Source organism: Magallana gigas, chromosome 1 (assembly GCF_963853765.1).
Source record: "Magallana gigas chromosome 1, xbMagGiga1.1, whole genome shotgun sequence".
Lineage (NCBI taxonomy): Eukaryota > Metazoa > Mollusca > Bivalvia > Ostreida > Ostreidae > Magallana > Magallana gigas.
In genome coordinates, this window is record NC_088853.1 from 26,999,626 (window position 1) to 27,071,714 (window position 72,089).

Genomic DNA, 72,089 nt, shown 5'->3' on the forward strand with positions numbered 1-72,089 from the left:
GGTTCACCCGAGTTTTATAGGGAATGCAAACAAAGAGTAAAATGACACTTGCCAAGTGCCTCTATGATGAAAAGCTTTAATTCAAAATATACAGATATAGGTTAACCACTGCCTTGTGGTAATTCGCAATATATACAGATATATATAAGCCACTGCCTTGTGGCTATTTCTATGTTTGTCAACCGCCCTTGCCACCTGGCAAGGCAACTTGTCGCTCGGCCACTTGGTAACGCAAGTTGTTCAATCAATCTGGCTATGCCACTTGGCCTATCAATTTGTCACTCTATTAAGAACCTAACTTAATCCTAGTTTAATGAACCAAAGTTTCTACTTACAGAATTCACGGCTGTGAAATCTACTACACAGTAATTCGCCCTAGGGATTTCTTCTCGTATAAGTCTACTGTACAGACTATACAACATCAACCAACACAACTAGCGACACCATCTGGCTCTTAAACCAATTGCATTATGTCTAACACAAGTGTTTAAGGACATCCAAACATATTCTCTCGATTTATAAGTCTATCTGACTAATAAGAAACTACAATAACTGTTTTTGTTGTTTTGTTTTTTATATAATAAGAATACTTGAATCACTCTTTTAATCATTTGACATTTTAATAACACTATTTACAATAATTACTGATAATAAAAATACAAACAAGGGAAGATAACTCTTTCAACCGTTTCAATACATTATATTTTGCTACTTTGCACTTGCTTTGTTATACCTTATTATACTGCATATTTATATTTTGAACTATATAACATAATTATATATCAGAATATTTATATAACTACGCATACGAATTCTTAAAAAGGCATTATATTCATAAATTTATAGACACGTATATTCTTATTTTTCAGTTTTATCAACTTATGTCATTTATGACCCAGATACCAATATAAGAATGTAAACTTTATCAATTTATGATTACATTTAAAAATGTTTTGTATATAACAAACTTCCGATCCAGGTGGCCCCTGGCACCCCAGGTGAGGAATAGTTATAGGGCCTCTGTGGAGGTTTTGCCTCAAAATCTCGTTTGTATGTTAGTTTTCAACTTATGTCATTTATGTCTCATATATCAATATAAGAATGTAAACTTTTTCAATCTATGATTACATTTAAAAATGTTTTGTATATAACAAACTTCCGATCCAGGGGGACCCTGGCACCCAAGGTGAGGAATAGTTAGAGGGCCTCTGTGGAGGTTTTGCCTCAAAATCTCTTTTGTATGTTATGAAATAAATATATACATAAAAAAAAAAGACAAAAAAAAAAACATCGAGTCTATTGGGTTTTCAGTTTTCACCAAGCTTTACAAATAAAAAAATGAACTCTTTAAAACCAATGTTACAAAATGAACGGTGTAATCTTTTGAACATAGATATCATTTAGTTCATTTATACAATTAATATCTAATATTTTCTGTATGTGAAACAAAATAATGAATCGGAAATTTTCTAATAAACTTGTGCTATAATTTGTGCAGTATTAAATGGCATGATTAATGAAAAATGTTCCTTTATAGGTTTGTTGCAGATATGGATGTAGATATCCCGGGTCGTGTGGAAAAACCTACGCATGGTTATCCAGAGGCTGACAAAATTGGACAAAAGAATTCCAAAAATGTTAAAAAAAAGCCTAAAAGGTCTTTGGAAATACATACAAAGACGTCTTCGCATTTACGCCATGATGGTAAGAATAAACTGTTGATTTTTTAAAAGGGTATCTACAATTGATAACAAAATGTTAATAACAAATTTTAAGTAAAGTTAAGAAATATATTAATAAATAAATATGCAACAAACTCAAAGTTGTGAATATAATTAACAACAAAAACGAGCAATAGTATATTGGGGAAAAAAGGAACGTGAATGTGTAACATACTCTGTTTGATTACTTGTTTTAATAGGTTTTGTTCATGATTAGATTGGCGTTTGTTATTATTTTATAGCAAAACATTATTTTAAATAAATGAAAAATATACTTAAGGTCAATATCTAGTAAATGAAAGGTGCCTACAGATTTATGAAATTCAAGATATAAACTCTTTTAATGATGCTTCATAACAATATATGTGTTTCATAGGGTGTACCGGGGCTTGATTTTTTGGTAAACACAATGACAAATCCAGTTTTAAACAATCATCATCTATAAAATATGAAGGATAAAAGTAACAAATATCAGAGTTTTGTCCATTTTTGACTAATGAGATATATCTAGAATGCCTACAGTATCTCCAAAAGCGGCAATATACAAGCTCTTGACCTCCTCTTTAAAATAATGTCAAATAGAATATAGGTACCGGGATTACTTTTCCCGTGGTTAAATATATAATGTCGAAATATTGTTTTATTTTCTACATAATTCCTTTAAAGCCATAAAATACGGGAAAAAATTCATCTAATCAATTATGACGTCATAATGGTTCTAGCACAAAAAAAAAACAGTCTGGAATCATTTACTAGATCTTGACCTTAACTAAATTAAAGGTGTATTAATTACACACGATAATAAAGTAGCAATTTTTGTTACGACCTAGGAGTATGTTTAGCTTATAAAAATCTGAATTAATAACTGATTGTCTGTTGTCAGTTGAAGTTTCAGATGATCATGGTAATGATGAACAGGATCAAACACAAAAAAGCGCGTACTACAGGTCAACTTGTTGAAAAGAGTGGAACAACTACACCTAAACAAAATACGAAAAACGTCCAAAAATTGCCTTCTTAATCCAAACGCGCTTAAAAAGGTAAAATAGTTTTTGCTAAACGGCAACATGTTGAAAAACCATCCTCTCATAAAAGCAAAGGGCCAACCGTTTCAGTGGAGGAAGTTATAAGGCATGATCAGACACATGATGATGATATTAAAAATACTGCAACGTCATCGCAGCCGGTCAAAAGTGATACAGATGTAAAAACGCAAACGACAAATACGTGTATAGGGTACTACGTATCGGGGATTCTTACAAAAGGGGGTATTTATCCAAAAGATCTCAACTCAAAAGTTCGATTAGAGGAACACGTTTTACGTGGAGGCTTACGTGGAAGGTCTTCTACAAAATCACGGTTTGTTTCATGCTGCAAAACAATAGATGGGGTATATGAAATGGCGTTTTATACAAATAAAGAAAATTATACACGTGATGTCGTTAAAATCAACATAAGTAAACTTCCCAAAGAAGTTACCTGACTAACAATTATACAAGAAAGCAACACTTACACGATTGTACCGCCTTGCGATATGCACAAATGTATGAAGAAGTTATTTTGAAGCCAAAAATCTGTATCCCGAGTGAATGTTTTGAAAAAATAGGAGAAATTCGTCGCAAAAAATTCTTTTTTACCAATTGACATTCTTAATTTTACGCCGGGATATTGTTTTAAATGTTACAAGATAAGTCACTCCCCAGTACAAGTCAGATATCTGATAAAAAGCAATTGAGATAAGAAATGTTTGTCTAACGCTTAGGTGGTGGAAACAATGTATAATACATGTATATTAAATTAGATATTGTTTATTTTAATTGTTTAATCACAACTTCAGATCTCTTTATCTACCTTTACTGAGTTTTTCTAAAATAAAAGTGTAACACGTATTCCTTTTAAAGGAATTATCGGCATGTACATATACTTGTAATATCATTGGTCAGCTCTGTAAATGTAATACGACAACATTACGTACGCTTCAGCAATAAACTATATACTAGTGTAAAACCGTCTTTTTTCTGTTGGTTTTTGAAAATAGCAAGGTATGAATAAGCTTTATTTCAGTAAATGAATTGTACTTCCGATTAATATTCTTACGCATATGTGAAGACAAATTTTAAATCAGAATTGATGTAACTATATGAATGGTTTTTTAAGGCAAATGGACACAAATAATGTTTTTAAAATCTACGTGTATTCAAAGATTTCAAATGATATTGTCATTGCAAAGTTAATAAAGTAATGCAAATCGTGCGCAATAAGTGAAATTTGCCGGATGCCTCATATAGACAGAAGCCAAAGCAAAAAACACACAAAAATGTGTCAAGATAAGAAAAAAACATATTTTACTCTATCTCTAAAACCTTAAAACAGGATTTGAAACACCACAATTAGGAATATTTTCTTATCAAGGATTTGATTGAGCATTTAATTCATTATTTCAAACTTACATTTTTGCTTAAACCATTAAATGTTTACTTATGAAAGCAAAAATATTAAATTAGATAAACGTTTGATGATGGACTCCATTCCTATAAATAAGTCGCATTGTTTAAAGAATAAAGGAACTGAACAAATAGCATTTCATATTGAAAAAATTAAAAGTCATGTTTACGTTTACTCATCACAAAAATAATGTTATAGTGTTGCCAAGTTTAGTTTATTTGTTAAGAACCGTTAAAAAAGCCCAAATTAGCTTTTCTGAACACATTTTGTTCGTCTGTCTGTCCGTCCGTCAGTAAACTTTTCACATTTTGAATAGGTTCTTAAGCACCACTTTGCTAATTTCAATGGGTTTCATTTTTAAAAAAAATTCTCAAGACCCTCTGAATTAAATTCAATGTAATTTAGCATTAATTGTCCTTATAGAAAGGAACACATAAATTAATTACTCTGTTACCTTAATTAAGCGTCTCTCGGCACATCTTGGCGCTCGATGTCCTTTACAGAATAATGCAGCCGTAGTTTGCCGAGTGCGTTCAAAATAATTAGAACTCGTTTATGTAGGGAGATAGTTCATACAGCAAAAATGACGCACAAAAATCCCTTAATTTTTAATTCTGCACAAGTGTTTTAATTTGTTTAACAAGAGTAAACTATTATTATCACTTGTAAGCTTATCTTTTAAAAAAAAAATTGTGAGCTAGCGCTGTAGCCATCATAAAACACAGAAGCAGTTTACTTAAACATTGGTTTAAATTCTAAATGGGAAGGCACAGTGGTGTACTGGAATTGTGCTGAAGAGGGGTCTCAATTGTGAATCTAGAGGCATGGCATAGCTCATAGACTGTGCCTTAATCGTATGTATCTACTGTAATTTCAATTTCGGCTCAATCGAGGTGAAAATTTTCCAAGAACCATTAGTACTATTTTGTAGCAATCGGATCTTCTCGGGCCTTTCAAGCAAGCTCGGAAAACATATCCGAAGTTGTTTTCCGAGCTTGAAGAAATTTAAGATAAAGCTAGCTATTTATTATAATATTGAAAATAACTTTGCATTATAAGACATGCGCGGATCTAGAGGGGGGGTCGGGGGGGGGAAGGGTCCCGACCCCCCCTGGAAAATGAAAATTTATTAAATTTACATAGTAAAATTATCGCGAAAATATGCCTCGGACCCCCCCTGGCAAACACAATTATCCTTCGGACCCCCCCCCCCCCCCCTGGAAAAATTTTCTGGATCCGCGCATGATAAGACCTACTGTTACTTTTTGACATTTACAATAAAACACAAAACTTCATGTGGAAATGATAAATCGAAATTCAAATGGTACACTTTTTCTACAGTAGTACAGTATTCCCAGAATCCCCTACTATGGAGTCGAGCATGCGTATTCCAGTGAAAAAGACTAACGTAGTTGCTAGCGCTCGAGAGCGCTAGCAATTATGATTTTGTTAACATATTTATTTCATATGTAATAGATAAAATTGCTTTTTTACTGTTCAGTTCTTTATTTCAATTAAATATTAAATTTATTGGCAAATAGCTAAATAGCTACTATAAAAACAAAATAACCCATATAACAAATAGGCACACACAAAAATCAAAATACTGAAGTACTGAAAGCCGGGCTCTTTTGGTGTGTCTTCATGCTCTCTCTCTCTCTCTCTCTCTCTCTCTCTCTCTCTCTCTCTCTCTCTCTCTCTCTCTCTCTCTCTCTCATTCTTTGATGTTAGTTGATAACTAAATAACACTAAATTTACAATGATGCAATGTATGTGTATTTCTTGCTGCATTATGATAATATTTTCAAATCTTAAACGTTAACTCCAAGTTGCTGAATATGATATGTTTTGGGAGGAAAAATTCGGGTTAGGGGACGAACTTCCTGTAATCAATGAAATGATGAACTGGTTATTGACCAGTATCTTTGGTTAACCACCACCCCTCTCCATCCCTGTTCTTTAAGAAAATCATCATACTATAAGCAAATTAGATATTCAATTCCAGAAATTGTGATTTATACATATTTTTTTAAAAATGCGTTAAGTGTCTCGATGCTAAAAAATGTTGATGTAGCTTCACCATGCACTTTGAAAAAAAAATTCGAAGTGGGTTAAATTAGTCCCAAATTTAACGCACTTTGGATTTTTTTAAAGTGCGTAATTTTTTCAAAGTGTGTTGCCACAAAATGCTAGTACTAAAACAGTTGATCACATGTACAACTTTAAATTAAGATTTGGATTAACACTTTATTGAGAGAAATGAAATTTTGACAGATTGTCAAGTGGCCGGAAAAAAATACAATAATTTGTTTTGGTATTATTTTGTAAGAATCATTTTATAATGTTAATTAAATTCTCAATTATTTCACTGTAAAATCCTTCTTCCCTTCTTGACCAATAATTGGACACATCAAATAGCGCGGGATTCAGTTAAGAAATACTGTATGAATTTTGCACTGAACAACTTGAGGTATTATGCAAATGTCCAATTTGCATCTTTGTTAAAAAAAAAAAAGCTCTGGATATTTTTCCACATATTTGCTATTTTGTTTCAATTGTAATTCCACATTTTGGTAAACTTTTTAAATTCTTATATTTCAGAGTATATTGAAGGTTTCATATATAGAAACTGCAAATGAAAAAAAAAAATCAAAATACCTTTACAAAGCAACGCCATTGTTTTCTTTGTATGGTGACGGAAAAAAAAATACCAAAAGAAAACCCCAAAACATTTTATAATAAATTTACGTACCTAAAATTTTAAATATAATTTTAGATAGATTTTATTCAATAAAATATCGAATCCTATAATGTAGATCGTACATGTACATGGGTACAAACGATCTGAGGGCGATACGACTATAAAAAATATTAGATCGGGTTCGGCCTTCAGAAAAACTAACTTGTCGTCTCGAGTTTCCTCGGCGAAAAAAGAAGCAGTTGTGGGGAAAAGCCACACATACTAAGATTTGCCCATGCTGTGCAGTAAGAAGTGCTTGTCTGTGGGTACAACATCACCATCAAACCCAGATCGCCATGTCGCTGTTATGTGACGAGAACTCTGTTTTTTTATTAAGGCAGTATATTAAGAAGTTGACGGAATTCTTATCCTTGTATACCTGGATCATAGACGCTTATGTGTCTGTAAGTAGCGTATTAACAAATGTTTGTGAAGCTGTAAGCGATTGTTGCTCTCCAGTGTATATTCATATTTATAGTGCGTTGTGAGACCGAGAGTTGAGTTGTTGTGTTTTAAACTGTATAGCTACCGAGACTTCTTCGTTTCTACAGTATACAAATGTACATTTTCATCTCTTTGGAATACCTGTGTGTTATTCCTATGTTGACACACGAATTATGAGCATCAGAGCAGCTGTAACATAGTCTTTTTCATAGATTTCTATAGTGCACGTGTAGACCGGCATATACTTACATTTTTTAAAGAAACTTAATTTATCTTTCTAGTATTAGTAATACAGTAAAACACGCTTATAACGAACTCCCAGGGACGGACGATTTTATTTCGTTTTAAGCGTAATTCGTTATATCCGTCAAGTTTAAAACATATAATAAAGTCACGGGGAATGAAAATCACTTCGCTGTAAGCGTCAATTCATTATAAGCGTGTTCGCTATAACCGTGTTTTACTGTATGTACATAGTCATGAAGAGGCAGGGTACGGGATGATACCTGGTTAGTAAATGTCATACCTGACCAGGTATCATCCTGTACCTGGTCGCTACATGACTTTGTAACAAATATATCTTACCGACTGCCTTTGTGTAAATGACAAAGATAACTAAACAATGAAAATCAAGCGTTTCGTAACAAAGTTACAAGTTTCAATTGGGTACAAAACATGACATCTCAATGCTCTAAGAATGGCGTCATAATGGTCAAAAGGAGAGATATATTTCGTACTGACTGTCAGTGTGTATGTAATTGGTCTCCACATGACAGCTGTTAACCAATGATTTCCTTACAAATTAGCAGGAGGAAAGACAAATGATTCTATTGTACATTGTTGTAGGACTTCTTTACTAAGGATCACTGGAGTGGCCTGCCTTTGTCATGGAAGGATTGTCTAACAGACACCGAACCCCCAGAGCTTGTGTGGCTACTGACCCAAGACAGGTAAGTGATGATAGAGAGATATAAGTGACAACCGGCAATCTGATTAAACTCAGATCCTCGATCTGCTCCATATTTTTCTATTGTCGCTTCATGAGGAGCTGTAGGGGAAAGTAACAGTAAGGGAATGGGACTGTAGGAGTAGGAGAGATGAAATAGATTTTTTAGCTGACATGTTAAGGCACCTATGGGGTGTGACCTACTCGCCATAAAAACCATTTCTTGCCAGTGCATTGTTACAACATTTAGTATAGGTACATGTATTTAGCAGACTTTGAGCCCATGATGCAAAACCAGTGTTAAACATTCACCAGATTACCTGGTGAAAATTATACTAGGGTCTCTTGACTTTAGTTAGTTAAAACAACAAAAATAGTAACTGGATGTTGCTTTCTCACATCAGGACAATTCCGGATATAAAAAAGGATTCTGAACCTTTTGGGGTAAGGAAAAAAAACCTGGAGGTTATTGTGAATATTGTCAATGATCAGTTTTACTGGCCAGTGTATTATTATTATATTCATCCTTGAAGGAAGTCCAACCCACAATTAACAACTGATTATTAAACTCATTTTTCCCGCCAAACTCTCATGACCATGACATATTAAATTGTTTAATTTGCTTTCCTGAGAATAGTGAAGTCATGTGATTGTTAAACTGTGACTTAAAGGCACTACAGGTGTGTGTATAGAGACAGTGATGTATCCGATGATTGACCAGGGTCAAACTTTTCTCAGTTACAAATTTAAAGTAAATCCAGTACATAATGTAACAGCTTTCCTGAAAAGTCTTACCAAAGAGAATGGCAAATTTTAATGTGCTGATATCTGGATTACTACAGGAGGACAGGAAATTGTAGATTTGTATGATCAATCAATTACAACAAAATACATTCAAATTTAAAATGCAGAAAGTTTTGATTGGAGTACAATAAAAAAATCAATTTTTAATTTTGCATTATAATATTCATTGGGATATCTTAATTAAAAATGCTATTCTAAGTTTGTAATAAGATAATGCAAACATAAAGTGTTCAATTTAATGGTCTTATATTTGTTTTATTTTTTGTTAGCCTGCCATCCAAGGTGTACCCCCTCTCTCTGCTGGCTTTCAGGCAATGCACTCAGACTTTTTCATTGCCAAGGTCACAACAGGAGGTGAAAGTTCATGACCTGTTACAGTTATCTTCAGCCAGGGGGAAAAGTAAGAAATGTATATAATTGTACAATATTACTATTGCACTATAACTGTAAACCAACTTTAATTCACTTTGAGAAATTAAAATTTTTGCAAGGTTCTTGACAGCCTTGTCATTGCAAATATTTCCTGAAGTCCTCAGTTGTCACTAATACATATATTTTCCTCTAATAGGTTACAACTTTGATCTTTAAAATTATTCATAGTGAACCAGTTTATCTCAGTTTATCACAAAATACTGTAAACATATTACATATGGCTGTGTATTTCCTCAAGTCCTCAATTGTCTCTAAAACATATATTTTCTCAATAGTCCACAACTTTGATCTCTAAAATTATTCAAAGCAAATCAGTTTATCTCAGTTTATCACAAAATACTGTAAAAATATTACATTTGGCTGTGTATTCTATTTAGCACGTTTGGCGAAATGCAGCTTCCGCAAAATCAAGTACATTGCTAAATGCCATACGTATATGTATACAAATTGTCACAATTAGGAATATGCTAATTCAAATCCATACCAACTTGCTCAAAAACTTATTTCCGCCAAGTATCGTACACGCCAAAAATATAATGTTTACAGTAGTTGGTTTGAAAAAAAGTGGGTTTAAAGTATTTAGCCATATCGAGAAGTCTGTTTTTTTTATATAAAATCAATCTTGTTTACAGAATCAGGAAATGACCATATTCCAAGCTCTCATAAAGCCTCAGAGTCAAACCAAGGTCATACAGAATATTTAAGGAAGCATGTGAAGCCCAAAAAACTTCATGAAATCAATCATCTTGGAAAGGTGGGACATTTTTTAAAACTGTAACCATACTCATTCATGTTTACACATACACATAATGAAGTCTTCCTTTTTTCAGGAATCAACTTTATTTTCACATAGTTTGAAGTATTCATATTGTAAATATTTTTCAATTGGTGATTGTGATAGGCCCTAAAATAGTAGAACACTAGTAAAACAATTCTATTCACATTCTACATATTTTTTGCTTGTAAAGTGTGTTGAAGCTACAGCAGTTATAACTCTTTAACACACACAGGGTACTCAAAGGTTAAAGTGATGAGAATAATTGTGACGTCACAAACGTTGAATGCTGTAAACTGCAACATTATTCAATTTGTATTCACATGCCGCTGCAGTTATGAGACAATATCTTTTAAGAAAAATAATGATTCATTGCTTAAATATTCAGAGAGCAATGTACATTATAAACATTTTAATATAATTTCAGACATTGAGAGCCCTGGGAGATGTGTGTGATTGCCAGAACATTGTGGATGTTGGAGCAGGTCAAGGTCATTTGTCCAGGTATTTGACCTTTCAGCATGGGTTCAAGGTCACCACAGTGGAAGCTGAGGGATGCCATGCCCCCAAAGCCCAGAAATATGATAGGTCAGTTAAAGATTACAAGAGCAGATTCAGAAGTTTGTTCTATTTTTCCTTGGGATAGCTTTGTCGGCAGGGGAAGAGGACAATCTGATTAAAATCAGCTGTTCTGATATGCTACCGCTCTCGTTCGAGAGCGGTAGCGTATCAGAACAGCTGATTTTAATCAGATTGGGGAAGAGGAGTGAGAGATGTTGATGCCAATTTTCTGAACATGTTATATGTATTAAAAAGTTTAAATTTTGAAATGTCTGGAACAGCCTGACTCCCTCCCTTTGAATCCTTCTCTTGATCAAGCATTGATTATGCCATCATTACCATATTGGTCAGTAGAAGAATTTTTAATATATAGACTTTCAACAGTCATTCTATGCATGTACAAAATAGTTAATTATAGATATAATGATAAAGGTATGCTTCAATTTTCAAAATTTTGCTAGATAATATATATTCTACATTTATGCATACAGTGCTAAATGATAATTCTATTATTTTCAATTTTAGGGATGCTCAAAGACAAATAAGAAAGGTGAATATTTACTCCCATTTAGAAATCTATTTTTATTAAATTTAATTGGAAAAGCGATAGTTAATCAAACATTTGTTGTCATAAGGTAAAAGAGCAGAGAGGATCTGAAAATCAAAGTGAGGCTGACCTCCCGAATCATGTGACATGTTACATCACAGCAGACACAACAGAAGGAGAATTCCTTGACATCGTCCAGAGGTCATTTGACAGAACTACATGCTCTACAAGCAGAAACCGGGACTCAGACCCAAGGGATAGTAAATCAACACCACCACAGCCAAAATCAAAGAAAAGTAATGCTTTTTCAAACTTGGAACAGAGGGATGATAGGACAACATGTAAGTTCAATTGTTTAGACTCCAGAAAAAAAGCCAGATTAATGTGTGATACATCATGTTTAGACACCACATGTAGTAAATGCTCAGTGAATCCATGTGATAAGTGGCCATGTAGTGACTGTGATAAGTATAAACAAAACCTGTGTTCCTCATTTTGTCAAAACTGCCAAAGCTCATCTTTGAACATATCCACTGCACAAGCCCACCAAATACTGAATGAAAATGAAATCTGTTGTGAGAATTTGACACTAGCTCTGCATACTGAGAAAGCTGAGAATGGTGCAATAAGAACAAACAAGAGTGAAAAATGTATTGTAAGTGATAACGCTAGTGTAACAAATGAAGGAAAGGAGGGTAGTCTTGGGTACCAAGTGTTGTCCTTCCTTGGCCGTGGTGATATCAGCACCAGACAACACTTCCTGTTGACTGGTCTCCATGCTTGTGGTGACCTGACTCCCACAATGCTTAGAGTGTTCACTTCCTGTCCAGACATACAGGGTTTAGCATCTGTTGGCTGTTGCTATATGAAGTTGTCTACAGCAAAGTAAGGACTCTTTTTAAAATTGTTTTACTTGTACACTACTTTGCACAGAAAATGAATATCCTTAAACATTTAATGTAACTCTCAGACTCTGATACATTCCTTTGCTAAATAACTTTTTACATGTACTGTGAAAATGTTTCATGCATTAAATGTATATATTTTACATGTATGAAACATTAAGTAAATCTACAACAATGCTATTGTTTACAGGCATCTGGAGACAGAGCCAGTGGGATATCCAATGAGTGAGTTTGTACAACAGCTGCCACATTCTGCTCTCAGCTATGAAGCAAGGGAAATGGCATGCCATTTTGCTGACTCTTACATTCAAAGATTAAAAGGTACATGTAATATACTATTAAAAAACATATAGTTTGTTTAATTTTCTGAAACAAAATTTATCAATTGTATATTATTCAGCAGTAACTTTTATGGCAATGTCAAAAAAGTATTATGAATGGTTATGACAAGTTGCGAATATGTAAAAAAGACTGTATGTTAGTGGGATGCTACTTAAGGGTTTAAATAAAATTCTTTTCATTAAGAATATAATGCATTGCATATGATATTGACTTCCCATACATACACACTACAATGTGTTCTGTGTCTATTTTTATCACACAGATAATCCCCCTGCCCTGAAGCTTCACTGTTACAGGGCGGCCCTACAGTGGGTTGTTTTCCAGCTACAGCCAGACTTTGTGACTGGTGCCCAGAAACTGTCCATCAGGAAGGCTGAGAATCTCTCTTTCATTCAGTGAGTTACTTTTTGATATTTACATATCCAAATATGTTTTATTTGAATCTAAAGAATAGTGAAAACGCTCATTTCTTTGTGAACTTTTTAATGATGTCACAATAATTACTGCATCGGCTTATCATTTGGAGGTTGCGTAGTAAAAAATTTTCTCCCCCCCCCCACTTCCCCACTTCAAAAAAATATTAAATATGAGTAGTACCATGTATACATGTATAGCAATTTTGATTTCACCAGAATATTGAATTGGTCGGTACGTAATCAAATCTGTTTTTAGCATGTGGCAACCAACTTATATTTGTATATAGCAATCCATCCGTCAAACAATAAGCTCACTCAGTTATCATTGTTATGTCAAAAATAGGACTTCCTCTCAAAATGTCTTTACAGAAATGATTGATTTTGCTTTTTTTTTTTTTAAAGAAAAGACTGTTTTGCTTTTCTATTGATTCATATAACTTTGCGAATGTAAATATAAACTAAATCATTACTAACAGATTTTTCTATTCCCAGATATGCAAGTCAAGGACTTAAAAGATTGGGATTAAGTAGTGAGATACCAGACAACATTTTGGAGGGAGCTTCCTGTTTCCTGGAGCAATGGAGGCAGGTGGTGATCTTCTACAGCCTCCGACTCTCCGTGAGTCCAGTTGTGGAATCACTGATTTTGTTGGACAGGCAACTTTATCTTTATGAACAAGGTCTGTTTTTAAGTAATTATATTGTTGATTAAAATGCTGACTTGTCACTCATATTGACACATTTTTGTGTAGTATTTTCAGTTACCCTTTAGTGTTGTTTTAGCTATAATAATAAATTTCTATGTTAATTTTATTGCAAATGCATACTAGTCAAAGTGTTAATTGTTACAATTAAGATATTCCTTTTGCAAAGTATTGCTAAACAATGTTGGAAATAAGTATTTTGATATAACAGAGACATTTGAAGTACATTTGTGTATTTCCTGAATTAAGATTATATTTGATGTGAAAGAGTGTAGGTGTACATGTATATCTTACAATATTATTGAACAGAGATGTACAATTTGATAACATGTTTAAATATGATGTAAAGTGTTTTGTTTTTATATTGCAGGTGTTTCCTCTTATCTCGTGCCGATTTTCGATCCAATGACATCTCCTAGGAATTTTGTATTATTGGCAAGGAAATAAAGTTTGTTTATATGTACATTTGTCATTCATATTATTCATGTCAGCAATGTTAGGAAGTTTATACACAAAATAAATGAAAAAGATGAACTATTCACATTTACCTTACAAATGCCATCATAATACACATATATCTAAACACGTTGTTAGATAAATTGTTGTAAATTATTAGCTCACCTGAGCTGAAAGCTCAAGTGAGCTATTCTGATCACATTTTGTCTGTCGTCCGTCTGTCCGTCCGTCTGTCTGTCTGTCCGTCTGTCCGTAAACTTTTCACATTTTCAACATCTTTCCAAGAACTACTGGGCCAATTTCAACCAAACTTGGCACAAATCATCCTTAGGCAAAGGGGATTCAAAGTTGTGAAAATTAGGTGCCACACTCGTTTTCAAGGGGAGATAATTAGAAATTAATGAAAAATTCCGAGAAATTTTCAAAAATCTTCTTCTCAAGAACCAGAAAGCCAGGAAAGCTGAAACTTGTGTGGAAGCATCCTCAGGTAGTGTAGATTTAAAGTTGTGAAATGTATGACCCCCGGGGGTAGGGTGGGGCCACAATGGGGGGTCAACGTTTTACATAGGAATATATAGAGTAAATCTTTGAAAATCTTCTTCTCAGAAACTAATCAGCCAGGAAAGCTGAAACTTGTGTGGAAGCATCCTCAGGTAGTGTAGATTCAAAGTTGTGAAATTCATGATTCCTGGGGGTAGGGTTGGGCCACATTGGGGGGTTGAAGTTTTACATAGGAATATATAGAGTAAATCTTTAAAAATCTTCTTCTCAGAAACTAATCAGCCAGGAAAGCTGAAACTTGTGTGGAAGCATCCTCAGGTAGTGTAGATTCAAAGTTGTGAAAATCATGACCCCCCATGGTAGGGCGGTGCCACAATGGGGGGTCGAAGTTTTACATAGGAATATATAGAGTAAATCTTTAAAAATCTCCTTCTCAGAAACTAATCAGCTAGGAAAGCTGAAACTTGTGTGGAAGCATCCTCAGGTAGTGTAGATTTAAAGTTGTGAAAATCATGACCCCCAGGGGTAGGGCGGGGCCACAATGGGGGTCGAAGTTTTACATAGGAATATATAGAGTAAATCTTTTAAATCGTCTTCTCAGAAACTAATCAGCCAGGAAAGCTGAAACTTGCGTGGAAGCATCCTCAGGTAGTGTAGATTCAAAGTTGTGAAAATCATGACCCCCGTGGTAGGGCGGGGCCACAATGGGGGGGTCGAAGTTTTACATAGGAATATATAGAGTAAATCTTTTAAATCATCTTCTCAGAAACTAATCAGCCAGGAAAGCTGAGACTTGCGTGGAAGCATCCTCAGGTAGTGTAGATTTAAAGTTGTGAAAATCATGACCCCCAGGGGTAGGGTGGGGCCACAATGGGGGTCGAAGTTTTACATAGGAATATATAGAGTAAATCTTTAAAAATCTTCTTCTCAGAAACTAATCAGCCAGGAAAGCTGAAACTTGTGTGGAAGCATCCTCAGGTAGTGTAGATTCAAAGTTGTGAAAATCATGACCCCCATGGTAGGGCGGGGCCACACAAAGTTTTACATAGGAATATATAGAGTAAATCTTTAAAAATTTTCTTCTCAGAAACTAATCAGCCAGATGATTCTTTATAATTGTTAAGACTTTGGCTCCAGGACAATTCTTCGGCCTCACAAGAAGGTTCAGAGTTTGATGTAGCTTAATATCCCATAAATAAACAATTGTAAAGGATCTTTTTGAGGACTGCAATACTCAACATGTGATATATCATCCTGTTAGAAAAGGGACTAATGATTATAAACATAAGAATATCCAGGGGGAAAAATGGATTTTATTTATACAGGATCTACATCTATTATTGTACATTGTCCAGATAGTTTGTATTATGACTCCATTAAGCTGATTTTATCATACCTATTGTTCCTCAGGTGAGCGATGTGGCCCATGGGCCTCTTGTATATATTCTGTTCATTAAAGGAAATACGGGAGATAACTCAGTGCATTTAACGTGAAAAATCCCGATAGTTCCGAATGTCAACTCGAAGCGAGTGAAAAACGTTGCTGGAGAAAGTGTTGAATTCTTCATTAATATGAATAACATTTTTAGATGAAAGGTATAGTTTTTTATTGGATTTTACAATCTCGTGCATGCGCATTACATTCAAGCTAAATCACGGGAGGCTCTTTAGTTTATGTTTCCACTATGTCACATTTGCATGGATAAACCTAGAAACGATATTACAAATACAATGTACGTGTAAATTTTCATTTGAAATATATCCGGTTCATCAAAGGAAATATGGCATATGACTCTACTCAGTGCGTTTAATTTGAGAGTTCCGAATGTCAACATGATTTAGGTGAAAAAGTGTGCAATTTTTGAATAATAGAGTTAATGTTATAGATGATAGGTATTTACAGCCTCAAAATGGTTTATTATGAATAATTTGACTGTTATATTTTCAATGCAGCTTCATTAATTTCCTCCAAGATCGTTTTGGAGCGATTCTGCAATTATTTTGCTACATGTACATTACGGGTATATGGGAGGCATATTAACTGTGCTGAAGGCCTGTTAAACTAAACAGAGTGTTCTGGAATTAATAGCATTATTGTAGGCTTAAAGCTTTATTATGTAAATGTCAACAATACGGTGTGTCGATGTATCTATTTGAATTCGTAAATGTCCGATATCATGTACAATGTCAACCCGTGCACGCACGGGTCAAAGTCTAGTTGTGATAACATGTTTAGAAATGTAAAGTAAGGTATTTTATTTTTAAATTGCAGGTGTTTTCTCTCATCTCGTGCCGATTTTTGATCCAATGACATCTCCTAGGAATTTGGTGTTACTGGCAAAGAATTACATTTTTCTTTATATGAACACTTGTTATTCATATTATTCATGTCAGCAATGTTAGGAAACTTAAAAACACAGTAAATGAAAAAGTTACCTATTTACATTCTAACTTACAATTGTCGTCAGAATGCACACCCGTAATGTCAATGTCCCTGACGAAAAGCAAGAGTTTAATATTTTCTAACTATTTAAAAAAATTCTTGAGGTCATTTCCAATGGCCAAGATTGTCCTGATATTTAAAAAAAAAGCCAATAATGTTTAAATGATTACAAAAGACGTCTGACAAACACATCAATGTGTGAATTGTACAGGAGAAGGTCATTGAAAGTTATATTAGATGATCTACATGCATTTGTCATTTTCCTGATTTGCATGTGATGCGAAGACAAGAATCCTTAAAAAACTGAACTCTGGTTTCTGACGCAAATGCGTTTTGTTTATAAGTAAAAATTGTATTATTATTGATTAAATTGCATAACCAGTACGCACATATGAAAACACTATTAAGAGACAATGTGTGGGTATTTGTACCATTTGGTAGAAAAATGGTACAAAAACATGGATGTTTCAAACAAAATTGTGCAAAATTTCAGTTGATCTGAGTTTCAATGATAGGAAGGGGACACTAAAGCAGTATTTTTACCGGTCTCATTATTAATTGATCTATCTTACATTGGTGACATTGAAATTATCGTATTTTTCATTACTTAAATAATACATATAACATAGAGTCAACTGTTTTGAACATTTCAAATTCCTTCTTGTTTTCTTTTCACACCATTATCTTGTTTATGAACCTAGTAACTCATCCATTCCTTTTTTAGCCCATTTATTTTTGAAAAAAAAAATTCAAAAATTTACTACAATTCGGGTTATCAAGCCTTACTTAACATAGCTTGATTACTCCACAATTCGACGCCCGTGCATAACGTATAAATCCATTAGACGTTACATTTAAACATTGAATAAATTAATTAACGCTAATTTGTTTTTTTTAAGAATGGCATTTTTCTGATTTTAGTTATAAGACATGAAATGAAATGAAACAAACATTATCAATGTTATACGAATATAACTTAACCTGGGGCAGTTTACGTTTTTTTTTTTTATAAATTGCTTCTTTGTTTATACGGTTCTGTTATATCGTATAACATAGGTAAGAATTTAATTCATTCCTTGAATATGACCGAGTTTTTGTGAATCTTCGAGTATAGTTTATATATAATCAGGTAACCGTAAAGGTCACGGGGGGCTTTCTTTCTTAAACAACTTGTGTCTAATTCTTACAGATAGATGTATGAAAATATTTGTTATATGGTGCATGTATGAGCATCAATTAAAGAATCGCTCGTCTATTACAAGATATAATTTGCAATGAAGATTTGAATCAAGTTGATATATACATTGACAATCTAATTACCCCGCTTTATCCTATGGCAACGCAAGGTCGTTATTGTAAATCTTTCCTTGCATGATTGCATGTAATGCACGATTTGCCTGTACGAAAACTCAAAGATAGCGTTCACTGTTTCAAAAACAGGTTTATTTTCGACAGACTACGTTTGAAGGAATTTATACAGTTTTATAATAAGAGAATTACACCATTCATAGAAGTATTTTAATCTTCTTTAAGGTCACATGGGACATTTATCGTTATTAATGTGCATTAAAGTATATTTTAATTAAAATACTTTCACCGGTTTAGACAATTTTACAATAATTTACCAAAAATACGTTTTAAAACTGTTGAAAAGGTAAACATTTCAAAATCACCGTCGAACTTGCAGATCCGTAGTCAACCCTCTAACCCATTGCGCTACGCTATTAGGTGACGGGTTTGGGAAACAAAATAATAAATATTCTTGAAATTACGCCCGAGGTTTTGTTTATTTCGATAAATAGTACGTCACAATACGGAGGTGTCATATACCACCTTAATATGTGTTGTAATAATGAACAATATTAAAATCAATTTTATCAGCAAGCACCAGATACCTACATTTTTGAAGACATCTTCCAGAAAATAAATGTTCGAACTATTTAAAAGAACAAATGAGTCCAGGAATTTGTCCTATATTAACATCTGTACTATTGCTGGAGTGTACACTTTTATAAAATTTGAATTTATAGCTTTTGTATTCAACACATTCAGAATAATTTCCTCGATATGACCTCGGACCATTCATCTTCACCCATACTGTATATTTCTCGTTTGGGTTAATTTTACAAGATTTGGCGAAGTGCATTTGAAACATTTTGCTAGAACCTTTAATCTTCTTCGGTAACATGTGTACCAAAACATTAGAAGATGCAGAAATGATTTTTATTTCTACATCATAAGTGTATTCATTCTTTAAATTTCCGTAAAGCAGAAGGCCATGTAAGGAAAGAGGTTTGTTTACGTCAAATTCTATAGCATCCACGTAATTATCATTATTCCATTCGCAAGATGTAGCATCCGAGTGAAATCTGAAAATTTGAACATATCTTGTACGTTCAGTAGATTTAAAGAAGACATCTTGAACAGTTTCTCCAACTATAACTTGGGAAATATGAACTTTTTCATCAGCTGACAATATTTTATCTGAAGCCATATCCTTCCAAAATGTTTCTAGAGACAAAGTTGGAAATCGAACCTCATAAATAGTATTTCCTAGCATTTTTCGAATATCTGTAAAATTTGGATTCTCTTTCCCTTCTTTTGCGCAATTATGTTGGGCCCAGCGTGTCAGTGACTGATATATGAATTCTTCCTCAAGGGGTAATTCATCTGATTCAACGAGTGATAGTAAGATTTCTCTTTTAAGATCAAGGAAACCATCAGACTCAAATACTCTTCTAGCATCAGACCTAGTGTCAAAAATGAAGTCTTTGCATTTTTTCAATAATTGAGCCATGCTGAAGATCCTTGCATTTTCCATGATGACACAGACGTTGTCCGCTGCCATTTTTGACTCTAGAAAAGATTGGCAAATTCCAACTAGTTCAGTAACGGCGTACTTCTCAGCAGCATAGAGTGTTGTTATAACAGTTGTCTCATCGATTCCGTGGTGTTCAAAGTACAAAAACCTAGAAAGTATATCATTCTCTAATCAGTTAAGTAAAAATCACGCAAAGAAAAGTCATATTTTGACTTATGTAGGTATATAAAAATGAATCCAACGCGTCGTATGTTTTTGGTTTTTAAATCTTAAAGGGGCATGGTCAGGATTTTGGTCAAATTCTATTTTTCTGTTTTAATTACTTATTATGCCGTAGATGTGCATTTCCAATGATCAAATAAAATTTGAGAATCATTCGTTAAGTTATAAGAGCTCACAATTCCCTGTTTTTGTTTACATAGGTTCAATATACCAGTAAAAAATCTTATTCAATCTGATTTGTCTATCTTCTTATTCATTTAAAAGTACAAATAAACAGTTCCTAACTTTTAAAACATGCATATTACATCTAAAGTTGGAATTTTCACTTTAACATTCAAAATGTAAACAAATGCTTTGTTTATATAGCAAAGAAATGGAAGCTCTGTAACTCGTTTATAACTCGAAGAAGGACACTCAAATTTTGGTTGCTTATTCAAAATGCCTAACTGAAGCATTCTTAACATTAAAATCGAACATTTTTGTTTTGGACCAAAATCGTGACCATGCCGCTGTAAAATAATATAATAAAATTCACAGAAAAAAAAATCGAAAAACTCATGTGACAAAACAAAGTATTCATTTTAATTGATTACAAACTATAATTCACTTTGTGTTGATTCATAACTTTTTGATAAATTTCATATGCAAAAGATTCCCTGTCAACAGTAATGCTAAAAGCATCAGTCACAACTAGTTGTACATTAATAGGATTTGTTCGAACGTATAAGCTGTGTGTTTAGACAGATAAGTTATTTGTTTTGACCAATTAGGGTTTCTTTGGACGAATAAGCATTTTTCTTGGATGAATCTGATCTGGCAATGATGTAGATTAAGGGTGGTGTATATGATCAAACAACCCCTTTTCTGCTTTCCTCGAATGTTGATTTTCCTTCAAATGATAAATTGCTCTATACACATAAATGTACTAGTCAGTGATATTTATATAAAATCGGACATTTTTCCGCCAGAATATCATCTTAATTCTCAAATCAAACGTTGCATGTCGGTAATTAAAGAGTGGGAGTTCTAATATGGCGCGAATTTTTTATAGTTACCAAAGAAAAGAACCTGTGTTGGCAAGAGTTGGCATTATCTCTAACACACCCCTCCCCCTCCTTGGTAATTTTATTTTGATCCGTGTATGATCTCGTAGAGAGAGAGAGAGAGAGAGAGAGAGAGAGAGAGAGAGAGAGAGAGGTCATAATATTAGATACACAGATGTGAAAAGTTTAAATCAATTTTCGAGATCATGCGCGGATCTACAAAAAATTAAAAAGATAATTTTGTTTGCCAGGGCTCCCACCTTTTATTAACATGCAAAATTGTAATCGATTAGTACGTGTATACATGAAATTAATGTGTATATAGCATTTTTTATTTAATGAAAAAGACGACAATCCAGAAAGGGGTGCTTGATCAAAGACCCCCCCCCCCCCCCCGCAACTTCATCTACATAATTGCCAGATCAGATAGTCTAAATTTACCGCCAAAGTACTGTTTTTATGAACAAATAACATATCCATCCAAACAAATAGCTTGTTTGTCATAATTCGTTCGTACAAATAATTTATCCATCCGAACAAATATCTGATTCCCCCAACAAATAACTTATCCGTTTGAACATATTGCTAATTTGTTTAACAATTCTTACTTCGTCTGATCAAATTATTTATCCGTCTGATCAAATAGCTAAATCGTCCAAACAGATCCTAATTCGTCTAACCAAATAACTTATTCGTACGAAAAAATCCTTATTTGTCCGAGAAAATAACTTATCTGTTTGAAATATTCGCTGGTTTGTCCCAATGAATAACCTATCCATCTAATATATAGCTAATTTGTTTAAAACAAGAAATGTTTGTGAAACACTTAAACCCCCAATCTCTACCCAGAGTTATTGTTCCTGCTTTGTTCCACTTATACCTCTGTTAATGTCTAAAAAGTAGTGCCACGAAAACATTGGTAATGGAGTATTACTCCGAGAAATAGTTCTTTGTTTGTTACCGTGATTTACCAATAAAATTTTTTTTTATTTCAATATTTTTAGCGAGGCTTTAACATCGAAATGTAGACTGAATACATATAAAACTATCATTTATAATATCATGATTGAGAATGGGTTTTGCCAAGATTCTTGGCAATTAGACGTTAACAGAGGTGTTGTAGCGCAGCGTAATACGCCCTCTGGTGAGAGATTGTTATACCCCCTTCCTTGGAAAAATCCACAAAGAAAATGAACGTAAACTGCAAATATTTAGAATTTTTCTAAGTCCACGGGGCATAACTCTGTCGAAAATAACTCCATCATAGCCAAAATCAACCTTTTCCTAGATATTATTTAGATAAACCAGTATACCAAATTTCATATCAATATGTGCACCCTATGGAAAGAAAATGAACGGAAACTGCAAACTGGAATTTTTCTACATCCAAGACTCATAACTCTGTTAAAAATTGCCCGATTGTACCCAATACTGAACCTGATCTAGATACTAGTATTATCATGATAAACATGAATACAAAATTTCATTTCAATATGTTTATCCTCTGCAAAGAAAATGAGCATAATTTGCAAATAACTGGATTTTTTTTTTTACATCCAAGGGCTATAACTCTGTCGAAACTTTGCTCGATCAAACCCAATATCAAACCTGACCTAAATATTATCATGATAAACCTGTATACCAAATTTCATTTCAATATGTTGATCTGCGAAGAAAATAAGGGAAACTGCAAATAACTAGAATTTTTCTACGTCGAAGGGCCATAGCTCTCTGGAAAATTGCTCAACCGTACCCAATATCAAACTTGACCCATAAATTATCATGATAAACCAGTATACTAAATTTCCTTTCAATATGTTTATCCTCTGCGAAGAAAATGAACGGAAACTGTTGGTGGACCCACCGACCGACAGACAGCAGGAAAGCAATATGCCCTCAATTCTTCGGAGGGGGGCATAACAATCAAAATTCGTTTGAACAAATAATTGATTAGTTCGAACAAATAGCAAATTTGACCGAACAAACTCTATACGTCTGAACAAATCGTCCAAACAAATACCTTATTCGCCGGGAGAAATCCGTATTTGTCGGAACAACAAACTTATATGTTCGAAAAAAAACCCACTTATTTTATTGAACAAATCCCAATTCGTTTGAAAAAATCCTAATTTGATCAAACAAATAATTTATTTGTCTTAAGAAACCTTATTTGTCCAAAAATAACGTATCCGTCCGAAATAAAATTAAAGCTAATTCGTCTGAAAATGACCCAATTTCGTCCAAACAAATAACTAATTCGTCTGAACAAATAGCTTATTCATCCGATCAAAAACTTATTCATGCAAACAAAATGGCTAATTCGTCGAGGAAATAAAATTTATTGATTTTTTTAGATGGCCCTTCCACGCTGCAGTAAAACATAGTTAATTTATATTTTTTTTTACTATTTTTTATGCATCTTTTTTTGAAGAGGTGGGCTTTACAAATAATAAGTGTCTGTATACCTTACGTTTACTGTGCGTGTACTGTGCGTTCAATTTATATGTTGATGGTGAGCAAAAGCGGCTTTGGGGTCAAGATGTAACGTAAGGGACTAGTGAGATCTCCTTACGTCATTAGTTCATGTTATTATATACCGTTATCTAACGGGTTCCCTGCAATTTGGTGAGGCGCAAATGCCGCATACTTTTTCAAATCTTGGTAGGAAATCTTAGTGATTATTAGGCATTTCCAACATCAACCATGCGTGCTTACAGAGGCATACATCCTTCCAAAATCGTAGGAAGCACTTGCATGTCTCGCAAGGTTTATATCAAAATCTACTTGCATACCACCCGTAGGGACATGTACGATTAACTGTAACTGGAGCTTCAAATGTGCTAAATAAGACTATAAAAAATTGTTACATTTTTATCTGGGGGAAAATTGCTGTACTGTAAAAAAATATAGGAAATTTATTTAAAACAGATCGATATTAATGATTTTTATTGTGGATCTCCTAAAAGCTTTACCAACAAAATATATGGCACAAATAAGTGTAAGGACCTGTAGTTTTGAAATTTCTGACATTAAAAATGAAGCACATATTTAATTAAAAACCATCGTAGCGCAATATTTAAAAAAAAAAAATTATATAGGTGACATCAAATGCAATATGATGCCAACTTACTTTAAAAGAATATTAAATGCTTCAGCTTCTATGTCTGGTACGGCTATGACGTCATTAGCTTCTGATAAACTTCCATAAAGCATTGCAGCAAACACTGAGCTTCTACTGGCTAGGACATACTTGTGTGCCTTCACCTCTTTTCCCGCTGTTCCGACTTTAAAAGTGACGTCACAGTATATTTGGTTGTTGAACATATATTCATTGCATCCAAGTACATTTTTTCCAGCCTGCCAATTTCCGTTGCTATGTTCCTGTATCGCCATTTTGCTTTTAGAAAAAAAAATGTTAGTAGTGTTATTTTTCTTGACTGTTTTAATGTTTGCAAATGCAAGGTGAAAAGGAGATTGAAGCATTTACGAATATCAATAGATTTAAAAAATTATGGTAATAATTTTTCTATTCATCGACCTATCAAAGAAAAAATTGACAGGAAACTTTCATCAATGCGCGTAGCGCAATGAGAAAAAAGTTTTCCGGTCAATTAATCCTTAGATACGTCGATCAATAAAAAAATTATTATCTTCATTTCTTATCATTTAATAAAATATTTTCAAATCAAAAAATTGAAGTGTCATTGATTAAAAATGTGAATAATGTAAATGAAGCGGCACGCATGAATACAAAACAACAACAGCAACAATATTCAAAATGGATGCGCCTTCAGCTGATGCAGAGCTATTGAGCTGAATTTAACACAAATGTAGATTTAAAATCTGAACCAGCTGAAGGTGAGATCGCTGAAATATGCAACTGGACAAAACCATCCAAGGAGAGGCGATCGTGGACGAAATAGTTGATATGTCGACAAAGAATAGTATGTATATGCAACTTTTGTAAACGTTGTGGTGACTAGTGATGTACTTAAATCAGTAAGTGGTATATGTGCCGCTTGGAATGCGCAGAAGGAGTTGATGCATTACTCATAGCTTTGCTTTACGATGCTTATCCTGATGACCGATTATGTACGTGTGTAAATTTAACAAGTATTCCTTTTAAAGGAATAATCGGCATGAAATATCATTGGTCAGCTCTGTTTATTTAATATACGCAACATGCAGTAAACTATATATCGCACCGTTTTATTGATTTCCGAAATGGCAAGGCATGAAAGCAATCGCAACTTCTTTGGCCTTTCCGACAGGCTCGGAAAAACACCTCGAATGTATTACCTAGGCGTCCATGACAACCCCCCTTTTTAAAAAAATTGATATAAATACACCACATTTTACGATCTGTTGAGATGTAAGCTAGACTTCATTAAAGTTAATGATATACCCTAAAATATAACACAGAAGTGACTTATAAGGCTGTCTAGCCGATACTTATTTCAATGGGAAGCGACTCCATTTTGTATAAAGTTCTAACATTCGGTAATGTTAATACATTCGAGGTGTTTTTCCGAGCCTTTCGGAAAGGCCCGAGAAGTTGCGATTGGGCATGAATGAGCTTTACTTTCAGTAAGCGAATTATACTTCCGACTAATATTCCTACGCATATGTGAAAAAAAAATGTGATTTAAATAAGGTTGTCATTGCATAGTTAATAAAATAGTGAAAGACGCAATGCGTGTGCAAATAGTTCAATTTGCCGGATGCCTCATATGGACACAACTGTGATCGGCCGAAGCCGATCACAAAAATCAGCGTTTCCAAATTTGAACAGCGGTGTTACCGTGAAAGTGTATAGACCTATACGTTCGTTATAACTATTCTGGAAAAGGAATATCCAGCCTCGCAGTAATGTTGATTGATCTCAAGCAGACGAAATCGTAAGAAGACGCTTAATTTTCTATTTTGTGAAACAATTAATGTGTTTTGTTTATTATTGAATGTTAAACTTTCAATTTTTTATGTTTATAAAGTTATACTTTGTTTGCTGACAACTCTACATTTTTTTGACGGTGTTTATTTTAAAAATTTCTGTTCTATGAATAGTGTTGGATCAGAGCAGTTTAGAAAAGTAGATCCGGCAAAATTTTATTGATGCAGGTATCAAAATTTATTTGGTCCAATCAGAAGCGCCAATATCTCATCAAACGAATAAATATTAAATGATTAATCTATTAAACTAGAAAATTGCCGATATAACCTTTTGGAATAGTTCGAACCTTAATCAGATTTGAAAAAAAAGAGCTGTCCTACCTACATTTATTGAACCACAGAACAAAGACAAAACGTAATAGAAATACAAACAAACAACAAAAAATTAGGTTTAATACACGCACCGAGCGATGAAATATACTTGTTAATCAAAATTATTACCCGTACAAGTGTCCATATCTAAAGAACCATTCATAATTTAATACTTTCTTTAATTTGTTGAAGTATATGTTTTCGTTACATATTTTATCAGCATGAAATGTTATTTAAGCTGATGTTGTATACACACATGTATAAAGGGGTAAGACAAGATTTTAGTCACACTATATATATTTCACATTTGAAATCGAAAGTAAAACTGATTTCGCTCTGGCCAAAACACCTATTTTCAGAAAAGTCAAGATATGTTTAAGTTATAAAACATCAATTTGTATGTAACAAATAAATTCAAAGCGTACATATTAAAGACAAAAAATATATATTAAGATAGGCAAAATTGAAGTCCAATCACATACCTTTACCTTTGTGATCACGAACTTTCCTATCTCGAATAAAAATTGCAGAAGGATAAAACGTACGCTCAACTAGGACCTTGGGTCACCCGAAAATAGTTCTCCAAAATGAGTGTATTAATGAGCACTTATGGAACTCTTTTACAAGTGAAGATAAGAATGTAAATCTACTTTCTTTTTTTCTATATCCATAGGGAGACCACAGGTCACCTTATGTCCTAAAACAATGTCGTAATCATTTTGTTAATCAATACGGAAACAAAAGTTACCTAACATCTGCCTAGTGTCTGTTTTACAAAATTGAGATTCGTCAGAAGTGATCCACTGTAGGGACCAGGGGTCACCTAATGTGTAATATCAATGCCCCCCCCCCCCCCCCAGTCCCCCACGGATTAGGGTTTTGAAGACTTTGGGGAACTTCTTTTTTTGCTTGTCAAGAGTTTTAAGATTTTTTGGATGACTCTGCCCCCCCCCCCCACTTTCAAAAACGATGCTACGTGCCTTGAGATTTATAGATTTTAAAGAATACAGATTCACCAGAAGCCATTCACTGTAGAGAAACAAGGGATCATTATAAAAACGATATCAATAGAGATCACCTTAGGTCCTGAATCAAGTGATGTTATAATTTTGGTAATATATTGGAAGACCAAGTTCACCTAATGCCATTTTTGAAGATGGATAATCACCAAAAGTTCGCCACGGTAGGAGACTACCTTAACCTTAAGTGGAACTTCAATAAGGAGACCCAACGTCACCTAAAGTCCTAAATCAATGAAATGATAACCTTATTAATCTATATAGGGAGACCATTGATCACATTAAGTGAAATATCCAAAAAAAAGGCCAGAGGTCTGACCTTTATGCATTTTTGTCAATTGAAGATAGAGATTAATTCACCAGAACAACTGTAGGGAGACTAGTGGCCACCTTACTTCGAACACCAATAAAGAGAACAGAGGTTACCTTAGGTTACTAATTAAATAATTTTGTTAATCTAAGGTGAACCATTTATAATGACACCAGAGTTCATCTTTGGCCATTTTAATATTATATTGATCTCCTTTATAATAAAATTCTACAAAAAGATATAGTTTATAGCTTAAAACATAATTTCTAAAATATAAGGTAGATCTGATGCTTTAACGTTCACCACCAAACTCTATCTTTAAAAAAAATGTGTAAAGGATGCTGCACCAGAAGGCATCCACTGTAGAGAATCCAGGGGTTACTTTAAATAGATTATCCAAAGGAAGACCAGAGGTCACTGTAGGTCCGTTATCAATGTTGTTATGATTTTAATAATTTATAAGAAGACCAGGGATCACATTTTGTCATTTTTGAAGATGGAGGTTCACCAGAAGTCAGCCACTGTAAGGAGCCTAGAGGTCACCTTTGGTATTAAATCAATCAAATAAAAATGTTGTTCACCTATAGGGAGATCAGAGTTCATCTTATGTCATTTTACAAGATTTTACAAGGTAGAGAGCTTCAACAGCCACTGTAGGAAGACAAGGGGTCCTCTTAAGTGGAATATCCATTAGGAGACCAGAGGTAACCTTAAGTCTTTAACCAATAAAATTATTTTGTTAGTCTAAAGAGTATGGGTCACTTTAAGTAAACTATTCCAAATTACACCAGAGGCCATCTTAGGTCCTAGATCAATGGAGTAATAATTTGTGAATCTATAGAGAGAGCAAAGGTCACCTTAATGTAGTTTTGAAGATGGATATTCACCAAACGTCAATCACTGTAAGAAGGCTTAATATCAAATTACATTCACAAGGAGACTAGAGGTCAACGTGGGTCTGAAATCAATGGAGTAAAAAAATTTATCTTTAGGGAGACCAGAAGTCACCTTATGTCATTTAATAGTTTGGAGAGTCACCGGTCATTTGATGCATTTTGCAAATTGGAGATTAATCAGTCTTCATCCATTCATTGACAACCTGGTGTTACCTCAGATTATTTTACAAGATGGAGATTCACTTAGGTTATTCACTGTAGGATAACCATAGATCACCTTAGGCAAAAAAAGAATAAGTGACGTCACCAATGGTTTTAGATTGATGTTGTAATTCTTTGAGTCAATATTGAGACCAGATTTAATAAATATTCTAATATACAAGGTGAAGATTTACCAAAGCCAGAGGCTACCTTATATTGGCATGATCACGGTTTTGGTCAAAAATCACCTTTCCTATTTTAATATTTACAATGCTTCAGTAAGGCATTCTTAATAAGCAACCGAAATTTGAATGTAACTTGTTGAATTGTGAACAAGTTACATAGCTTGAACTTCTTTGCAAAGTAAACAAAGCGTTTGTTTATATTTAAAATGTTAAAGTGAAAATTCCAATTTTAGACCTCAAATGAATGTGTTAAACGTTAGAAACTGTTTATGCTTAAAATAAATTAAAAGATACACAAATCAGGTTTACAATTTTTTTACTCGTATATTGAACCTATGTAAACAAAAACAGGGCACGAGCGTTGTTTACATTACAAAGAATTTTCAGCTCTCTTTCAACTCCACGAATGACTCTCACATTTCATTTGATCATTGGAAATGCATGTCTAAAGCATTCTAAAAAATAAAAATAGAAAAAATAGACAAATAGAATTTGACCAAAATCGTGTCCATGCCCCTTTGATTGAAATATGCCTGGTGGGGGGGGGGGGGGGGGGGGGGAGAGAGGTAACCTAACTTTTTTATCACTGTTGTATTAATTCTTTGTATCAATACGGAGATCTCGGGTCACCTTATGTCATATAACAGGATGGAGAGTCACCAGTTATCCACTGCAGGGTGCCCACAGGTCACCTTATATCATTTTACGCAATGGAGAGTCACCGGTCAACCACTGTAGGGTGACCTGGGGTCCCCGTATGTCATTTTACACAATGAATAAATGAAATATGCCTAAGGGGACCAGAGGTAACCTAAGTGTTTTTTTTTTTTATCACTGTTGTATTAATTCTTTATATCAATACGGAGATCTCGGGTCATCTTATGTCATATAACAGGATGGAGAGTCACCAGTTATCCACTGCAGGGTGCCCACAGGTCACCTTATATCATTTTATACAATGGAGATTCACCGGTCAACCACTGTAGGGTAACCTGGGGTCCTCGTATGTCATTTTACACAATGAATAAATGAAATATGCCTAAGGGGACCAGAGGTAACCTAAGTGGTTTTTTTATCACTGTTGTATTAATTCTTTATATCAATACGGACATCTCGGGTCATCTTATGTCATATTACAGGATGGAGAGTCACCAGTTATCCACTGCAGGGTGCCCACAGGTCACCTTATATCATTTTATACAATGGAGATTCACCGGTCAACCACTGTAGGGTGACCTGGGGTCCTCGTATGTCATTTTACACAATGAATAAATGAAATATGCCTAGGGGGACCAGAGGTAACCTACGTTTTTTTATCACTGTTGTATTAATTCTTTATATCAATACGGATATCTCGGGTCATCTTATGTCATATAACAGGATGTAGAGTCACCAGTTATCTACTGCAGGGTGCCCACAGGTCACCTTATATAATTTTACACAATGCAGAGTCACCCAAAGATCAACCACTGTAGGGTGACCTGGGGTCCCCACATGTCATTTTACACAATGAATAATTGAAATATGCCTAGGGGGACCAGAGGTAACCTACGTTTTTTTTTATCACTGTTGTATTAATTCTTTGTATCAATACGGAGATCTCGGGTCATCTTATGTCATATAACAGGATGGAGAGTCACCAGTTATCCACTGCAGGGTGCCCACAGGTCACCTTATATCATTTTATACAATGGAGATTCACCGGTCAACCACTGTAGGGTAACCTGGGGTCCTCGTATGTCATTTTACACAATGAATAAATGAAATATGCCTAAGGGGACCAGAGGTAACCTAAGTGGTTTTTTTATCACTGTTGTATTAATTCTTTATATCAATACGGACATCTCGGGTCATCTTATGTCATATAACATGATGTAGAGTCACCAGTTATCTACGGCAGGGTGCCCACAGGTCACCTTATATAATTTTACACAATGCAGAGTCACTTAAAGGTCAACCACTGTAGGGTGACCTGGGGTCCCCGCATGTCATTTTACACAATGAATAAATGAAATATGCCTAGGGGGACCAGAGGTAACCTACGTTTTTTTTTTATCACTGTTGTATTAATTCTTTATATCAATACGGAGATCTGGGGTCATCTTATGTCATATTACAGGATGGAGAGTCACCAGTTATCCACTGCAGGGTGCCCAAAGGTCACCTTATATCATTTTTTACACAATACAGAGTCACTCAAAGGTCAACCACTGTAGGGTGACCTGGGGTCCCCGTATGTCATTTTACACAATGAATAAATGAAATATGCCTAGGGGGACCTGAGGTAACCTAAGGTTTTTTTTTATCACTGTTGTATTAATTCTTTATCTCAATACGGAGATCTCGGGTCATCTTATGTCATATAACATGATGTAGAGTCACCAGTTATCTACGGCAGGGTGCCCACAGGTCACCTTATATAATTTTACACAATGCAGAGTCACTTAAAGGTCAACCACTGTAGGGTGACCTGGGGTCCCTGTATGTCATTTTACACAATGAATAAATGAAATATGCCTAGGGGGACCAGAGGTAACCTAAGATTTTTTTTATCACTGTTGTATTAATTCTTTATATCAATACAGACATCTCGGGTCATCTTATGTCATATAACATGATGTAGAGTCACCAGTTATCTACGGCAGGGTGCCCACAGGTCACCTTATATAATTTTACACAATGCAGAGTCACTCAAAGGTCAACCACTGTAGGGTAACCTGGGGTCCCCGTTTGTCATTTTACGCAATGGAGAGTCACCGATCATCCTCAAGAGGATGACCAATGACTCTTTAAGGCATAAAATGACATAAGGTGACAACTGGTCACCCTACAGAGGGTGACCGATTACTTCATCGTGTAAAATGACATAAGGTGACCCCTTTTCAACCTACAGTGGATGACCAGTGTCTCTCTATCGTGTAAAATGACATAAGGTGACCTCTGGTCACCCTGCAGTGGATGACCGGTGACTCTCCATTGTGTGAAATTTACATAAGGTGACCCACGGGCACCCTTCAGTGGATGACCGGTGACACTGCATCGTGTTAAATGACATACGGAGACTCCTGGTCATCCTGCAGTGGACGGCCGGTGACTCTTCAAAGTGTAAAATGACATAAAGTGACTCCTGGCCACCCAGCAGAGGATAACCGATGACTCTCCATTGTGTATAAATAATATAAGGTGACCCCTGGTCATCCTACAGTAAATGACCGGTGACTTTCCATCATGGAAAATGACATACGGGGATTCCCAGTCACCTTACAAAGGATGAACGGTGACTCTCCATCGTGTTAAATAAGATACGGGGACCCCTGGTAACTCTGCAGAGGATGACCGGTGACTCTCCATAGCTAAAAATGACATAAGTGGACCCTTGGTCACCCTAAAGAGGATGATCAATCACTCTCCAAAGTGTAAAATGACATAAGGTGATCCCTGGTCATCCTACAGTGGATGCCCTGGTCATCCTACAGTAGATGACCGATGCTTCTCCATAGTGTAAAATGACATAGGGTGACCCCTGCTCATCCTACAGATGACCAGTGCCCTCCATTGTGTAAAATAATATACGGGAAACCCTGGTCACCCTACAGTGGATTACCGGTGACTCTCCATCGTGTAAAATGATAAAAGGTGACCCCTGATCATTCTACAGTGTATGACCGGTGACTCTCCATCGCGTAAAATGATATACGGGGACCCCTGGTCACCCTACAGAGGATGACCGTGACTCTTCAAAATGATATAAGGTGACCTGTGAGCACCCTACTATGGATTACTGGTGACTCTCCATCATGTTATATGACATAAGGTGAGAGTCACCGGTCATCTACTCTAGGGTGACCAGGGGTCACCTTATGTCACTTTACAGGATGGTGAGTCATTAGTCATCCACTGAAGGATGTTCACGGGTCACCTTATGTCATTTTTCACAATGAAGAGTTACCGGTCTTCCACAGTAGGGTGACCAGGGGTCACCTTATGTCATTTTACACTATGGGGAGTTGCCGGTCATCCACTGTAGGGTGACCAGGGGTCACCTTAACAGAAATATCATGAGAAAAAGAGAAGTCACCTCCTTACATGTATTTCCCACACAAATGTCGTTATGATTTTGTGAACCTTATGTTATTTTACACGATGGAAAGTGACCGGTCATCCACTGTAGGGTGCCCAGGGGTCACCTTAAGTGAAATATCATGAGAGAAAGAGAAGTCACCTCTTTACATGTATTTCCTACGCAAATGTCGTGATGAGTCATTACGGAGACCAGATTTAACAAATATTTCACTATACAAGGTGAAGATTTACCAAAGCCATCCAACGTAGGGAGACCAGGGGTCACCTTAATTGAAATATGCCTTAGGGTACCAGAGGTAACCTAAGTTTTTTTTATCACTGTTGTATTAATTCTTTATATCAACACGGAGACCATGGGTCACCTTATGTCATTTTCCAGGATAGAGAGTCACCAGTAATCACTGCAGGGTGCCCAGGGGTCACCTTATGTCATTTTACACTATGGAGAGTGACCGGTCATCCACTGTATGATGACCAGGGCATCCACTGTAGGGTGACCAGGGGTCACTTTATGTCATTTTACAATATAGAGAGTCACCGGTCATTTACTGTAGGGTGACCAGGGGTCACCTTATGTCGTTTTACAGGATAGAGAGTCACTAGTCATCCACTGAAGGGTGCCCATGGGTCACCTTATGTCATTTTACACTATGGAGAGTGACCGGTCATTTACTGTAGGGTGACCAGGGGTCACCTTATGTCATTTTACAGGACAGAGAGTCACCAGTCATGACATTATGTCATTTTACACTATGAAGAGTCATTGGTCATCCATTGTAGGGTGACCAGGGGTCCCCTTATGTCATTTTTTAGGATTGAGAGCTACCGGTCATCAACTGTAGTAATTGAAATATCATGAGAGAAAGAGAAGTGACCTATATACATGTATTTCGTACACAAATGTCGTAGTGATTTTGTAAATCAATACGGAAACTGGAGGTCGGCAGATGCATTTTGCAGATGGAGATTAATCAGTCTTCATCCATTCTTTGACTACCTGGTGTTACCTCAGATGATTTTACAAGATGGAAATTCACTAAGGTTATTCACGGTAGGGTGACCAGGGGTCACCTTAAGTAAAAATCGATAAGGGGACCAGAGGTCACCAATAGTTTTAGATTGACGTTGCAATTCTTTGATTCAATATGGAGACCTGAGTTTAAACAAAATATCAATATACAAGGTATAAAGATTTACCAAAACCATCAACAGTGGGAAGACCAGGGATTATCCTAAGTGAATATCTAAAAGGCTACCAGACGTCAACCTGGGTCTAAAGACAATGTAGTTTTAATTTTCTTAAAATGACATAAGTCCAGATGTCAACGTATGTCATTTACAAAAACACCCATAAGGAGACCAGAGGTCAGTTCATGTCCCCTATCAATAAAATGATTATTTTCCTAATCTAAAGGTAGACCAGAGATCACCTTATGTCATTTACATGATAGGTATTCAGCCAAGGTAGGGAGATCAGGGGTCACCTGAAGTAAAAATATGCACAAGGAGACCAGAGGTCACCTCATGTCCTTCATCAATAAAATAATTTTAATATAGAAACGGTCAGATAATGTCATAACAAGATGGATATCCCTAGAAGCCATCTACTAAAGGTCACCTTTGGAAAGCGATGTCTGTCGTTATAATTTTGTCCATTAATAACGGAAATCAGGGTTCACCTAATGTCATTTTACAAGATGTAGATTCAGATAAATCATTTACTGTAGAGAGAGCAGAGGTCACATTTAGTAAAATATCCATGAGGAGCCCTGAGGTCCCCTTATGTCCTACATTAATGTAGCAACAATTTTGTTTATCAATAGGATACCAGAGGTCCCCAAATGTCATTAAACGAGATGTATACTCACTTGATGTCATCCATTTGTTAGATCATGGGTCAGCTTGAATGGAATTTCAAGATGATAGGTCCCGATATGTCCGAAATTAATGTAATTGTTTGTTGATAAATACCAGATGTCACCTTCTTTTTCAAGATAGACATTTACCTGAAGTCATTTACTGTAGAGAAACCAAGTGGTCATTATAAGAGGAATATCTAAAAGTAATTTAGAGGTCACCTTAGCTTCAAAAAGGTTTAAATTTAATTCAGAGATCAATACGTTAACCAGAGGTCAGATAATGTCATTTTAAAAGATGGAGATTCCCAACAAGCCTTCCACTGTAGGAAAACCAAAGGTCACCTTTGGTAATCGATCTATGTCGTTATATTTTTGTTAACTAATTAAGAAGACCAGAGGTCACTTAATGTCATTTTACAAGATGGAGATTCAAAAAAGTCATCTACTGTAGGGGACCCAAGGGTCACCTTAAGTGGAATATCCAAAAGGAGACCATAGGTTACCTTATGATCTAAATTGATGTAGTATAATTATTAATTCTGTAAATCAATACGGTGATCAGAGATCCGTTAATGTTATTTTACAAGATGAAGAATCATAAAATATCATCTATTGTAGGTAAACCAGAGTTCGTTTTAGGTCATGGATATGTGTCGTAATAACTTTGTTAATTAAGAAGGAGATCAGAGGTCACCTTATTTCATTTTATAAGGTGGAGATACCAAAGTAATCCACTGTAGAGAGACCAAAGTAATCCACGGTAGAGAGACTAGGGATAAAATTTTATGAATTATCAATAAGGAGATGAGAGGTCACCTTTTAACCTAAATTATTGTAGTAAATTGTTCATTAATACAAAGGCCAGATGCCCCCTTCTTTTACAAGATGGAGAATTACCATGCAGAATTCATCCACTGTAAAGAAACCAATGTCTATTAGGAGACCAAAGGTCACCTTAGCTTCTAAATCAATGTTATATTTTCAAAATCAATACGGATACCAGATGTTATCTTATGTCATTTTACAAGACGAAAATCATGCACTATATTTATATTGTTTATTAGGAAGAACATAATTGTTAGAGGGAACATGTGTCACACAAAGATGATAATAAATATGTAAACCAGAGTTCGCCATATATTGTTCATCATTGGGGAGACCAGAGATTCCATAACTTATAAGGAGACAACAGGTTAAAAATGTGGTGTGTGAAAAATTATACTCTAATCTACTGAACACAAAAGTTCAGACTTTGATTTTATAAATAAGCAAAAACGGTACACATTTAAATCACATTTATTCCTTATTTTTTGTCGTCAAAGGAAGTTACGGGGGGGGGGGGGGGGGGGTAAAGGGGTGACGATTTGCTCGTCTTCATTTATTTCTTAGATGCAATTCACAAAAGGTCCGTATTTACTATTTTTTTTTCTAGCAATTTAAATATTTTTTTTTTAATTTGATGAGTGAAAATCCAGTCCAGGGAAGTGGTAGGTGGAGCGGGGGGGGGGGGGGGCGAACTCCAACCCTCATGCAACACCTGTAGACATGGGAACACCTACTCCGTAATGACAATAAAGAGACCAGATGTTACCTAGAGAATTAAGTTTATAAGGTTGTCTTTGTTGTATATGATGTATCTTTAGTTAGAACACAAATTTGATGTCATTCCTTTGTTCCAGCAGTCTAAAATTTTAAATGTACAGTCCGATATTAGTGAGCTTCTTAAAATAAGACCGTTACTCGTGGTAACAGTACTGGGGGGGGGGGGGGGGGGCTGGCTTACTATATAACTTCAATTTCACTACTCATTTCCTTATTTTCATATCAATTTTTTACATACTCCCAAAAAAGTGGGGGGGGGGGGGGGGCCAACTCAATGATAATTCCATTTTTTATATGTAAATTTTAAAAAATGTGTTGCTGCGAGAAAAAGTGGGGGGACCAGGCCCCCCCTGGCCCCCCCTGATGCTACGTGCCTGTGGAAAAAAAATATCACACAGTTCTCATCACTAACGGGCTCGAACATGTCAGATATTTTTTTTTATACAAAACTGTTTTGGCATGCATCCATTACGGAAACCAGATGTCATCTAATGTAATTTATTATCAAATCATTTTACCATTATATTAAAGTATCAGTAAAAAGTCTATGGGTGTGCGGCGGGGGGGGGGGGGGGGCGGGGGGGGGGAGGGGGGCAAAACTACTTCTTTCTACAGGCTACACCTACGTATACAGAGTAAGAAGGTGAATAACTTTGATATCTTAATGAGGAGGATTTTGTGTTACATTTAACTTATATATCCTTAGGGGGACCACAGGTCACCTTATGTCTATATAACGTACGTATATCATATATCTTTCAAATAACATTGAATGTTGATTTTTTTATCCTCTCTAGTGTACTTCCAATACTTAGAGGGGTATTCTTTAATAAACATACATTTCTGCCTGTTGTATGTCATTTCTAAAGGCTAAGTAGTGGTACTAGTTATTCTACTTTCACTTTGCGGTTGTAATGCACTACATTTTGTAGCGAAGTGCACAGATTTGGTAGTTGTGAATAAGCAGGTGACCTGGGGTCCTAGTTGAGCGTACGTTGTATCCTTCTGCATAAAAATTGCTTGGTTTGTATGGTGGGTTACAGGCGTAATCATTTATAAAATGTTACGACATGCAAAGAATTAAAAAAAGGAAGGATGAAAGAACTATGTGACATTTTGCTCCTGTGTTTCCATGGTTAATGTGTTGGTAAATGTTTAACAGAGAGAGAGAGAGAGAGAGAGAGAGAGAGAGAGAGAGAGAGAGATAAAGAGAGAGAGAGAGAGAGAGAGAGAGATGAATTCAAGATCAAGAAAATTTCACCTTAAAGGAGGGGTCTGAAAAATAATTTTGTTTGCGGGGGGATTGGGGGGTCCGACCACCTCCAGCTAGATCTACAAATATAGCTGCCCACTCTAGGTACAATGGGCTTTTGACATACGCTCTGAAGGAGAGTTAAAGATAGGTTATTACGTAATGACCTATATCACAATGCTACGTTCATGGCTTTTTTTTAAAAAGAGACTTTGACAAACTGATCGCACATTAAACAATCCAATATACTTATCCATCGATTACAAAAGGAGTAATTATAGTTCCTTTAGGAAAAAAAAATTAATATGGTACTAAATAACGAAATTCTACCAGAACGCTAAAGATCTAGAAATGACGTCGCTAGCGTGCGGCGACTATTCTTACCTCACGCTCTACAAAAAATATTATCTTTAGAAAAATTTATCACAATGCATTAAAATTTCAATTCTCCATTGAAATAGGTGGATATCACACAGCAAAAATTTTTGTCACTTTACGCCGATTTTTCATGATTTTATCGCATTTGTGACTTTTGGATCAACCGTCGTATCAGTTTATAAATGTTTTTGCTTTATTATCTCAATGTTAGAAAATACACTTTCCAGCTGATCTTTTGTTTTTTATATATATTGTAACAATACTTTACACAACAATTTCAGTTGAAGATCCAAACATTTTCAAATCACATAGTTTCCGCATGGCTACAGTAATCAATGAAGCTGCACAGGGATTCTCCCAATTGCAAATTCAGTGTTTCATTTGTATTGTGACGTCATCTTTTTGCTTTGATGATGCCATGCCTTGTTAGTTTCAACTGCCGATATTCAGCGAAATTTGTTGAGAATAGCTCGTTTGATGCGTAAAATTGATATCAGATTGTGGAATAAACATAAATGTCTCAAAGTATAAGCTATATGTTGGCTTTGGTCAAAAACGTGAAGAGGGTTAAGGAAGCCTAGCCCTCTGTCACGTTTTCTTAACCCGCCTATATAGCTTAATTCATATATTTCAAGACAGTAACCATGTTTTTATATTAATGACCCTTAATATATGTTGTTATATATAATTATATATTCATTACTTAGATATGTCTGAATGTTTTAATAATACTATAAAGATCACCATTTCCAGAAGGTTTAAAAAATTTAAAAAAAAAATGTGCAAAATTGATACATTTCAAGCAAAATCTCATTGAGTCCTTTGTTAAAAAAATATCAAACTCTGAGATGACCACTTAAACAAACGGTGTGGTAAATGCCTTTTTCTTCATCCTTAAATGATAATTTATCAGTAGAAATTCTTGTAAAAAATTTCATTCAAAAATCTTGCGCAGAGCAAATTAGACCCGGCCTCGTTAATATGTATTTATGTATAAAGGTTTCTCTGTTTCTATTCTGTTTTTGGTACGATGCTTATACATGAAGCATATTTAATCGATTGGTCGGAATTAAAGCCAGCCGGAAACTAATGAGTCCAATTATAGTCAGGCTCATTGTCTAGGATATGGCTTTGCTTTAGTTCCGTTGCACAGTTTACTGGATGTTAACTAAACAATCGTGGAAATAGTTCATCGCCCATAATGTAGTTTGAAGTTTGTCACCGAGCCTCTGATCAGAAACAACAACAATACTATATTCAATAAAATATTTATATACAAAAATTACAAATACACAAAAAAGTCGGCAGTGTACGACGCGAGACGGTCCTTAGGTTCTAATCCTCCTGTCTCCACCCATCACCATGCTACCCTGAATCATCGTCCATTGTCTCCACTGTGTCCACCAGTTCACCACGTCACCTGCTCAAAGTAATCAACTTCCGGAAACTCTTCCGGTCGTCCACCATAGGCCGTCAGTCACCATCACCTCTCAGGCCAATACACAGAGCCTCTTCTATGCATAGAATGTGACAAACCCCGGGAACCTTTAATCATAATGCTTACATAAGTACAATGCATTAATGACCCTAACCAGTCTCCGTATAATACATTTAAACAGTGAACTCTCGACACTTAGATATATGTTTTAACACTGTAGCAAACGGCACAGGTAGTTAAACTACACTATTATTATACTAAATATCTAAACAAAACATGAAACTATTAGACTATAATGCACAAATATTGCGATATATACGTGGCATACACGTGGCACTGTTAAACATACAACGCTAAGGTAACATTCACGTGGCAACTCTTGTCCGCTATTTATAACAATATAATGTAGCACTTATAAGCTTTAAGAGTTACAAAAATGAAAATGAAATGCATAAAAGCAAACTTACCCTGTCTGGAGATTTACTTACCAGGCAATTACAATACTAAATATACGTGGTCAGATCCTTGTGGGGAAATCGTGCACTCTGTCCAGAACTGCAAAATTCAAACCTTAGAAAGCCCTAACCATGCGGGTAGAATGACACATGTTGTGTCTATTTTGCTGACCAATGCCAAACTGAAAAACATGAGGCTCCATACGAGATAAACAAAACACCGTGGTTCAGTACTGGATAAATCCACTACATACAAAAAACAACTTACACTAAAGCAATTACAAGGGTTTGATTGTGGCAAACTTAAAAGAGAAAAAAAGCAATGCACAGTATGTCAGTCGACCAGTTTATAATAAAAAAATAATAATAGAAATGAATTCTAACTGGTAATTAAGGTAATGTCCGATGTAATCTTATGTAAACTCATGTTAAAAGAGTACTTGTAAATCATTTCTTAAGGACAAAAATTGATGAAGCACTTAACGGTCTCTAAAATGACATTTTATATTTCAAACCTGAATAAAATTTAGCGGTATGATTGTCATTACTCCGAAATTATAATGTATAAAAATAATTGGGTTTTAGATTAATTAGGGTTTAAGTATATTTGACGGATATGAAAACTGATAAAGATCCTAAAGTACGTAAGCATATTTGGCTTATGACCTTTAGGCTTCCAAGAGACATGTATCGACACCAGTTTCCTTGGTCGACATTTGATTCATGAATACATTTGTGTGATGGAATTTTTTTTTCAATATTGAATAGTGTTTGACAACCGAAGCACCTAAGGAATTTTGAATTACAGATATAATTTAGGTATCATAATTGACCTTAATTCATCGCTTTTTAAACTATATAAATGTGGACGTACGTTTGAAAGATCTACACGGATAATAATTAAGCCGCATAGCATTTTTATTTGAATTCAGATACACTCTATACAGTCTATTTAGGTTTTTTGTTTATTAGAATAATAAATTTGGGTTCAATGTTATCGATAGCAAACAAGAAGATACACTTTCATTTATAATTTGGCCTGGGTATTTGTGAGCTTAAATTTGATGTCAATTAATGTGTAATATAATTATGAACAAATACATATCAAAGATTAATTAGTATAGTATTTGATTTTAAATTTAAAAAAACTGATAAACAAAATTGTAATTCTTTTTTAACACAAAAACCCCCTAAATTAAGTTTTTATTTAAATATCTACCTAGATAAGACTTTCAGCAGGGTTACTGTGACTTCAATAAAAGTGTATTTTCCCGTATTTTTCTTAAAACTTGGCAGAAGACACCAACGGACTTTGTGCGGTTTTATGCATTTTTTGCCCCCCCCCCCCCCAAATCAAAGTTTTAGAAAGAGCTTTAAAAATAAAGTGAAAGATAGTTAAAATCATATTGGAAGTAAAGGTGTAAATGGTTATTTTTTGCCCCCCAAATCAAAGTTTTAGAAAGAGCTTTAAAAATAAAGTGAAAGATAGTTAAAATCATATTGGAAGTAAAGGTGTAAATGGTTATTTTTTGCCCCCCAAATCAAAGTTTTAGAAAGAGCTTTAAAAATAAAGTGAAAGATAGTTAAAATCATATTGGAAGTAAAGGTGTAAATCGTTATCACCACAGTGACGTCATATTGTAGGAATGACGTCATGAAGATTGCATTATTTTGATAAACTGGTGTTTTATAGCAAAATATGGGTGTTTTCAGATGTTTTTTCGACTGGGAAAAATCGAGCGCAGGCTTGCTCAAGTACCATTTTTTAGTATAACGTGTATAACTATCTGAAGAAAAACATATGTTAAGGTAGTCCATCTATAACTAAGGTGAATTTAACAATTTTTATTGATCTATACTACATTTAATACAAATTTTAAAGCTATTATGAGGTTGACATAAACCAAACTTGGGTGTATGTATGTAGTCAATTAAATGAATTTTTTGCACTTAAAACTTTTTTAAAGAGTTGCCTGCCCTTTAGGAAAATTTTAAAAAATAATTTTCTGACAAAATGTATGGTAAACTACATGTATGAATTATTTTAGCATATTCGAAGACGGAGAAAGCTTTTGCAACTTTTACCAAGAGAAATGTGAGAAAATTACTTGTACTAAAGAAATTTATTTAAAAATGCATTTTTTCCATAGACTTCAATGTTAACTTCAACATATGATTAATTTATTGAATTTTTTTTTTTTAAGATTTCAAAGGTGAAACTTAATTATTTAATAAACTCCTTAAAATCACACTAAGATTTTAGTGATCAAACTTGCAATCTATTAGATATGAAATATGATAGTTATGGATGGACTACCTTAAATTCGCATTTGAGCAGACCTGCGCTCTATACTTCCGAATGCAAAATAAAGTGCAAAAATGAGAATATTTTCATTTGTTTGCAAATTTGCGGGAATTAGGCCATTTAGTTGACGTCATAGATAAACAGCGAATGAGCAATGACGACTAATATCGATATTAAAGTTATAGGCATCCTCTATACAATGATTTGTGAAGATTTTATTTTTATACATCTTCGCTAGCCAAGGGTGACGATCCACGGTGTTTCTCTATTGAATAGAGAAACACCGTTGATCGTCACCCTTGGCTAGCGAAGATGATTTTTATACGATACTAGCTAAAAATTGGTTGAAATCGGGGGCAGATATTTCACCATACCGCACATAGTCCTTTATAATAGTTTATTAATTAGGAAACAATGTCCACAGCCGTCGCCGCCCAGTATGAAATTCACATTTTATATTAATCCTGTGATTCAAATTACATACAATATATTCATTTTGTTGTTTTCGACAGATGTGGACACATTACACTTTTCATCCAAATAAGTATGAGAAAATGTGACAATTTTCAAAACTTTGACTGCATTTTAGGAATGTGACACATTGTTGAAGTCATCATTCCCTTTTGAAAGCAGCATATGAGTGCATTAATTGCTATTTTATACACACACGTGTTTAAGATCGTAAAAGAGTATTTTCATGAGATTTAAAAAAGAAACTTTAGAATTTTATTGCATCATTTGAAAGAAGTTGTACCATTTTCTTTGAATGTGGTAAATGCTGTAGCTTTTACAACGTGAAACACAATTTCCTAAAAGGAGTTTTATCGAATTTGGTGAACATTCAGCCGGTATGTGTTTGAGCAAAAACAAGAAAACAAAACAAAAACAAAACAAAACAACCCCCCTTCCAAAAAAAAGAACAAAGAAAAAAAAAACACAAAACAAACAAACATAAAAAACACACATAGAAAAAAAAACCAACAAAAGAAAAAAAAAAAAAAAAAAACACCAAAAAAAATCAAAAAAAAAAAAATCAACTAAAACACCCCCTCCCCAAATAAAAAAAAAACAACCCCCCCCCCCAAAAAAAACCCCCAAAAATACAGCTGCTTGTAATATATCAACTTCTTAAACAATCACGTTTCAAGTGTTCACTCCGAACGACAGAAGTAGATGTAGAAACCATTGAATAGCAGGAGAACAGACATAGATGACGGATATATTGCGTATTGGTCATTTTATTTCTTTCTTTTCTAAAAATGTCCAAAGCTAAAACAAAAACAACCAAATGTAAAAGCAAAAAAGCATATATATGATTTATTGTCAAAGTCAATGTGTCCCACAGTAAAAATGGTTAGATGAATGTGGTGTTGACTTCCACTTGCAATTTGGAGGTTTACATTCCGCATGCATTTTCGGAGTGCATTCAAAACAGTCCTGGCTGTTTAAGATACCTAGGCAGAAAGTTTCAGCCATATCAGCATATCCTGTAGTAAGAAAATAAAGTCAATGTACAAATCTATGATTCAGATGACGAAAGACCACAAAAATAAATAAAAGAAAAAAAAGATTATTTATGCATTAACAAACAAGCAATTAAGTACTATGGGGCATCACATCGACTACGAAAACTATTACAGACATATTAATAAGATACATTTAATTACTTATATCTGCATTTACATTAACAGATATGTTTCCTTATATGAACCTATAGAATAGCGAAAACTTTCAATTCTGTATGATTTTTTTTTTCATGATGTCACAATGATCATAGCACGCGCTAATCGCTTCTCGCTTTGATTATTGTAAACTTAAAATCTCGGTAATTTTAACAGTTTTCAAACGTAAATATAAGTAGTAAACAGCAATGTTAAAAAGTTCACCGGGCTTCACAGGATTTGATCACGTGACCAACCAACTTCATATCCCGGTTAACTTTTAAAATTGCTGTTAATTTCTTAAATATTCGTACAAATCAATAAACTTTGTATCCTAATCTCATTTATAAGCATAGCTTATTCAATGAAATATATACCAAGTAATCTTGTGTAAATTTGTATTTTTAAACAATATATTATTCTTCTAAACATAAGTATATTGTTTTAGCGTTTTGATATATCTTTTTTTGCATACATAACGTTTCTTTCAATTGTTGACGTTTATTGAAAAAAACTTGTCTGTTTTTAGACTTATTAGTGGTTAATTAATGTATGAATGTGTATTTACAATGTATATACATGTTTTTACCCTTTTTATAACCAGAGAGTTGAATTTCCTTTTCGTCTATAATCGGGCTCTTTTCTGTAAAATTAAAATACTGATACATGTAGACGTTAATTTGGTACCAATACATTTAAGACAAAAATCGATTTAATAAGTAGCTGATTATTATCACGGGTTTTCATTTCGTTTCTGATAGCATATCTCGTGACTTGTTACTGGTTCATATTTGATAATGAACAATAATGATTTCATAGAACTTTTCTTCAGTTTAAGATTAAAATTTTAAGTCTAAGTTTCTTTACCTATGTGTACCAATTGATCAAAGTGACGAACTTTTGAGCAGGTAATTTTTTTACGGAACTAATTTTGTTTAAATGAATTCAAGCAAATTACAAATATATTGATAAACCCTTATTCATTAAAATATATGTTTAATTGTATTATTATTTTTGAAAACATTAACAAACACACATTTACCAAATCATATTTTAAAAATATTTTGTGTTATAAAGGCTATTCTATTTAATGCAAGTAAAATTCGTCTGCATCGTGCAATAAATGTGTTTTTAAATTGTAAAACATTCACTTTTCGACTGTTAATAGTATAAAACTTTATGATTTTTTAAACAATTTTGATACACAATGAAAACATAAATTTGGTGAATTTTTTAATGTAATGATGGGTATATTAGTCAAATTGATAATTTGATAAATATATATTTCATTAGAATTGATATTTTGATAAAGTGCACACCATCTCCTTTCTACACGAGTATCACAGCAATAGAAATACTAAAATGCATTTATATTTTTTATGAAGATCTTGAGAAGATGGATGCAAAGTTATACATTTGTGGTAGTATTGGTTTAGATGTAAATTAACTTTATATGCTACCGATTCAACATTTGAGAAGGACTTGTACCCTGGATCAAGAGAACCAATGCATGTACTTGGAATAAGTGTCCTTTAATAGAAGTCATTCTGGGTACGAGTTCTTTTAGAGAATACCTCTGAAAAATTGTTCCAAATGTTTTATTAACCTTGACCGAGAAGAAAAAATCTAGCATACAGTAATGCCATATATATAATTATGTTTTAACTATTATAAAACTATTATTCCATATGCAATATGGTGCACACACTAGCATCTATAGTTCATAAATTAGAGATAACTTTTATGTTTGATGCAAATTATCAATCTGTTCCTGTTTCAAAAGATTTTGAAATAAAACATGGTCTCATAAGTTCCATTTCTATTAGTGTGCAAGTAACATGCAATGAAAGCTAAAAAAAAAATATTCACAGATGGATGTTTATATAAATTTAAGCCAAAAGCTCATATTAGTTAAATCATAAAGAACATGGAGGTTTTTTTTATTATTTCAAGCTCATATTTTTAATGTTCATAATATATCAGATGGACTTGTAAAGTCAAATAACCAATAGTTTTCACTTATAACCGTTTTAATAGGCTTGCCTTTTTGATGGTCAGTTTTAACGTATGTTTCCTTCTTCCCAACTTCAAGTGTCTTTAAAAAAATCGTGTCAACCAATTATCTTGGTTTTTAGTCCATTATCAACGAAAAATAGCGGATTTTTGTTGTATTTAAGCGATCGGCAATAATGTATACTCGGCAATAATGGGTACTCAAACGTTAACATTTTCAGATTCCATTAAATAAAAATATTCCACCAATGGAAGTTTCAAAAGATTAATTATGGGCTATCGGTAATTAGGTGTACCTTGGGTTATAGAAATGCACGTCTTAATTTGATTTTGTTAAAAAGAGATTTAATATCAAAACAAATCACTAGTGAATACATGCATACATTAATAGATGAAGTAAAATGAATCCTAAATTTAATAAACTTTGACAACATTAACACTGGCTTCTTTTTATCTAGAGAAGATGGCCCTTAAAAAGGTTGAAGGTGTAAAATGACTGCTATTTTTATTGTATCAGTCATGTGAACTTTAAAACTATCCCTTTCATCTTTAAATAGAAATACATATTGAACTAGTTTGTAAAGATTTTTCAATAACCCTTCATTATTCATAAAATACATGATATACTGAGTTCTTACCACTACAGTCGTCTCCTTCCCATCCCTTTTGACATTTACAAATGTAACCTCCACGAGTGTATCCACAAATGCCGCCGTTTTCACAAGGATTGTTCTTTTCACAAATATTTCCTTGAAATTCAAAGATGGAAAATGCATAAAGATGATCATACTATTTTCTTCTTTTTGTTATAGAAAAGAAAATCCAGAAAGAGTTAAAAACTTTCTAACTATCTTTAGAAGAAAAAAGTATAAAATACATTATTTTTTTAAAGAAAATTATGTACAATCTGAATATGCTTCTATGCAGAGAGAGGAGGGAGCGGAGGGAGCGGAGTCTTCTATATTAGTAGTGTAGCGGATAATGGATGAAATATTTCACTTAAGGAGACAAGCACCAAATTTTGCATAAAGGTTCTGGTAACATTACTTGATAATACATATCGTTGACCATTCAAGCTTTGGTCATTTTCAAGATGGCCGCCTCTTATTATTTAAAATGGCATTTTTTTCAATAATGTTTTAATAATATTTTAAATATTTCTGTGTAATATTTTTATTTTCTGTGAAATTATGAAGAAGAATTTGTTGTATGATATAATTTGATCTTCATTTCATATATGAACACTCTGTGCATGCGTTTAAAACATGCTGCAGTTCATTTTGAATGTACATGATCTAATCGTCTGAGCACTTGCAGCTGCAAAGAACAGTGCAAAGTAATTCGGACTTGAATCATTTTCAATTCCCAGAACAACTAATATGACATCAACATTTCAGTCGTTATTGACATGAAGCCGCGATTGGTGTTAAGGATGTCTAGTGTGAAATCCGAAAACCGCAATTTTGACCCAACCCCATCTGGAAGGGGATGGTGAGGTTTGTCACTTACATAGTGACTGACCCAATGTATTTTTAGCTTGCGATACAGATCTTTTAATACACTATACAAGAGCAGCTCTTGAGGAATCGTTGGATGCCATTGTATGGACGCTGCTTACGAGCAAAGAGGTCAAGGTGCGTGTCATTTACTCTCTTGGCATTGCTGGACCGAACGTTCATGATGTGTGCAAATTGATTTTATGTTCTGTCACAAGGAGAACTTAAGAATCCGAATACCTCTGTAACGCTCTCAAACACATTTCAGCATGCCATGCTGTCCTTTTACCTGTCCCAACAAATGCAGACTCTGTATCCCAAATCCGTGAATGTATGACAGAATGACAGTCCTTCTGATCTTTGACCCAGAAATCAAACATTATCATGAATTGGTATCCATCGCAAATTCCAGCCCTTTCCAAATGTCACCCATAACTCATCAACTTTTAAATCATCAACAACCACACCAATAACAACAACAATATGTACCAGAACTTACTGTTATGATTGAATTGATACTACCCAAGGCTGCATTGTTTTGCATTTGTATTGATTTGCATTTTTTTTCCCTTTACAATGTATAAAATTGGCGCTTTAAAAAGCTTGTTCAATTCAAATTCTAAACAATAAAAAAATCACTTTATGAAATATTTAGCGACTGCTGATTAGATTAAAAAGTGGGTGACATGTATGTTCTAAAATATATTACTGTTTATATATCAGTTAGTATAGCTGTGTTATATGAATAATAATGAACCGACATTTGGTCATACATGAATGACAAATGTTTCATCATGGAAAATGCACGGTTACGTTATAATATAAGCTCTTCGTACCGAAACGTAATCTTTTATGTCTGTATCAAATCAGAAACATCAATTTTCACACGCTTTGTTTATTATATGACTCGATATTTCAGAGGAATTTTATAGCTTCGGGTTTAAGAGACAGTACAGCTGAAAACATATGCATAGATGACTTCAGATTTACTTATTGTATCATTAGGAAATAAGAAATAACGTTGTTTGTAATTGTTGAAATACATAATAATTCCTTTCAGATACTTAATTAACATAAATATGAGCTTCCGGAAATTTTCGGGTCGTACAAAATGGAATAATCTAATATCGTTATTTGTACCACGTGGACTTTGATTGACAGTAATTGACACGTGCTGAAAACTACAAGATCTTCGTCCGACTACGGTCATACAGTTATACGAGGTTAAAGGGACTCTCTAAACGGAACACATCCTCACTTACTCGATAATTTATAAATGGTTTACCAATTTCAGTTCCTTTTAAAATGAACAGACATAAATATGTTACTTAATCACTCAAGGGACCTCATTTACAAAAATGAATTAAAGTTGTAGCAACTCCTATGATAAACACGAAGAATACATGCCTACAAAATAATAATTGTGGTTATCTTAAAAACGTTGAACAATTATTAACTGGTAGAAGTAGAAAAGACATATTTTTATCAACAAACATGTCCAGGAGAATCTTAGCGAGCCCTGGTTGTGTTTTGTTTACAGAAAATAAGCATGTTTTATAGTATAAAAGGCTGAACCCTGTAACACGTTGCAATATAAATATGTGATAGGTTATACGTTATTATTAATTTTAATGAAATCATTAGATTTATTTCATGAAGAACTTTGTATTTTTTTGAAAGTTGATATATTCATGAGTAGTACAAAAATTCCGAACCCGATCAGAACATTTTTTCAAGTCGGTTTTTTGATAAGATGCGCTGTAATATCTCTTTAAGTAAATGTTCTTTTTTATGTCATACAAGAATAGTTTTATTTTAAGCAAAATAAGATTAATGTTTGTAAACAAAACACTGTAAGAAGAATAAATCAAATTGTTATTTCAATAATTTGGGCGTACTATGTATGTAAAAAAAAACCATATTGAAGACAATCATTTAACAATACTTTGAACATTTTAAGTTTCATCCCATGCTACAATTTTACCCAAAAGAAATTCTGAAAGGAAATGTCATAAGAAATGATAACGAACATGTTTTTGAGATTCTTACCAAAGCCATTGTTCCCTTTTTCTTGATTGCTGGCTTCTGCAGTCAGTGTCAATATCAACAAAAGTATCTGCCAGTAAAAAAAAGTCACCTAACATAAAGCCGAAATTACAGTTAAAGTCTTTTTAATGTGTTTTTAGAAATGTAAATGTCTTCCATACTAGCATAAAATGCTATTCATCCTTAACTACAATATCGCGGAACATATCACATTGTAATATATTTTAAAAAAATTCAAAACAATGAGTCTAAAACCTTCATAATGAATAGAAGGCAAGGTACATGTAATTCTGATTTTGTTTTAATATTGTAAAACTATTTCCCAAGAGGTAATTTGAACATAAGTTATTTTACTAAATAAAAAATATATAGAATAAGAGGTAAACGTCCTTCTGTAAAGAAAGCTGTCGTTTATAAAAGAAGAACAGAGACCTACTACAGATATTGTATGACAGACATTATTCGTTTTGATTGAACGCAGTGCAAATTTAATGAATACATACCTAAACGTTTTGTTTAACTAAACATGCCGATTCGTACTTAGAAATGATCTTATCTTAAATATATGGATACCAAAATACAAAATGATTCAATTTGTTTTCAATTTCAACTTATTAGATAGTGCCAATTCAAAAAAAGATGAAGCACAACAATTGTAAAACTCCTTCATAATCAATACATTTATCACGTGTTACATACCACAAACTGCATTACTTGTCAGATATTATACGGTCGTTGGTGCTAAACACAATTTCAGTCTTTTTCAAACAAGAATAAATACAAACTGAGGATTAATATTGGTAAAGAAAAATAACCACTTAAATAAAAAAGCACATTGAGGTACTATATGTATATAAAGTTTCCAATTATACTCTGAATGTTATACAGTGAACTTACCATTATCAAGGAATTCATCTTCATTGTTTTCTTTTCTCGAGAAATATGATGAAAATAATTTAATATAACGCCACTTTTATAGGGAAAAATTTACTTTTTTTAAAATGCCACATGACTCTTGCCTCTTGTTAGGAAACAGGTGTCTACTACTTGATTGTTCAAAATGAAAAAAAAAATATTGATCACATGATTCGAGTTTCTCCGAAAAGAAAAAAAGTCGTTCAGGCAATGCCACTTGCCAATACCTGGTTGGTTTAAACAAGATGTTGTATTAGATAGGCTAGAACTACATTAAATCTTATTATACAACAACACTCGATCCTTTTTAATACAATTAAACCATTAAAAAGTTAATTTCATTTTGGAAGAAGCACACAATTATTCACCTAACATTGCACCTAATATTGTTTGAAGTTTTTTGGTTTTAGGGATTTGTTTTGCCTCATGTCGATCTACAATGTGTTCAATTATATAGCAGGAGTAAAATATAACGAACATTTAATTCTCAATAAGCCTTTATTATTAATAATGTTGTTTGTTGCTGTGTTTAGATCATATAATTTAAGATCTATGTATACTACATGTATAAAATATATATAGTCTGTCGGTATTTATTTGTCCAGTCATATGACCAAACTAAGACAAATTACGGTGTTATAGTTATCCGAAAAGTGGAGAATGCGCGACGTATAACTACATTTAATCTAGTTTTGCCCATAAACAACTAACATGTTAATAGAGCAGAATAATTTAAAAAGATCTAGAGCTATTACATGCATGTAATATATATCACTGGTTATCATTTTTCTATTCTGTAACCACATAAAACAACTGATACAGATATTATGCATCTGGGTATGCATAGTGGGAAGTCTGATCTATATTTTCCTAAAAAATTACACCCCAACAAAACGCCATCAAAACAAAACTATAGAAGAAAAATGAACGTTAAATAAAATGAAATGAAATACATTTAAATTGAATTGCCAAAAAACTGTGTCGGTAAAACATCTTCGCAAAAACACGTGTTGAACCCATTAAGCAATGGTTGACTTTCTTTAATCTCACAGTTTTGACAATGCAGAGGCGGTTCAGAATAGTTCTTATCATAATGATTCTTTTATTCAAATTGTTGATGCATGCAAATCGAAGCATAAATGATCAAATGTTTGGTATTCGAATAAATATCATCAAATTTAAAATAAAACACTACAATACATTTTAAATGTGATGAAACGTGCCTATTTTTGGACATTTCAGATATTAAGTTATGCATTAAAAAGGTGCTAATGTAAAAGTAGAAAACTTGCCAAAGAGCAAATAATTGATACGTTCATGTAGCATATATGTTTTATCTAATTTGCACAACTTATGTTCTTAGCATCATACTAGTATTTATGAGTTAATCTTTCACATTGAGATTGAAATATTAAACTTTTAAGATCCATTTATTTATTTTTCACGAAAGTAAGTAATGAACGGTCCTGCAGTGTAATTTAAGTGTGATAACTTCTAAATTATATGAGGACAAAAGAAATCAATAAAGCCTCAAGAATCAGTTGTAATTAAAAATAAAATGTGTTGCGTGATTCATATTCAATTATTTAAGACCCAGAGGGTTAATCTGTAAAGAAACTTTCAATTTTTATTCAGTCTTCAGCTAAATTAAAGAAATTTATACACAAAAAAATATGCACATATACAACTTGAATGAGCCATACTTTTCGTCGAAATCAATTACAACTTAACAAAGGATTTGAAAACTTATTAGAGTGAAAATTATCAAATGATAACAGCTTGCTGCATAATAGATAAATGATTTCTAGGTAGAGCAATACAAGGGTAAAAAGAAACATTATGTGCTTTCTTCAGGTTTAGTTTTGCTAACCTCATTTTGTTAACCCAGAGCCCGTGTCAGCTTTTATTGATCTGCATATACAGGAAAAGCCTAAGTATATTTCGCGTATTATTTCAAAATTCTATTTTTGTTTTTGTTGTACGGTGTAATTATATACGGCTTGACTGAGATTAACAATACGAAAGCAATATGATTAAAAATGTTCTTAACGTGTTATTTTTGTCAATTGGTTTATTGACATTGCATAAACTATGCTTTAGAAATCTTTGGTCACTTTCATCCATCCTATCATGAAAGACGATGATAGATAGGGTAGATGTACAAGGATGCGCCATTGTTTAAAAATGTTGACATTTTAAACACATGTTTTATTGAGCATTGTTGGATTGCTAACATCTCTGCTTTACAAAACCATAATTTTTACATCAATAATATACTTTTAAACCTGCAGAAGCCTGGTTAAGTTAAGCTTAATATTGGTACAACTTACTTGATGACTTTGATACGCATTCATATGCCCGGTATGAACGCACTTTGAATAATGTAAAGAACAGGGTCAAGTCAAAATTATTACGACCCTTAGATATGATAAATAATTGTTTTACACTAATTTAGCTCAAAGGGAAGAACCAATGATACTTTTAGCTCTCAAAATAAAACCACTTAGTATTAACGTTCATCTTTGATTTTTCATTGATTTTTCTTCTAAATTTAAAGGCTATGTGTGTCTGGGAGAGGAAGGTTGCGCCAATGTAAATCTAGTTTAGAGTTTATAACAATAGACAAACAGGTTTTATTTACATTGATACATTTTTTTGAAAACTTTACAGGTGGGTTGTTTTCTTTTTTTCACATTTTAACAATAAGATATAATGTAAATTTTATATAGCCTGGCTTTTGTGCAATTAAACATGTAGTGAAATCATGGTGCTTATCACAGTTCCGTTAACTTTCTTTAGTATGTTCAATAAACAATATTTTTTGTCTATTATGTAAAACATCCAAAATATAAAAAGTAGCAAATTTTAGTTAGTGAGAAATGTTTGCTACGATAAAGATCCATTTATTTATTTTTCACGAAAGTTCATTTTTATTCAGTCTTCAGCTAAATTAAAGAAATTTATACACAAAAAAAATATGCACATATACAACTTGAATGAGACATACTTTTCGTCGAAATCGATCACAACTTAACAAAGGATTTGAAAACCTATTAGAGTGAAAATTATCAAATGATAACAGCTTGCTGCATAATAGATAAATGATTTCTAGGTAGAGCAATACAAGGGTAAAAAGAAACATTATGTGCTTTCTTCAGGTTTAGTTTTGCTAACCTCATTTTGTTAACCCAGAGCCCGTGTCAGCTTTTATTGATCTGCATATACAGGAAAAGCCTAAGTATATTTCTCGTATTATTTCAAAATTCTATTTTTGTTTTTGTTGTACGGTGTAATTATATACGGCTTGACTGAGATTAACAATACGAAAGCAATATGATTAAAAATGTTCTTAACGTGTTATTTTTGTCAATTGGTTTATTGACATTGCATAAACTATGCTTTAGAAATCTTTGGTCACTTTCATCCATCCTATCATGAAAGACGATGATAGATAGGGTAGATGTACAAGGATGCGCCATTGTTTAAAAATGTTGACATTTTAAACACATGTTTTATTGAGCATTGTTGGATTGCTAACATCTCTGCTTTACAAAACCATAATTTTTACATCAATAATATACTTTTAAACCTGCAGAAGCCTGGTTAAGTTAAGCTTAATATTGGTACAACTTACTTGATGACTTTGATACGCATTCATATGCCCGGTATGAACGCACTTTGAATAATGTAAAGAACAGGGTCAAGTCAAAATTATTACGACCCTTAGATATGATAAATAATTGTTTTACACTAATTTAGCTCAAAGGGAAGAACCAATGATACTTTTAGCTCTCAAAATAAAACCACTTAGTATTAACGTTCATCTTTGATTTTTCATTGATTTTTCTTCTAAATTTAAAGGCTATGTGTGTCTGGGAGAGGAAGGTTGCGCCAATGTAAATCTAGTTTAGAGTTTATAACAATAGACAAACAGGTTTTATTTACATTGATACATTTTTTTGAAAACTTTACAGGTGGGTTGTTTTCTTTTTTTCACATTTTAACAATAAGATATAATGTAAATTTTATATAGCCTGGCTTTTGTGCAATTAAACATGTAGTGAAATCATGGTGCTTATCACAGTTCCGTTAACTTTCTTTAGTATGTTCAATAAACAATATTTTTTGTCTATTATGTAAAACATCCAAAATATAAAAAGTAGCAAATTTTAGTTAGTGAGAAATGTTTGCTACGATAAAGATCCATTTATTTATTTTTCACGAAAGTTCATTTTTATTCAGTCTTCAGCTAAATTAAAGAAAATTATACACAAAAAAAATATGCACATATACAACTTGAATGAGACATACTTTTCGTCGAAATCAATCACAACTTAACAAAGGATTTGAAAACTTATTAGAGTGAAAATTATCAAATGATAACAGCTTGCTGCATAATAGATAAATGATTTCTAGGTAGAGCAATACAAGGGTTAAAAGAAACATTATGTGCTTTCTTCAGGTTTAGTTTTGCTAACCTCATTTTGTTAACCCAGAGCCCGTGTCAGCTTTTATTGATCTGCATATACAGGAAAAGGCTAAGTATATTTCGCGTATTATTTCAAAATTCTATTTTTGTTTTTGTTGTACGGTGTAATTATATACGGCTTGACTGAGATTAACAATACGAAAGCAATATGATTAAAAATGTTCTTAACGTGTTATTTTTGTCAATTGGTTTATTGACATTGCATAAACTATGCTTTAGAAATCTTTGGTCACTTTCATCCATCCTATCATGAAAGACGATGATAGATAGGGTAGATGTACAAGGATGCGCCATTGTTTAAAAATGTTGACATTTTAAACACATGTTTTATTGAGCATTGTTGGATTGCTAACATCTCTGCTTTACAAAACCATAATTTTTACATCAATAATATACTTTTAAACCTGCAGAAGCCTGGTTAAGTTAAGCTTAATATTGGTACAACTTACTTGATGACTTTGATACGCATTCATATGCCCGGTATGAACGCACTTTGAATAATGTAAAGAACAGGGTCAAGTCAAAATTATTACGACCCTTAGATATGATAAATAATTGTTTTACACTAATTTAGCTCAAAGGGAAGAACCAATGATACTTTTAGCTCTCAAAATAAAACCACTTAGTATTAACGTTCATCTTTGATTTTTCATTGATTTTTCTTCTAAATTTAAAGGCTATGTGTGTCTGGGAGAGGAAGGTTGCGCCAATGTAAATCTAGTTTAGAGTTTATAACAATAGACACACAGGTTTTATTTACATTGATACATTTTTTTGAAAACTTTACAGGTGGGTAGTTTCTTTTTTTCACATTTTAACAATAAGATATAATGTAAATTTTATATAGCCTGGCTTTTGTGCAATTAAACATGTAGTGAAATCATGGTGCTTATCACAGTTCCGTTAACTTTCTTTAGTATGTTCAATAAACAATATTTTTTGTCTATTATGTAAAACATCCAAAATATAAAAAGTAGCAAATTTTAGTTAGTGAGAAATGTTTGCTACGATAAAGATCCATTTATTTATTTTTCACGAAAGTTCATTTTTATTCAGTCTTCAGCTAAATTAAAGAAAATTATACACAAAAAAAATATGCACATATACAACTTGAATGAGACATACTTTTCGTCGAAATCAATCACAACTTAACAAAGGATTTGAAAACTTATTAGAGTGAAAATTATCAAATGATAACAGCTTGCTGCATAATAGATAAATGATTTCTAGGTAGAGCAATACAAGGGTTAAAAGAAACATTATGTGCTTTCTTCAGGTTTAGTTTTGCTAACCTCATTTTGTTAACCCAGAGCCCGTGTCAGCTTTTATTGATCTGCATATACAGGAAAAGGCTAAGTATATTTCGCGTATTATTTCAAAATTCTATTTTTGTTTTTGTTGTACGGTGTAATTATATACGGCTTGACTGAGATTAACAATACGAAAGCAATATGATTAAAAATGTTCTTAACGTGTTATTTTTGTCAATTGGTTTATTGACATTGCATAAACTATGCTTTAGAAATCTTTGGTCACTTTCATCCATCCTATCATGAAAGACGATGATAGATAGGGTAGATGTACAAGGATGCGCCATTGTTTAAAAATGTTGACATTTTAAACACATGTTTTATTGAGCATTGTTGGATTGCTAACATCTCTGCTTTACAAAACCATAATTTTTACATCAATAATATACTTTTAAACCTGCAGAAGCCTGGTTAAGTTAAGCTTAATATTGGTACAACTTACTTGATGACTTTGATACGCATTCATATGCCCGGTATGAACGCACTTTGAATAATGTAAAGAACAGGGTCAAGTCAAAATTATTACGACCCTTAGATATGATAAATAATTGTTTTACACTAATTTAGCTCAAAGGGAAGAACCAATGATACTTTTAGCTCTCAAAATAAAACCACTTAGTATTAACGTTCATCTTTGATTTTTCATTGATTTTTCTTCTAAATTTAAAGGCTATGTGTGTCTGGGAGAGGAAGGTTGCGCCAATGTAAATCTAGTTTAGAGTTTATAACAATAGACAAACAGGTTTTATTTACATTGATACATTTTTTTAAAATGCGAATGAGAATTTAGAAATAGCAACGACATACTTTTCCCTTTATAATAAACAACCCATAACGAACGAATTGAAAACTCAGTCGAGTGAAAATTATTTAATGATAACAGCTTGCTCCATAAAGGAACGTTAATATATGGTTTCTAGGTAGAGCAGTCAAAGGTTAAAAAGAAACATTAAGTGTTTTCTTAAGGTTTAGTTTTTTTAAAACTCTTTTAGTTAATTCAGTCCGTGTCAGCTTTTATTGATCTGCATGTATAGGAAAAGCTTAATTGTAATTTGTGTATTCTTCTAACCTTTTATTTTTTAACTGTCATTTAGCAGTCAAACGGTTGGCAGTTGGTATATTGGCGTTGCATAAACTATGCTTTTTCAAACTTTTGGGCATTTTGACCCATCCTATGATAAAAGATGATGATAGATAGTGTTTATGTACAGAGTTGATAAAAGTTACGAAGAAAAAATAAGCCTTGACGTGAAGTAAATTTTGTGTACTGTCATGAGAAGACAAGGATTTAGTACATTTTTATAAATGAACCTCGAATAACTATATATGATTTGTGCAAACAATGAATAGATAAATTAATTTGTGAAATATGAGACCATCGCATTCCAGATGTTTGTACGGATATGTGGCATTCAGTGTTTACATAAATAAATGCTGCTTGTAGATTTCAATTTCAATTAATACAAAAATGTAATTTCATTTTATTTGTGGGGCTTCTTACCGTTACTTTTTATTTAAATGCCCTGGAAATTTTTCTGATTTGTCTATCTTTTTTGATAGATAACATTTTTGATGATATGTAGGCCGGTTCTGTTAATGCTGTCAGAAAAATAACAGGACTAAGACACTTTTTAAAAGTCAGGATCCTAAGCAATGCACCTTGTGTGCTCATTTATGTAGCACGCATAATGTTCAAACTCATAAACAAGAAATTACCGAGTGCAAGAAAAAATAGGTCACAATAACACTGATCCACGGACATTCCATTCTAGTTACATGTCACATTAACTGCTGGTGGGAGTGCATCATTCTGAGATCTAAAATCTTCCTTCATAAACACTGTTTAAGAATTACAACTCTTTACATCCATTCCAAGTTTCAATTTACATTCTGATGATGGCATCTTATCTCTGTAACTAAACGTGTGTAAAAATGCAATGTGTCTCATTGACGTTAGCATCAGTGCTGCCCTCTCTTAGATGCTTAGAGATAACACAGCAGGGAGGTAATGATTTTAACATTATGGCAGCGCTCATGGATTGCAACAATTAGTTATTCTAAGTGGTATTGCTTCTTACTGAGGAAAGCTCTGCCCGAACGGTTTTCAGATATCATTATACACATCAAACAGACAAATGTGAGCCCTTGATAATTTTTTTCATGTTCACTTCCTTTAATATTTTTTATTTTTTTTTTCACACGACCATTTCTTCTTATACCTCTTAGATTAAAAATTCGTACTTTAGTTGCTTTAATTAAACCCAATCGCTAGACGGCGCTGTGCTGTTTCTGTAAACATCGGCTAAATCTGCCAAGAGTTGTAGAGGAGCAGAGTGGAAAGTAAACTATTGGCTAGCGAAGATGCAATTTCATTTACTTGTATTAAAGTACAACACATCGAGTACATGATTTTTGTAGAAAAAATACAGATATATTTTCCTTGGCCAAATTGCTTTCGAATTATCCTGTTTTGCTCATCGCTCCATGCACTTCTTCCACAACACTGATGACGTTAAGATTTCGAAACGTAGTATGAAATGTACACATATGTACACACTCGAACAGAATCGCAATCGAATGACACTCAAAACAAATGTCCAAAACAACTAGGTTTAATTAATTTGTCAACATGTGCAATTCCGACTGAGATTTTTTTTTGCTTCCGTTTTCATAATAAAAAAATATTTTTTTTAGTAACATACAAAAAAGAAGGTGTCAATGTTAATTCATTCTTTTTGCCTCACAGTTGCCACTTGATTTGTTTTTAATAAATGTTATTTACTGTAGAATCATATAAATTTTGAAGAGGGGACAATTTTCGTAAATTTTGCGTTTTTCGCTAATTTATGGCTATGTTATTTCACCGATGTGCTCTTTAGGTAAGAAAGATAACTCTCTCTAAAGTTGTTTTGTTACACGATTTATCTTTCTCTTCACTAGTTAGGTTCATACCACAAAAAAGTGTCTTGAATAAAATTTAGCAATTAAAACAACAGAAGACAAAATAAGCTATTTTAAGTGAGATTTTCTTTCTGGGATGGTCATTTCAGCCATAGATATAGTCGCTACACAGCATGCAAATACAGGGAAGCCTAAAAGAACACCAGCAACAGGGAAAGTCTTCTGTTAAATCGGATCAAGGAGAAGGTTTTTTGATTTTTTTTAGTACTATATTGAATCCCTCGCGAGTGGGAGAAATAACACATTACACATTAATATGATATAATGTTAATATGTTGAACCATTTTTTTGTACATTGCTGTATATACTGTGTCCGATTTTAAAATCAAAATCAAAAAGTAACTGCATGGCAAAATTTTAAAGCGATCTTTAAACCACCTCCACCCCTTCATCTTCCTTTTTCACAAACATGTACATGTATATAAAAAAGAAACATTGTTTCATATTTTTCATTAAGCATAGCGCTTTCAGACGACAAGGATTATGTTTTTCATAAATTCTCAAATCAATCATATCATTGATTACATGAGTAATGGGAGTTATGAATTATTTTAGTTGTAAAATATTATAACCATTCATAATTATTTTATTCATTCTATAAAATTAATTCTTCTTATATAATCATTAAAGTCATTTTCCTGATTATTTCAAACCAAATTTAGTAAGATAATAAAGTCGCAAAAGTGGCAGAGTGCAGCATATCTATTACGCGGGTAGGTTAAGGCAACTCCGAGTTTAATGACCGTCAAAATTATGATCAATTTATTTTTTTTTATTTTTATGAAAACAGCGCGGGATATTAATACTAAGTGAAAGAGTTCACCAAGATATTATTTTTCTACTTCGGAATCGACTCAATCTTTGAAACTGCCGTGTCATGGTATCACGTGACAGTTAAAAATAGATCCCTTTTTTTACCTTAACAAAAAATCAAAAAGTGTAACACTACCCCGAAGTTCATTTATATGTTTGCTACAATAATTTGATCGGCAATTACATGTAGTTCATGTTTATTATAGTCTGTCCTAAGATATTTTTGCCGCATATTTTCTTAAATTATTCAATATTTATAAATACCTCTTGGTTCAGACGATGTTCATTCAATAGTATGAAAAAATCCCAAGATTTCCCCTTTGAAACGCCCCCTCTAGCTTGTCGGGTATCAGTACACGGCTAAAAATAAAAGTCTACGAGGTTTTTCCATTGCCAAGGAGATGAAGACGCCCGGATGATAGCGTTGAAAAATTGCGCGAGGGGTCCCGAGTATTTCCGAATGGAGAAAAGATGTCAACATTCCCCATTATAAATCTCTGTAGGAAATCTGTTTTCGTTCCTGTGAATTTTTATGAGAGAAAAATGATAATGTTTGAATGAAGTTATCTTGGGAATTTTCCCTTTCATCGATTTTAATTGCACTTCAGTCAAAGGTATGTGTTTTTTTTTTATTAAAAATCGTTCAAATATGCAGCATAAATATCTTGGGACAGACTATAGTATTACTGCTAGAATCTTATTGTACATCGCATATAATAAATATTGTAAATATTTATCGTAAACCCTCTCAACTTCTAAAATTTCATTGAAAATACTACGTATTTTTCGTTTAAAACAACAAAGCACAGGATTCTAGCAGCACTTTTCAGATAGTTTAGGTCATATACCGTTGATATTTACCAAAGTCATCTTTCATAATATCCGGGGTAGTGTTACACTGTTGCCATTTTTTGTACACACTGACAGAGGAAAGGCTGGTCAAGCCATATACATGTCGATCCGCTTACCTTATAACACTCGGTGATTGAACAAAATACCCATGCCTGTATTATCCTGATTATATTCTAACTGACACTCATCTAAATCTTAGGTATCTGTATTATATAAGTCTTATTTCGGCATTGTTTACACTGCATTCCGATAATTTGTCTCCCGACATGATCTTCTCTTTTAAACATGCTTGTGACGTCATCAATGATAATTCTACGTAATAGAGAGAAATCGAAGATATATTCAGTTAGAAGAGTTTCTAGTGATATTGTATGTCTGTAGTTTTTATAATTTAAACCAGAGCTAAAGTTAAAATCGACATGTTTTTGAGTAAAATATGACATCATGCTGCTTATTGTGACGTCATATCGATCAGAGGAATTTAATCGCTGTGAGTTGCCTTATCATACCCGCGCAGTTTTGTTATGTTTTACTTACAAAGATGAAGGACTTAGGTGGTTCGATTTCGTGCAGATAGAGGTTAGTTACCTCATGGGAATGTGCTTGGAATAATGTTATATGCAGGATTGGTCAATTTTGAACATTAACAATTATGGATAAAAAAAAATGTTAGGTAAAAGATGGTTTTTTGGCAAAAAAAACGAACCCCCCCCCCCCACTTCCAAATCAACTTCACCGATTTATGAATTTAAAAAAAAATGTTCATTGTTTAAAAATTAATGTCCAAGGTTTACTACCAATCTGTCATGGTATAAATATGTACGAAATTTGAAATAAAACGCTAGTGTATGTATATTTATTTGCATATTTTGTACCAAGGTTGTCAGATCAAATATTTACCCGATGGTAACTCGCCTTACGCTTTCCTCCGTGACGTTAACATGTCAACCCACCTTCCTGGGACGACATGTTCTGAAAAGTTGTTTCCATTAAAACAAAAATCGCTTTAAAGTATATCTTCTTTTTATTAATTTTGTGTATTCAAAATAGATATCTGATCCAAGGTATATGTATCTGCCCGCGATGCATGATAAACTTGTCCTTCACTTTTAGCCATGACGTTAATTAGTCAACCTGCGTTCTTGGTTACCCCGTTCTGGAAAGTTATATTTCATTCTATCACCAGAGGTTGTGCTTCGCCAGCGTTCTATCCCTCAAAACTAAACTCGAGCATTCAAGTATAGAATCGGCTCATTTTATTTGTTCAATATTCGACGAATCTTAACCTATATGTATACTCTAAAAAAGTGTCCAATAAATATATTCGTTCTTTACGTAATTTTTTCAATATTATTTCATTGCATGCATACATGTTGATACAAACTACCGCTGACTTTGATCCGCCACTTACTCTCATTTTTGTTATGTTGGGCTTGTTTATCGAAAATAAAAGTAGGTTTTTAATTAATTTCACAATATTTACTTATCAGTTAAAATTCAATTATAGCTTACAGACATCATACCACACGTGTTGAAATACCATAGGTGTAAGTAGTTACTCATTTGCATGCATTTTGTAGGCAATTTGCAAAATGTCTAAAATTATAAGTATAGATTTGTCTGCCATCGCATGTAATCATTAATTAAGAAATTGAAAATCAGCAACATAGAGCGGTATGCACTGCTGAGTTAAAACACTTAAACATAGCCGTAAATAAAAACTACGAGAAATATTAAACAAGTATTCCTTTTAAAGGAATGATCGGCAATAAAGATATATAGCTATCTATAAGCAATCAATATAATCAGTTTGATGTAAAATAATTAGATACGTAAGTACCGTATTTTTACAAAATATAGAATATTTTGAATCTGTACACCATAATTTCATAATTATAAACCGTCAACAAGTTTAATTTAGAAACTCCTTGTCTAGTTTCATATTTTTAACGTAATTATTAAATGTTAATGTATCTTCTTCTTCTTCTTCTTCTTCTTCTTCTTCTTCTTCTTCTTCTTCTTCAGAATACAGAGTAGGGCTGTTCGCGGAACACGTATACAAAGAAAGAGTTGTATTAAAATAATTTAATGCGACTGAAAAACATTGAATGACATTATAACTTGCAATTGAGGTCGCATTATAATGTATCCTTGTTTATAAATCAAGCCGTCTTCCTAGCTGCTATTATGCAACATCAATAGATCGAGGTCATTTCATGGAGCATCTACTTATGATCGAGGTCAGTTCATCGATGTCCACTGCATTACTGAATGAATCTTTCGATCGAAATTCTTACTTGTGAGACAAAATGTGCATTCTTTAATTAACAGGTCAATCTGTATTTACATCTCTTAAGGTAAATGAATTGAAATAAAACTGAGTAAAATGTTATATAAATACTAAACCAAAGCTTCAACTTTTTATAATAACTACTTATGCAAGCGGAATGTGTACGCACGTGGAAGCATTTTCCGGATGCGCCATATGGACACTACAGTGATCGCCCGAAGCCGATCACAAACAAAAAACCCAACAGAGTTTAACTAATAGTACCCCCCCCCCTTCCGCCAAAGTTTTGAATTCGCTCGGCCATTACAACAGCCATATGAATACTAGTACAGCAAAACTCGGTTATAACAAAGTCACTGGGACCTAAGAAATTACTTCGTTATATCTGTAATTCGTGTTAACCGTATAAGAAATTCATTAAATTTACATAGATGGGGATCCAAGATGACTTCGCTATATCCGTCAAATCGCAATATCCGTGTTCGTACTAAACGAGTTTTACTGTATTGATTTGAGAACATAAAATTGAAAGCAAATACTTGCTAACTTGATAATTACTACTCATTTGTGAATGTCAAAGCGCCAAAAACTTATTAAAACAGTCCTTCTGAAACAGGAGTTATAATTGCGAGCCAGTGAACCAGTGAACTAAGAACCAGTGCGCGCGAAAAATAACGAAATAAGCCTAGAGGCCCATCAAGAAAAAAATTGTGTACGTGCCATAATGCTCTCTAATGTTTTTTCCCGTGGTGCTCTGTCAGAAATGGCTAACATTTAACTCGTAATTTACGATGCCTTGAGGTCTGAAGATCGTTTTGAGTACCACACAAGTTAAGGTGATACCAAAGAGAATTTTTACATACCTTCATTCCTTGGTAATGAATTGAGATACGTAAACAAATGAAAATATATTTTAACGCATGACGTCACAGTGATCTCGAGCTATATTTAAATAAAATTGTTAAATTAAGAAATGAATCAAACATTTGTATGCCTTTTGTAGCTATTTTAGCATACACTGTGATACCTACCTCAGATGATTTTCTTTTATTTTGGGTTTGATCAAGATATATTATGTATACCAGCAAGCGCCATACTTTACTGTCATATTTATGCAATTTTAAGATAAGTTTGCATACATGTACAGTAAGTTTAAGTAGAAAGGAAAAAAAAGAGAACATTTTGAACGAAATAAAAATGAATGAATAGAAAAAAATCAACATTTAAAATGTTTATGCAGATTTGTCCTATTTTTAAACCATTAACTTGAAAAATTGGGAATTACAAACCTACAAACAGCGACTGTAGATTTAGATACAATATATGCAATTAGAATGCAAAAAAAAGAAGAAAAAAGATCTAAAAGAAAGACTCTGAACCAGGGGAAAAATAAAAGTAAGATAAAAACAAGGTACAAATAAATGATATGAAATTTATCGTTTACACTTTTTACCAAATTAAATATAAAGTTCATTTTACAGACTGATCAATTTTCTCCAAAAGTAAAGAACAGTTTCAGGGGGAAGCAATTAAGTATATGTTTTTTGTAAGAATTTGTAAAATTTTGAAATATTATATTTCTCTCTCTCTCTCTCTCTTTCTCTCTCTCTCTCTCTCTCTCTCTCTATCTCTCTCTCTGGTCTGTCTATCTGTCTCCTCTCTCTCTCCTCTTTCTCTCTAACTTTCTCCTCTTTCTCTCTCTCTTTTTACAAAATTGTTTGATTTAAGTTGATAACTGTCAATACATCACTATGTTGAGCAAGACGCAATATAACTCTTCCTGCGCTCGCCACAACGGTAGCACCGTAAAACGTATTAATTAGAATTGAACTAGGAATTGTCGTCATATGTAAAATTGAACTGAAACTCGTCGTAACTGTTGTAAAATACTTTGTTTAATTTGGCGACATGCCTTAAGATAGCAGTAGTTTACTTTTCTGTTCGCTAAGGCGGTGTCGTTAAAGCTTGTGGCGCATGCCGGCGCCGCTGCACTAGCTATTACTATGTAACTATGTTTGCAAAGATTGTGTTTGTACTGTTACAATATATCTGTGATGTAGGGATTTAAATATTTTTTTCACTTTTTTAAACCTACTTATAACATATTTTTGTTAGCATTTTCCTATGAAAGCATGACTTAATTTATCGAAGAAACTTTTACAATGCCAATTATTAAAGACATACAAAGCAAAACTATAATTTAATAGAGTACACGAAAGATATTAATAAAACTAAATTAAGCAGTTTAAAAAATGTAGGTGAAATGGTGCATCTGTCGATTATAAAGTGGACTAAAGTAAATCATAAGAAAGATATTTTCATCGGTTTAGAATTTTTCAAATTATATAATATTTCACCCGTAAAATGTACGTTTTATATGATTTTGGATAGGTACAAATCTTAAAATCCCCGTCGGGAATCGAATTCTTTGCTGACATATTCGTAGTGAACCCTCGAACTAACTGCGCTAGTTTGTTGGGTGACACTTTTTGAAAAACTATTCATAAAATTACTCCTGATTATATTGTTTATTTCGATAAATAGTAATTCTTGATATGGAGGAGGCCCTTGTCAATTTAATTTTTAAATCATTATATGATGGATTATAAAACTACTCAAGTGATTTCTTTATATATTCATAAGTGTTTTTTTTATTCTAATAATCCAGTAATTCGAGGGTTCAAAAAATCGTTAATTCATTACTTTCATTGTTTAAAGATGTTAGGTTAAAAAGTTTAGTAGTCAGAAAACAAACATGACTGTGCTTAAAATTAAATTCTACTAATGGAATTTTTTGCACATTTTAAAAGGTTTACAGAATTGAATAAAACACATCTCAAAGTTGTCAACTTTGAAATTGTATGGCTGATAACCAGTTCTAAGTTTTTCTTATTTCTAATGAAGTTATTTAAACAGGTAAAAGTTTAAATTTGGTTTTTTACACAAGCAATGTCTGTTTCAACGCACTTTAAAAATACGCAAATTATTTTTTTTTTTGCAAATTGCGTTAATTCTTGGTCCAATTCCACACACTTTGCATTTTTTTAAAAGTCCGTTGATATTGTCGATATTCACGCAATTTGAAAAAAAATGTTAAGGGTTTAGTCGAAATAATATATAATATTCTAAATACAATAGAAGACTGTTTTAACATTGTTTAGCCGAATGGGATAGTTTTTTTTTAAAGGTTTTTTTTTAAAGATTGATAAATAGTTTCTCGATTAGTGTCTCGACACTAAAAATGTTAATGTTCCTTCAAAACATAGTTAGTTTTGTGTTTTTTTAACTGGGTTTTGTTGGTCTCAAATGTAACGCACTTTGAAAAAATTACTCAAAGTGCGTTGATTTGGTCCCAAATTTCAAATTTATCATCGAATGTTGAAAATGGTCTTTATTCCGGTCTACGTTGTACATTCATTCAGCGTGATAAAGACACCTCTAATTATAAGCTATAAGTGAAAACAATGCAATCCGCCGCCCAGCAAATTAACATTGCAAATTCATAGTACATGTAATAAGCATGCTACAAATAACAATATTACCATGTGATGTTAAAATATATCAGACTCAAACTGTTCAATTGACTTCCTACACATTCTACTGTCTCTTTAAAATTGAAACTACGATTTTGTGCAGAAAACAAATTCAACTGTCGTTCTTTCAACATCCGGTAAACCGTGCACCATAGCTTTAACCTTGACAGTGCTTATACAATGAGCTTGGCGATATGATATAAACTACGCGTAAATAGGTATGTATGGCAGTTAAACTTGTCTGAAGTGGATCTCTTTCATACCTCATATGTAGTAATGGAAACTAATTCAATAAAACATTATGTTTGTTGTTTTCAAAACATTCTAGATATACTATTAAAGGCACCTGTAAGGATTTTGTTTGAACCCACGTAAATATAATTACCTGAAAAATGAATTAAGAGAAGCCAATCAAATGGGTGTAATTAAAGACATAGAGCTTTAAAAACGGAGTTTATAGCAATTTTATTTTCTTAAAGGACACCGTTTATAATCAAACCTCACATATAAAACAGAATATCAAATACCATTTATCTAACTTACATGTATATTTGATTTGTCAAATAACAAACATCAATTTATCAAAATCAATAACTACGAATACAGTGTTTGTCTCCAAGCATTTTAAGACGAAAAAAAAGAAGAAGAAAAAATCGAGAAAAAGATGGAAAGCAAAATAAAGCAAATATATCGACTTATTAGTGCAGATCCTTAGCTATCTAATTGTCAAGTAATAAAAAACTCTCTGTCAACTGAACGAATAGTCTACTAATGACATTGCTGTAAGATACGGAGATTTAAAATACATTATTGTCAAGCTTGTTTAAAAAAATGATTTCATTGAATCAATGATGCAAAAATGCTTCTAATGACAGAAATTGGATTGAATCTGGACAATTTATGCAATTTGTACACTTTGATCTTCTTGAGTGAAAGAGCTCCTTTTAAATTTAAGTTTACACATTTTAAATCCAAATGATCTATAGCTTGATCAATTTCAAAATGGCATGACTCTTTGTTCCGAAAAAAAAGAGAAAAAGTATCAGCTTACAGATACACGGCTGGAAATATTTCCAGTCTAGGTAATAAACGCGTTTACAATATACCAATTATAAACTGATCTGATTAATATGTGGAAATATACTGCTTAAAAAGTTTAAGAATTATTTATTATTTATGATAGTAATGAAGAAAATTAATACATACATTTTAAGTAGTCAAAAATTCATTTTTTGATAAACCTTTAAGTTTTAAGAAGTACTAAATACATTTACCCTTTATACCAAAAGTTAAATTCAGCATATTAAACTTAAAATAATGTCAATTTTATGAGTCTGTAAAAAGCTCTCTTTCGCAGAAATATTGATACCGTATCCAACATTCCCTGTCACTCCAGGCAAAGCCGAGACTTCGGTCAAGACAGAGACAGTCCTGGTTGTTTAAGTTATTCGGTTGTCCAGATATCTTCTCCCAAGCGCTGTATGAGAGCTCAGAGTTGGTCGACTGCCACACCCATTTTCCCTCTACCTGATGGTCGGTTCCTCCCAGCCAAACGCTTTCTTAATGAAATGGAAATCAATACCTTGAATTCCACATTGTTTGTGAAATAACAAAACAATGATGTAGTTTCAATGTTGTAAAATTTCAATTTTGAACACTACGAATGACATTAAATTTAAAAATTTAAATCAAAACTTTAAATTCAACAGTAATTGTGGTCGTCATTATTTGTGAAATAAGTTTGAATCATATAGTTTCAGGTTATACAATTTTGTTATCAATTGATGTTTTATAACTAGTTTTTGCACTTAGTGAGTAATGATTAACCAACTTGTAGTTTGTTTCGATGCTTCCCAATAACATTGTTTACTCATTGTTAACGATTAATCTGTTTTTCACATAAACAAAGTAAACTGAACTTTTTTTTTAGACCTTTAATATAACAAAAGGTATATTTCGTCCGATTTTGTCTGTCACTGTTTTCATAATATGTTTTGCAACCTCTCCCATTCGATGGAAGAGATAAAAAATAGTATATGCAAAACCACGGTTGTCATTAATTTTAAAACGAGTGGAAATGTATAATATTTTTACAAAACAAAAATAAACTAACTTGTCATTTTTACAGCCATAGTTAAAATAAAAGTGTTTTCTTCAGAAGATTCAACTTCAACTAATTTTGTCCCCTTTATCGTACAGTTCCCCTGAAAAGAGAGAAAACAATGCGTTTTAAAACAGTGACATATTGTAATTGAACAAAAAGAAAAGATAAGACAGATAACGTAAAGAAATTCTACTTATACGTGTATGAACAAAGTATATAATTGATTAATGCAACAATTTACAAATCAACGTTGCCCAAAAACTCAGTCAACATTTGTTATATGAAGGAACAAACCAAAACTCAAGAGAGGATTCAAAAACAGATCGCCATAATTTCCTTGGCTCAACATAGAATTTACAAATTTAATTTTACGCAAAGTTAATTTATCGCCGGCATCAAAAGGTCACTGGTGATATTCCACCGTCCGTAGGAAATAAGCTAATGATATTTTACCTGATTTTATCTCACAATAATTTGCTATTGCATACCCCCGTTATGATAGCGATCAGTCGCATTGCGCGTTTGTTGTTTACTTGCCTTGACTGATTGCCTTTCATGACGTCACTTTGTTTTGGAGTCTCGTGAATAAATTGACCGGTCAATATTTAAATTTTATTCGTGAATAATGACGGGTCAATATTTAAAAAATATTCCGGACGAGCTAATATTTCAATTATTGATTATTTGTCTATATAGAGTGATATAGTGAGAATATACTACTGAATCTAACAATATAAATTGATTGTTCAAAAATTTAAAATAAATGTTCTAAGGTTTCCAACTCACCTTGGCCTCATTCCACGTAACAGCATCTAAGCCCACAAAGTATTCAGAGTTTATAAATGTTTCCCATCCTGAAGTAAGACATCATACATTTTCTGGATAATACATGCCACTCCAACTCTGATATTACACTTCAGTATCAAAGTCAAATCTTCATTATTTTTTTTTGTGTTTGTGAAATCTAACAATAAATTTTCAACAAAAAGTGTCATCTAACATCTATACTGCGATGAAATTTTGTTGAATAAAGCTAGTACCCTATTTTCTCCTAGACTTACTCTTACATGAACGTTATTTTTGGCAAAAAGTTAATGCATTGATAATATAAGAAAGAGAACATTTAAAAAATTGTACATCAACTACTATGAACGCTAGTCTTTCCAAGAGCCATGTAAAACACTGTTTTAAAGAGGTGCGTTCCTCTCTTTTTGGGTAACTATTTTATGTCACCACTAGTCTGAAAATTCTGCATTATATCTTAATTAGTTTTGTATATCTATATTTTACATACCGAAAATACCATATCTAATAAAATTGTTAAAAGAAATTAAAATATTTACAGAGTTTAGTGAGAGACTATATTTTATGGCGGAAGTTTTTCAAGAAAAAAAAATGAACGATTTTCATAACTCAATAGTTTTAGAGCACTGTTATTTCCACCTCCTAATTTTCAGCGTAGACAAACTTCAAGATTGTCTGTGTATTACAAAATATTAATGTTGTTCTGAAAAATATATTTAAAAAATATTTTGATATTTATATAGATATACATGAATTCTGGTATGTTTAGCTTATATTTCATAGAAGTCAAGAAAAAAAAAATAATGTCTATTTTTGCCTAAAATTAGCTTATTTCATGCAATATCTCAAATTTTTGAGATGTGATCTTTACTTGTGTTACTTTTACATGTGACATTAATATATCTTTATTTGTACGCAAAGTTTTGGGAAGGTGGCATCACTATTATATATATTAATATAATTTTTTTTTGCGTTATCAATTGATGAATCCTTAATTTTGTAAAACTCTTAACATCTGAAGTCACCAGTAAAGCAAATTTTTTAAAACTTTGAATTATATATTACTTTTATAGTTTTCGACTTCATACTGTATTGAGCTCCAATAAAGTTCTGCATATATATATATATATATATATATATATTTGCGTTGATTCCTTCCAATATTGAATTTCCTTGCCAAATTTTAGCCATATTTTTAGACAAATAATCGTTTTGTTTTGGGCTGCATTGGTCACAAATACAATAAATGAAGATTTTAGGTCCGCACCTGGATATCTAAGTGGTTTTCAGAGGATTGACATTACTAGTATTTCAGGTGCCTACCTCCTTAAAAGTATCATTTGAGTGGAAAAGAAATAAAATATACATTACGAACCTGTTCTAGATCTGTAATATTTCCATCCTGATTCATTTAACAATATATTATCTGGTCTACAAAAGTAGTGAATTCGACATGTTTCTGTGACTGAGTTGAAACCGAAACACTCACAGTTCTCTTGAGAACAAACAGCGGAACATAGCGTACGCGAGAAGTCACTGTATTCTGCTAGAAGATTATCCAACACGATTTTATTGTAAAAGATCTGTTCTACCTGTAATGTTCGCATTGCCGAACGGCATATTTTTACATTCATGCAGAGTATGCAACATATGAATACAGGTTTGAAAGTAATCATTTGAACGTGTTGTCAGTTTTGCATAAAATGTAAGTCTGATCCAACAAACGTCGCAAGAATGATATCTTACTGTTGTATCCACGATCATTTCAAAAGATTAAAAATAATCAATGGAAGACTCTTTTGTTATTCTATTGGTTTTTTTTACTATTACCATAAAGGTCTTCCGGTTCCAACGGAGGACCTTATTCTTATTCCTTGGATTCTTTGTTTCAAACCATACCAATTTTATGCACGCAATTTTTCAAAAACGGCTCCATCGATTTGCAAGAATTTTTCAAATTTCACTGACTGTGTCCTAAACCTTATCAACAATTTTTTGGTTGATGACTTTATTTCCGTTTTTGAGCTATTGGATTTTTTTTTGTTTTTAGGGTTTGGGTTTATCCAAGTGTGTTCTCATAAACTACGTAAGATACTGACTTCGAAATTTCACGGATTGTATACAACAGATTGCTAATTTGTACCAACTCATTCATATTTGCATAGCAAAACATAGCCAGAGCGCGGTAGGGCTCAAAAATGGAGTTTTAAAAAGCGTTGTGATTTTTCATGGTTCATAGACATGTAAAAAAAAAAGATTAATATTTACAAGCTCTTTTGTTTGATATAA

At 33.2% G+C, this 72,089-nt stretch overlaps 2 protein-coding genes across 6 annotated transcripts; one reads left to right on the forward strand and one right to left on the reverse strand.

Moving 5' to 3' along the window:
• The first annotated feature begins 7,061 nt into the window (after window positions 1-7,061).
• Window positions 7,062-17,157, forward strand: LOC105325680 (methyltransferase-like protein 25B). Of its 3 annotated transcripts, XM_066065247.1 has the most exons (12): window positions 7,062-7,310; window positions 8,197-8,300; window positions 9,370-9,500; window positions 10,165-10,286; window positions 10,735-10,895; window positions 11,394-11,418; window positions 11,504-12,300; window positions 12,511-12,641; window positions 12,925-13,057; window positions 13,571-13,758; window positions 14,153-14,230; window positions 16,199-16,217. In XM_066065247.1, exons 1-11 carry the CDS (start codon window positions 7,203-7,205, stop codon window positions 14,227-14,229), a joined length of 1,977 nt encoding a protein of 658 aa, XP_065921319.1. In that variant the 5' UTR covers window positions 7,062-7,202; the 3' UTR covers window position 14,230; window positions 16,199-16,217. The 3 variants fall into 3 exon arrangements, with proteins under 3 accessions (XP_065921319.1, XP_065921312.1, XP_034320335.2); XM_066065240.1 differs by lacking the exons at window positions 14,153-14,230; window positions 16,199-16,217 and adding an exon at window positions 17,012-17,157; XM_034464444.2 differs by lacking the exon at window positions 16,199-16,217 and having other exon boundaries at window positions 14,153-14,247.
• A 1,691-nt stretch (window positions 17,158-18,848) lies between these two features.
• Window positions 18,849-27,060, reverse strand: LOC105329283 (BTB/POZ domain-containing protein 6). Of its 3 annotated transcripts, none has more exons than XM_066065262.1 (3): window positions 26,660-26,673; window positions 24,399-24,665; window positions 18,849-20,151 (listed from the first exon to the last, which is right to left on the reverse strand). In XM_066065262.1, the coding sequence occupies exons 2-3, from the start codon at window positions 24,659-24,661 to the stop codon at window positions 19,119-19,121; spliced, it is 1,296 nt and encodes a 431-aa protein (XP_065921334.1). In that variant the 5' UTR covers window positions 24,662-24,665; window positions 26,660-26,673; the 3' UTR covers window positions 18,849-19,118. The 3 variants fall into 3 exon arrangements, with proteins under 3 accessions (XP_065921334.1, XP_034320339.2, XP_034320338.2); XM_034464448.2 differs by lacking the exon at window positions 26,660-26,673 and adding an exon at window positions 27,019-27,058 and having other exon boundaries at window positions 18,851-20,151; XM_034464447.2 differs by lacking the exon at window positions 26,660-26,673 and adding an exon at window positions 27,013-27,060 and having other exon boundaries at window positions 18,866-20,151.
• Between the last annotated feature and the right edge of the window lie 45,029 nt (window positions 27,061-72,089).

Excerpts from the sequence above, each read along its gene's own strand:
- LOC105325680 (XM_066065240.1), top strand. The coding sequence starts at position 7,203 with ATGTCGCTGTTATGTGACGAGAACTCTGTTTTTTTATTAAGGCAGTAT. Across the intron at positions 8,301-9,369 it reads TGGCTACTGACCCAAGACAG|CCTGCCATCCAAGGTGTACC; the intron begins GTAAGTGATGAT and ends ATTTTTTGTTAG. Across the intron at positions 10,287-10,734 it reads AAATCAATCATCTTGGAAAG|ACATTGAGAGCCCTGGGAGA; the intron begins GTGGGACATTTT and ends ATATAATTTCAG.
- LOC105329283 (XM_066065262.1), bottom strand. The coding sequence starts at position 24,661 with ATGGCGATACAGGAACATAGCAACGGAAATTGGCAGGCTGGAAAAAAT. Across the intron at positions 20,152-24,398 it reads GCATTTAATATTCTTTTAAA|GTTTTTGTACTTTGAACACC; the intron begins GTAAGTTGGCAT and ends TATACTTTCTAG.